The sequence below is a fragment of the Amblyomma americanum genome, chromosome 8, assembly GCF_052857255.1.
Source record: "Amblyomma americanum isolate KBUSLIRL-KWMA chromosome 8, ASM5285725v1, whole genome shotgun sequence".
NCBI classification, from domain to species: domain Eukaryota; kingdom Metazoa; phylum Arthropoda; class Arachnida; order Ixodida; family Ixodidae; genus Amblyomma; species Amblyomma americanum.
Genome location: NC_135504.1, coordinates 70,663,572 through 70,735,660, shown reverse-complemented (window position 1 = coordinate 70,735,660; position 72,089 = coordinate 70,663,572). Strand labels below are relative to the sequence as shown.

Genomic DNA, 72,089 nt, shown 5'->3' with positions numbered 1-72,089 from the left:
GGTGGCAGTATGCGATGGCGGCCGGGCAACTTGTAGGGGATGACTGGTGCGGTGAGATATGCGTGCGGCAGTTGTGATATACGGTGACTGATTGAGGGAAGAATGAAATAATTTGTGATAAAGGGTGAGACTTGAAATGCGACGACGGAACGAAAGGGGCGGTAGTCCTGATAATGCTTTCAATGAAGAAATGCTGAGGTCATATGAGTATGAAGAGTGGATGAATCGAGTGGCACGGTTTTGGACAGCTTCTAATGCATTAATTAAATAAGTTTGGTCAGTGCACGTCAGTGCACGTTAAAGAACCCCAGGTGGTCGATAGTTCCGAAGCCCTTCACTAGAGCGTCCCTGATAGCCTGAGTTGCTTTGGGACGTTAAACTCCCCTATACCATAAACCATCTTCTTTAATAATGTTAATAATAGCTCTGCCAATAGTTCTCCATGTGTGCTTTCATTTGCTTGTTTTGATACCTTATTTCTAAAATGGTACTCTAGTGACAGGAATGAGTCGGAACGGTTTGAGGCCTTGAAGTTGTGTCAGATACAGACTTATGAGAGGATGTCGATATTGAAAATAAGGATGGGAGTGTAAATATTCTAAATTTTTATATCGAATTGAACATGTTTGTTATTCGGCTCGTACTCAGTTCGAGAATTTAGTATCTGAGTTTTTTATTTTCGAAAGTTTTGAAATATTTAGTTATCAGGAATCTATTATTGTGCTGACTTTCATTAATCCATTCATGGCAGAACCAAAATATCTGGGCAAATTATCCAAAGATTAAGTTTAAGGTGTTAGGTAAACTGTACAAAGGCATTTGTTTCTGTCATTCATCGGGTCGACCGTTATCACGCGGGCACCGCTTGTCTTGGATGTCTAGCAAATTTCTGCAGGTGGGCTGGTCACATCACACGAGCTGAGAGCATGATGGGTGACCACCTGCTTCAAACTATCACAGAATGAGAACACATCTTTTAATCATCAGCAGCAGCAGTCTGACAATGCCCACTACAGGCCAAAGGCCTCTTTCATGTCTCCCCAATTATCCCTGTCCTTTGCCAGCTGTGCCCACTGTATGCCCGCAAACTTCTGAATCTCATCAGGCCATCTAACTTTTTACTGCCCCCTGCTACACTAACCACAGTCAGAAAAAAAAGGTTGGGAATTTTCTTTCGATCCAATTGGACATTCGAACTGGTTTCATTTCGATCTTCGAATTGGTTCTAGTTGTGTTTTTAGCCACCCGACCAATTCAACCTCACTGGATCCAACTGGACCAACAGATTGGACGAATCAGGTCCTAGCAGTTATTGCATCCAGAAAATATTCCCAAAATATGCCTCACAACATGTGAGAAATACTTCTGCAACTTAACATATTATTAATATGGAAAAGGAAAACTGATTTGTGAGGAAATTAGGGAAGCATTGTGTCTGTGTTGTTCTTCCAGTACGCCGAAACTGCACATTTGTCACGGGCTTATCACTGTTTGCACTGTGAGAGTCCTCACAAGGATTTACCTAAATTTTTTTTATCAGTGATGTGGGAGGGGGCGTTTTATAACTCAACCATTGGATAAATCGGTAGTTTCTTCCAGTCCCTGGAAATTCAAATTAATTAGGTATTGCTACCCATAATGTTACCTTTAATTGTTGCTTCATGTGAATTCATTGATTTCATTTTGTTTCTCATGTTGCGTGATCACATCACCTGTGGCATACTTTTAAGTACTGTTTCTGTTAGCTTGATCTCTCCTCCTTTACATATAAAAAGGATCAGAGCTGGAAATCACGAAATTATTAAAAACCTGGGTTAATGCTGTCTAATCATACAATATACACTTCTGTGCACACCATTTTATATTGTATAGTGCTGAGTCAGTATAGTGTTTTATCTTTTGGTTGCAAAGGATATACACTTTTTTTTTTTAAAAAGAAGTCTGTGCAATGTTTGTTTTTTTATCTTCTTAAAATTTTTATTCATATTTACAATTTAAATATTCGCAGACTCCTAATAATTGTGCATCGAAGTTGCTGGGAATTATTTCTTTGCTATGTTTCCATGTCCCTTACGTAAATCCAAAAAGTTTGAAGATTTACTTCCACTGGACAGTTCTCAACTGAAGGGCCTAGACTCTGCATACTAAATATGGCTTTTGTTCTCTAGTTGCAAGCAAGCTCTGGCATCTTGGGCCTGAGGTTTTGATGAAAGTACTCTGGTTTTGAAATGCAGGATCAGTCATGGCAGACCACAACGTTGGCATGTTTCCTGGACAAAGTCCACCTGATGAAAAGCAGCCTGCCAACCACAGTGTGCCATCCATTAGTACAAGCATGAGTACTCACTGGGACAAGCCCACAGGCACGCAGATTCACCAGTGCACCCACTGCGGCAAGATTTTCCAGAAGAGATCTGACCTCGTAGCGCATATTCGCACCCACACAGGCGATCGCCCGTATCATTGCAGTAACTGTGATAGCGCGTTCGCAACAAGGAACAGCCTGGTCAGACACCTGCGCACCCATACAGGTGATCGTCCATACCGTTGCAGCTTTTGTGGCAGTGCCTTTTCTAGAAAAGACACTTTGGTAAGACACGTCTGCATCCACACTGGTGAGAAGCCTTTCTATTGCCAGCTGTGCCCCATGGCCTTTGAACAAAAGCTAACCATTATGGTGCACGTGCGGTCACACAGGCATGAAAAACCATTCCATTGTGACTTGTGCTCTAAGGTGTTCTCAGTTAAGTGCAGTTTAAAACACCACAAAGAGCCAGGACACTAAAGGAACAGCTGAGTTCTCTGGTGCCCTTTGGAACGCATTTTGGTAGCTGTCCTATTGACAACCAGCTGGCAGCATGCTAGCTAGGTGACCTATGACAAGTGTTCCTTTTTAAGCTATGTCGGTAGCTAGTTTGATTTGCGGCCATTCTTTAATGTTGACGCGCTCTTTGCCTGAATGGGACGCTGATATGCCGTTGTACTGCACTGGTGCTGGGCTATTTCATTTCTTCTTCCAGAGCCACAAGTATATTGGACTTCCAGACTTACGTGAACGAAAAAAAAAAATAATCTGACATATGGGGTGGCATCACTTCCCATTGAAGAAAGGCATTCAGCGGCAGTATGTCTAATATATTTATTGCTGGTACTAGATCTCAGATTTATGATGAAGATTGGGGAAAAAAAAGGGTGGCCTGACTGTCTGTTGAATTTTATTGTCCCAAGTGTACTTGTGCTTTTAAAGAGATGGCATTGCTGCAATATAATATTGGCAGATTGTGCGTAATTGGAATTTAATCAGAATTGGAGTGTTGGTGAGTGAAAAAATAGAGTCGGAATGGAATACATTGCCCCGCCGCGGTGCCTCAGTGGTTGGGGTGCTCGGCTACTGATCTGGAGTTCCCAGGTTCGAACTCGACCGTGGCGGCTGCATTTTTGTGGCGGCAAAACGCTAAGGCGCCTGTGTGCTGTGCGATGTCAGTGCACGTTAAAGATCCCCAGCTGGTCGAAATTATTCCGGAGCCCTCCACTACGGCACATTTTTCTTCCTTTCTTCTTTCACTCCCTCCGTTATCCCTTTCCTTAGGGCGCAGTTCAGGTGTTCTAGGATATATGAGACAGATACTGTGCCATTTCCTTTCTTCGAAATACCAATTATTATTATTATTAATGGAATACATTGGAGAATGGAAAGCAAAGGCTATCACATGCCCTCCACATCAGTCCAATTGATTGCCCCGAAATTTTTAAAATGGTTTTGGAGTGCTGCCGTATATCACTGCAGCTTTGTTTGCTTACTGTCAAAATTGAAAACTGCGGATGTGTTGTGTTTTCAATTTGGCATTAGAATACTGCTAGCAAAACGTATGAGAGGGGAGAACAAAAATTGAGCCTCAAGATTACGTGGCTTGCTTTTGTATTTAGGCTTTAAGAATTACGTTATTGAACAAAAAATTTGAAGAACTGGTGTCACTTGACAGATCACCGTTCCTGTGTTGCATGCAAATGGCATATTTTGTGGAATATTGTGTCCTCACTATATTCAGCCATTTTGTCAGAATAGCACTTGTGCTGAAATTGTTGTTTGAGTTAGCTTCTTTGTAAGGTGTATGTGTTACTGAAGCTAGCCTTGTCATATTTTCATTGGGACGTGTTAATGACAAGAAGGCTATTGGGTCTGTCACCACTGATGTCAGTGTTGTAATTGCTGTGATTCATTATAAGCTGTTCAGCTGATGTGCTTTTAGAAACATTCACTGCACTGTGGTGAGAAATCTTTCAGTGTGTTTTCAGATTCCATTTTATTTCTTCCTGTGTGTTGTTGGTTGCTTCCCATGACTATTTTGTTAAACCTGCTGCCAAAAACAGGTCTTGACATACTGACTGTTTGTTGTAGTACTAATGCCTTTTATTTGTGTCCTGTACTTTAAAACTCCACAGTACTGGCACTGTTTCGTTTGCCATTTGTGTGACTTTTAGCACCCCCACCCCCAGAAAATGATTTCTGGCATCGCTTGTTGCACTGCGCAGCGCTGTGCCTTCAAGAGTAATACTTTGTGTGTTGCATTCCCTCACTAGTGTCACAACAGTGGGCAGATGTTTTGTTTGTTGGTTTGGAGAAATATGCCAAGTGTTCATTCTGTACAGCAGTAGTCGTTTACGTAAGTTAGGGAAATTAACATTTATATGAGCAGCAACCAGAACTGCACACTTAAAAAATATTCCCCATGATCTGGTTGCATTACTGCTGTGTGAAAAATTTGACAAATGCAATATGGTATGACTAGAGTGTAGCTCGATTTGTATGCACACGATAAATGTTTAACTGGCATCGATGTTCTCACTTTGTTGGGCAGTGTTAGCTCACAGTTACACTGTAATGTTTGCAACGAAAATGGTTATGTATGGAATGCACCATTCCTTGTTTCATTGAAATGGAATATTTTTCAACCTAAATAATATATTCAGGTTTTTATGAAGACAGCCTGTCAGTTTTCCAGCCCAAAAATCTAGAACATATTATGACAGGAAGGTGCGAAATTTTATGCAAAGTGTCGTAATTGACTAAAATAGCGGCATCAATATGCTTTGACATAGAAGGTAAACTCTTGAAGGTCCATGAAACTGATTTCTATTTTGAAGGTGAGCATTACATTTGACATTGAGGCAAAGAGTTATGCTAAAAATGGTGGCAAAATATTTTTGCAGAAGAATGGCGGACGATATGCTATACCGCTCACTGTTTCACAAAATATTCACTGCATACACTGTATGGCATAAAAAAGATTTAGCGTATTTGCATTATGAAGGATGTAAAGTTCACCTCAAAACAAAGAAAGGCTACTAGATGCAGCCCACTCTCGGAAAAAGCTGCAAGTTTGCTTTATGTGCTGTTACATAATGTGTCGAAGGGTTAAGGTGCGTTTTGGGGTGAGTTGCTATTGTACTCTGTAGCAGATGGATAAGAAAGAGGATACAGAGAGATACCAGATCACTACTGAGGCGCTTTATACTTTACCATTTTTGTATGTTTAAGCGTCTCCCATTTCTGCTTCACAAAGTTTGAATTTTGTTTCGAAAATTCCTAAATACTTGGGGAATTTCTTCTCGTTCAGTGGCAGATTATTACTGTGCAGAAATTTATCCCCTAAAAAAAAAAATACCTGGCAATGCTTGTCTGACATACTGGGTATATTCAGTTTTTTGCAGAAACTTTTCAAATGATTCACTTTATATCCTTCTTGTCATCACCTTAACTATGTGTTGTCTTTTGATGTCGGATCTGCTGTTCACACAGATTTTTCTCTGTTATTGGTACGGTATTAATACTATTGTTTGGACGAGCTTCACTGTGACCTATTTTCTTTGCACAAGTACGTACCTGATTAGAGATGGCGTGGTATGCCGAGTGTATTAAACTTGCATGTCACGTCAGCCTTGTACTTGTGTCTGGAAGACTTTTCGTTTCACACGTTGGGCCAATAGGTGGAAACTGAGGGGAGACATTAGCGATACTTGCACGAGAGAGGACAGTACTGTTACACGCACATGACAATTCCCTGTTTGGTCATCATTGCTGGTCACGTTAACACCAGTGCATTGCTTCCACAGGACCAGGTAGAGCGGAAAGCGCTACTCACTTCTCTTGAAAATTATCGCCCCGCGAAACTTCCCATTGTCGGGCCTTTCACACACTGTAATGGCAAGTAGAAAACACAGATCAAGTAAACGGTACCTGTCAACTCCTTTGTCTGCCCAGAGCTGTATGCAGCTCTAGAGGAAGCAGATATGCTTACTACTAGACCCTATCCATTGCATAAATATACAGATATTTCTATAGAGCATCAGAGGCACTCAGAGTGTGCTTGGAATGCTACCAGGCCTTGCTTTAGAGAGTGCTTTCAAGGAATTCCATAATGTGAAACAGATTCCAAAACAAGCAATTGAAACAACTTCCATATGGTGAAACAGCCTCCAGGAAATTAGGAGACATAAGACCCCCTGAAATGCAACACAATGCAATTTTCTGGAGATGTAACGAAACGGGTTTTTTCAGTGCCCTGTCAACCATGTTTAGCCATAACTGCAATCAGCATGTAGCTTGACGCAGCCAAGAGCTTCAAAAAATGTCCTTATTTGTAGCCAGCTCCCGTGCTCGAGAGGAGTTTGAGTGCAATTACTTCAATGTTATGCACAACTGTGGACTTTCATGAACACACCTGAGCCAAACATTCCAGTGCATGCAAATCTTCAAATGTGTATGCAACATCCGCTAACCTATTTTATTGCAATGCCAGAAACGCTTTCCTCACAAGTGAAAAAAATAGCAGCAGCAATCTGGCAACATGTGAAACATGGATATTCATGCAAACTACTGTACTGGCTCAATGGCTTTTTTGTTTGGCTGCTGAGTGCAATGTTGTCGAATGAAATCCCGGCAACGGTCACTACATTTCGACGGAAGTTAGATGCAAGCACACCCATGTGGTATGCGGTGTCAGAGCGCATTAAAGAACCTCATGTGATCGAAATTATTCGAAGCTATCACCATGTTTTGGCATAAGCCAAGCCCCACTGCTTCCCATCTCCCAAGTCCAGAGCTACAGCCACTGACCTCCATAAGTGAGCTGCAGTCTAGGGCTGCACTAGGCGTTGACTTCCAGCCATAGTATAAGCTAAGCAGTTGTATCATAAGCACGATGTCTGCTGGTATTTCTTTCTTGTCCACATTCTTTCATATCCTTTTTTCTCTGTAACTGATGGATGGTTCCAGGTACTTTTTGTGTGTTGTCCAACATGCAGTCATTTATAAAGAAAGAATTTAAGCATCGCTGTTTATGGCAGTGCAGTTTTTATTCACTTACACTGCTTTTCTCTGTTAATTTTGCAGGCTAATATTGACAAGCCAAAGGAATACATGCTACCACAGGAAGAAGCCTTGAATATAAATCCTCGCCTTCACAGATGCTTTGGCCTGATGTTCATAGCCTGTGAATTAACTTGTTTATAGACCTTAGTGCCTGGTGTCCATGGACGAAATGGTGTGCATAATGCCCCATCCATCAAAAGCACAGATACTTTAAGCATCGATGAGGGTTATTATTGAAGATATCATGGGGCAACATGGTATAAGCATAAAGAAGGGTATGAGTATACAGGACACCTTGTTATCATTTGGTAGACCACAGTGCAAGCAGAATATTTTCCCCAATTTTTCAAGACTTCATGGAGCAAGGTGTTGGAAACAAAAATACATTCCGTGCAATAAGTAGCTATTGGATGTATGTGCCATTGGTGGCCATCCTTAATCTCCCTTCTGGTGCTAAATGCACTTTAAGAAATGTCTAGCCTTACTTGTCTTTGTTGTTACAGTACCATGCGAGTGCATTTCTTATTATTTGGTTATTTTCTCTGTTGTTTTTTTGTTTTTGCTTTAGTCACATTTGGAACATTACGATGAAGCATGTCTGCCAAAGCTGCAGCAACAGCTTTTATTTCTGTTCAGCCAGACATTCAGGGTGGCATTTTAATCCGTTATATTTAAACTGCTCTCAAATGAAAGCCACATTTAATGTGCATTTCACTGCAGTTGCTAATTCAAAGTACACAGTGTAGCGTGGTTTGTCGTGGCTGGGCATTGGAGCTTGTCATTATTTTTCATGTGTATAACACAGCTCACACCGGCTGGCTGAACAGTATCTGTTGCTACATAGGTTTAACTCGCACCATGACGTCTATTCTATTTTTAGGTTTGCGGTAACAGAAGGTGACTTTTTGCTGAATGAAGTATAATATTATTGTATTTACATGTAATTCTTTATAATTTTCTGACCAAAAATGGAAACCTTGTTTATGTCCATTGCTTATGATGTATGTGTTTGTTATGCAATCCATGACTGTGGTATGAACTATGAACCAGCTTTGAGAAGAAATGACGCAGGGGGCTATTTATAGCTTAACCTTTGAATAATTAGGGAATATCTTCCGCCCCCTTGAAGTCCGATTTAATGAGGTTTTACTATTCCTCCTGTTAGCTTTAAATGTTGCATCATATGAATTCATGGTTTCGTATTGTTACTTATTCTGCGTGTCTACATCACCTATTGCATGCTGTTAATGCTGTCCAATCAAGAAATCTACATTTCTATGGACATCATGATTTTTTTAGTATGGTAGAGTCAGTATAGTTTTGTATATTTTGGTTGCAAAGACCAGATACTATTTTGATAAAGAACATGGAGTTATGTTTGCACGTTTATATTTTTAAATTGTTTTTATACAAAACGTACATTCGATTCGATATTGGAAGGTATTTTTTCTTAATATTCACATTTGAAATTTAAGCATTCACACACCCCTAATAATTGGGTAACTGGAACGGTGGGAATTTTTTCTGAGCTGTTGGATATGTTCCTTATAGAAATCTAAAAACTAAAAATTTACTTCTAGTGGACTGTTGTTCTTGACTGAAGGGATTAAGCTCTACATATGAAATTTAACTCTACTCAAGTAACGCAGCTATTGCATAGCACTCTTGTCTACAGTCACAATCTGATAGCCCTAGCAGTATGTGAGCTGTGGCGTATTGGGCCCCACGTTTTAATAAAAGTGGTCTGGTTTTGTAATGCAGGAATGGCCACCACAGACTGCAAGGCTGGCGTGTTTCTCGGACAAAATTCACCTGATCAAAACTGCCCAGTCAACCACAGCGTGCCATCCATTAGTACAAGCACGAGTACTCACCGGGACAAGCCCACAGGAAAGCAGATTCACCAGTGCACCCACTGCGGCAACATTTTCAAGAAGAGATCTGTCCTGGCTGCGCACGTTCGCACCCACGCAGGCGACCGCCCGTATCATTGCAGTGACTGTGATAGCACATTCGCTTATAAGAACGGCCTGGTCAGACACCTGCGCACCCATACCGGTGATCGTCCATACTGTTGTGACCACTGTGGCAGCACATTTGCTGTGAAGAGCAATTTGGACAGACACCTGCGCACGCATACGGGTGATCGTCCATATCATTGTGACCACTGTGACAGAAAATTTTCAGTAAAGAACAATTTGGACAATCACCTGCGCACCCATACGGGTGATCGTCCATACCGTTGTGACCACTGTGGCAATGCATTTGTACAAAAGAGCCACCTGGTAGATCATTTCCGCACCCACACTGGTGAGAAGCCATTCCAATGCCAGCTGTGCCCCGTGGCATTTGCACGAAAGGCAACCCTTGTGGCACACGTGCACTCCCACAAGGGTGAAAAACAATTCCAGTGTGAGTTGTGCTCAAAGGCGTTCTCAGTTAAGTGGAATTTGAAACACCACAAAAAGACACGACACTAAAGGAATAATAGTGTCCCATGGTGCCCTTTGGAGGAAGTTTTGGTAGCAATCTTGCTGGCAACCAGATAATTGCGTGCTAGCTAGGTGTCTTGTGACAAGTGTTCTATCCTAAAATGGCGCTCGACTGTTGTCTCGAAAAGCACAAGTTCGATCCTGGCTGCGACGGCCGTATTTCAGTGGAGGCGAAATGTTGAAGGCATGTGTACTGTGCGATATCGACCACCCTAGGTGGTCGAAATTACCAGAGCTCTTCACTTTGGCGTCGCTTTGGGTCGTTAAGCTCCATAAAGCAAATGAAACCGTATGTCCGTAGTTAGTTTAATTTGCAAGCATTCTTTAATGTTGTCACTACACTGTCACTGGGCTCGTATCTTCTTTCGGAACCACTAGCCTACTATGCTTCCAGACTTATGTGGACTAGAGGAAATTGTGACACATAGGGATGACATCACTTCCCATTAAAGAAAGGTTTTCAGTGATAATGTGTCCAGGATTTATACCTCGTGTTCTGAGCTTTCTGATGAAGATCAGAAGAAGAAAATCTGGCCTTATTGTTTATTGAGATTTAGTGCCCTAAGCACAGTTGTGTTACTTAAATGTTTTATCACTTTACGGATTCCTATTGCAGCAGCTCTATTTGCATAACGTCAAAAGAAAACATGCTGCTGTGATGTTTTTTCGGTGTGGTGTACCAGTGGTACTAGCAGAATGTATGAGAGAAGAGAACAAAAGATTGCATGGCTTGCTTTTGTTTTTATTCTTTAAGAACTACTTTCTTTAATCATAAACGTTAAAAGAGTTTAACTGCACCAGTACCACTTCTCAGATCACTTTCGGTGCTGCATGCAAATGACAAATTTGGTGGAATATTTCAGCCTTTTTGGTCAGAATAGCAGTCGTGCTGGAAATGTGCTTCGAGTTAGCTTCTTTGTAAGGTGTATGTATTACTGAAGCTAGCCTTGTCACATTTTCATTGGGTGTTAATGACAAGAAGGCTGTTGGGTTTGTCACCATTGATGTCAGTGTTGTTCTAATTGCTCTGATTCATTATAAGCTGTTCAGTTGATGTGCTTTTAGAAACATTCACTCCACTGAGGCAAGAAGTCCTTCAGTGTATTTTCAAATTATATTTTATTTCTTGTGTGTTCTTGGTTCCTTCGTATGAATATTTTGTTACACCTGGTGTCAAAGTGGTCTCAACATGTTGGCTGTTTGCAGTACTTATTCCTTTTATTACTATTCTGTGCATTAAAACTCAAAAGCATTGGTACTCGTTGGTTTCCCATTTCTGTGAATAGCTAAGCTGCTCCTCTCCCTAAACTGAGCTTTTATGTTGACAGGCAGTTCTAGTTTCCCCGTCGAAACTAATTTTTGGCATCACTAGTGTTTTGCTCAGCGCAATGCCTGCAACTATACTACTCTGTGTGGTTGCATTCCCTGCCTATTAACACAACATTGTACAGAGGTTTTGTTGGTTTGTTTGGTGGAATTTGTTTACTTTTCATTCTCCACATCAACGGATGTTTACTTAAGTTAGGGTTGTTAACAAATAAACATGCGGCAACCAGAACTGGGCACTTAAAAATTATTCCCCAAGTTCTGGTTGCATCCGTCTATAGGGCTGTCTGAAAAATTTGTGGAGAAAAACAGTGCAGCATTCCTTGATGGCAGCTCTAATCTTGTTCGACATGTTTGCAGGTCATAGAGGCTCAACTAGCATCAATGTTTTTACTCTAACGGGGCAGTGTTAGCTCAAAGTTACACTGTATTGTTCGCAATAAAAATTGTTATGTGGCTCTTACTGGCTATGATGTCTATTCAGCAGCAAAAAATGCATTTATTGCAAAGAAAATTGGATTATAAAAATTTGTCCTGCTCCTGAATTCAATACTCGTGACATCAAAATCAAGAAAAACTCCACAATGACTGTTTATAGGTGAATTGCGGCGTAGCCTCGGGGATCACATGAAAAGAACTGTCTTGATGCACTGCAGACTGCTTGCAAAAGCCGCTGGTTGTGGCGACATGTATATTTCAGTATTTTTTTTAATACAAAAGCATTGCTTGTCCCATTATGAGAATCACCAGCAGCACGTGTTAGTGTACTCGCAGGTGGTACAGAAAATCCCAGGGTTGGAACCCTACCGCGGCGGCCATGTTTCAACAGAGGCGAAACACAAAAGGCGCCGTGTGCTGTGTGATATTGGTGGATTAAAGATGCCCAGGTGGTCCGAGCCCTCCACAACAGCACCTCTCTCTTCTTTTCTTCTTCCACTGCCTTCTTTATCCCTTCTCTTATGTGGTGTCCGCCAAGATAAGTGAGACAATTACTGAGTCATTTCCTTTCCTCAAATCCAATTTTGATTTTCAAATGCTGGGACTTATCACACCCACAGCTAAACACCCAAAGGATTGTAGAAATAACTTCTATTATGAATGTGCACTTTATACTTGAAATTGTGATGAAAATAATGCTGCAACTGGTAGCTAAATATGTGCACACAAATATGGTGAACGATGAGCTACACCGCTTACTGTTTTGCAAAATGTCATCGGCTACGTACGTTGACTGCACAGCATAAAAAACAACCTTGTTTGCGGGATGAAGGATATAAACTTAATGTGATACAAAGAAATCACCACTAGATGTAGCCCACTATCGGAAAAAGCTGCGAGTTTACTTACTATGTACACAATAGTGTACCTACATACATACAGTGCCAGAGGGTGTATATTGGGGTGAGTTGCTAGTCCACTTTGTAGCAGACAAGGATAGAAAAGGAGATGTAGAGAAACCAGACCACTATGCTTTACCATCTTATGCTTTACTATCTTTACGTTTAAGCAAAAGGAAGGACAAACGGAAGGTGGCTGCCACGGGAAGACGCCGAAGGGCAATGGATGGATGGATGGAAAGTAGGAGCGTCCCCTTTGAAACTGGGCAGTGGTAGTTGCCATTATGCTCAGTTTTTTTTCCTTTATTTTTGTTTAACTCTGCTGTAAGTTGTTAATAAAATTCGCCATTTTCTTTAAAATACGTTTTCCTTCTCTTTAAAACTGATGTCACGGCTCTGCTTTTGTGCCACCAATCCTCCAATCTCTTTTTGCTAATTTCCACCGCAGATTTATTTACATGACTATTTTTATCTCTAAACCCTAAGACCTCAGGAAGAGTCAAGGTAGATGTACACTGGTAGCGAAGGCTCCATAGACGCCCATTGGTCCAAAAAATGGCGGCTCGTGGGCACTCCAGCGCCCCCTGGATTTTGGGGGGCAAACTACGCAAACGTGACGTAGAATGACGTCACGCATACGTATGCTTTTGGCGCGAATTATAAAGCGGTCTTTCTGTAGAATCCGCGTTTTCGAGCCCGTACCTCTCGAAGGTTGCTGCCTTTCAGCGCGCCCCAACCTTTGCCAGTCAAATGTGCTCGAGTTCCTGCTAGTTATGGCCTTGTTAATGTGCAATTGGGAACGCAATGAAAGTGACTGGTAAAGGAGGGGCAGCATAGAAAGGCAGCAACACTTCCAGACACTGGCGAAGCATGCATGATTCGTAGTGCAAATACTGGTGCTAGTACTTTTGAGAGCTTTTGAGTACAGCAAGGTATGATGCACAAAGCACTGGCTCAAGTGCACAGTTCGCAATAGAGTGTACGGCAAGTATGGTTTTCATAGTTTCATATTCATTGTTTATTGCAGCAACCAAACAAATAGTCACAAAGCACACCCTTGGCACACAAACAAAAAATACATGTCACAGGCAGCACAAGCAGTATTGTTTAAGTTGGCTAATCATCTCAATAGTCACAGTGCAGATAGGAAAAAGCCCTGAAGTGCCACGAACGTTGTCAGTTAGGAAATTGAAAAGTACAGAAAACAATGCTACGACAGCTTCAATTGAAGCAAACATAACATGACATAAGTAGGCGCATCAACACAGACCATAGAGCACACTGGGATTATTCTTCACATTTAATTTCTTCGGCTGAAAGAATATAGCAGGCGCGTTTACATCTGCAAGGCAATGTTAAAGCCAGCTTTAGCACCCTCAAATGTGCTCAACGTAGGAGCAAATACCATACATTGAGCCAGCGTACCATCTCCAGAGTACTTCTAGTCGTTAGCCGGATCAATTTGAAGTAATTTTACGTTAACAAAAGTACACATGAAGTACAGCATACAGTGAAGTGCAAGGACATTCGCGGGGCAGTAAAGCATGTAATCAGTGTACTGTACGCTACAATATAGCCAGATAAAAGTCAAGCGCTGTTATGTTCGTTGCGCTGACAAAGATCCTACTAAAAACTCTGAGATGCAACTAGCCTGCTAAAAGGTGGCCTGGTGGCCAGTGGTGCCGAGTGGTAGTTATGATGACAATGGTTGATTTCATTATACCTGCCAGCACGGAACTGCAGGGGGGGCGAGCAGGTGGAAAAATTAATCCCAGCGCCACGGAAACTAGGTTAATCCATTGCCTAGAAAGTCTCCTTTCAGAGGCATTCGCTTTATCGGTATGGCGTTTTATCTGACAATATTGCACAAGTACATAGGTGACACTTGAACAGGCTGTACATGGCATAAAAGTACCCTAAAAGAGTGACATAGTGGAATGAACGATGAAAGATGCTACATTGTTAAACCATTGCCCCTGTGAGCAACCACGTCACATCCTAGCAAATCAAAATACACAAGTAAAAAATAAAAAGAATAAAACCAGGCTGTGAACCAGAAAAAAACCCTTTGCAACCGTTAAACCAGACTAAGCTGATTTGTTGCACAGGCTGCATAATAGCCTGCAACTTCACAAAATATTCAGCCAACAGCTCGGGAATTGCATCCTTTTCATTTGCTTAGCCTCAGTGCTTGCTTCGTGGCTTTCCGTTTAGTAGTTTGACTGTGCAGTTCAAGATTTTTTCTGCGTGCAAGCCAATGCAGCCTCACCCTCACGAACAGGGCAAACAAACCATCATAAACATCATCACCACACACAGTCAGCGATTTTTCTACCTTGGCATGAAGCAACATGCACAGATCATGCCCTACTTGTTCTTTTCCCACAATATTGGAACTAGATGCGACAAAAACCTGCTCGCAAGCATTGATGAAAGCTACAAACGAGGGTGTAGGAACTGACAGGCTCCCAAAGTCACCTTCTCCAGGATTTTTGACACTTAAGTACAAGAGAACTTGGCTCTGATCGGCAAAGGCGGCATTTTCTAGCTTCACCTCGCACGTATGTGGCCCTGTAACACACCTGTGATCATTCATAAACTTGTAGGCAAGCCAGCCAGCAAAATAGACAATGTTGTTCTCTAGTATTGGAGACTGATAATCATATGGCAAAACTTCTACTGCAACTGGCAAAGATGTGGCAGCTGTACAGAGAGAAGGAGCAGACTTAGATAGACAAACTGGGAGAGTGGCTAGAAGGCTAGACATGTCTTCAGCACAGTTGCTGCTTTCCGACAGTTTGAAAAGGTTGCTAACTAAAAGATGATTAAATGCTGCTTGAAACTGCCAGCAAGACGAGTTGCTGTTCGATCCAGATTTCGACCTAACAATAGCAAAGGTGTTTTCAAGTGCATCCTGGTTCAGGTGCCTGGTAAGGAGGTATGTCAAACCATAGCGAGAGGCCAGGTGGTTCCATAACAGCAGCACAGCCCTCGTAGTTTGGCAGAAGCCACGGATGCAAAGAGGCTGCCGCGCACAGCCTAGAACTTCGATGTTTTCGAAAACTGCAATACACTCTTCCAAAAACTCTTCATGCACAGATCCTGCACAAATTGCAGATGCATACGGAGACTTTCCCCGCTTCTGTGAAGTATTTAGACTGTCAAAGAGTCTATCGATCCTCTCAACAAATCTGGCTGTGTGGATAGCCTCTGATGGCAACTGTTGGAATGTTACCAATGTGCACAATGCAGCAGCGCAATGATTGCTGAATACCTGTGCTGCGAGTTTCACAGACATCTTCGAAGCAAAAGTTAAATTAAAGTGCCGGGCACTCAACTTTGGGATGGACCGAATTTGCATTTCTCGATCCTTCTCATAAGCCTGTCGTATGTACGAGCTTTTAATTGTGCCACTGCCTACCCTGAAGTCATACTTGAAGAGCATATTGCGCAAGCACTTGAGCAAATGCGGTGGATCAAAAATAAAGAAAAGCGGTTCACCATTCACACTTAAGTACGGCTTTTCAGGGGTCACAAGTTTCGAAAACAGAGAAACATTTTGGTTCCCCTGATCACAAACCACAGCCACAGGCTGCAATCCAGCTCCAACCAACATTTTGTGGCATTTGAAGAGCAGGTCATACAGAACAGTTGCAGGCGCTGCCTTATCTGCAAAGAAGTAGCCAAGAGGCTGCTTCCATGGCGTACATATTCCTTTGGCCATGAACACAAGCGCCTTGTTTGCAAGATTTGGACCTTGTGCTGCACTGTACTCTTCAAGGCCTTCAGATCTGTCCGGCACTGGATTGTACGACAGCTCCTTTGAAACATGCATTTCATCAAAAATTATGGTGCAAGCCCTGTCTTGCCGTGGAAAAGACGCTGCCCGTTTCTCGATCAAATCAAAAACTTCAGGATAAAATCCAACCCTCAATGGTACGCGTGCAAGCCACAGCTGCAGTGACCTAACAGATGGAAGTTTCAGGAGTTTCCTGCAATATCTGTAACCTTTTGGGCTGTGGAAGTATAAACCTAAAGCAAAGGTTTTGTTTTGGCTGCACCATCGACGGCCAAACCTGCTGACATTGTGCATCTTTAACTGAGCTTCAACAAAAGCAGCAACAGCTGGTGTTAAATGCTCACGCAGACTATCTACCAATTCGGCAGTGGTCTTCATGCGACGGCGCTGAAGCAGCAGTCCTTGCAGCCTCTTGTTGCGGTTACGCAGCTGCCTGAGCTTGGCTCGAAGTTTCTGCAGTGGCCGCCCTTTCATTGATGGGGCTGGTGAAAGATCCTGCAACGTACAGAGTCGACGGAAGAGCAATAAGTTGCTACGTCGGGTTTAGTCATAGCTGCATGTAGTCCTGTAGCACCAAAAAGTGCACAATATTGCGAAAGCGTTGTAAAATTGCTAACCTTCATAAGAAAGAGGCGAACTGCTGAACGGAGCTCCTGGTGACAGATCAGCACTCGCTGACAGTGTTGCGGCCACCCCTGCCGTGCCAGGTTCCAGAGATGAAGCGCTTGCTTCAGTGCTTGGTCCTGCATATGTGTGGTCAGCTGCACCCACAGAATATAAAGAACAAAATATAGTGACAGCACAGTTCTGACAGGGAAGCCAGCAACCCAACAATGCACAAATAATAACTAAGCGCCACAGGCGGAATTAACACTTACACTGAACCATTATGAAGCCACTGGCGTGGGAACAAGCTTGGTTCAGCATAGAACCAGTAGGGCTGGCACCATCTGCATCTGCACAGCGCACAGGCAAGGAATTGTAGCATATTTCTGAGCCATACCTCCTCAGGCTGTTCGAGCAGATACGAAATAACAATCACCTTCTTGGAAGAGTAGCAGCGACTGGGACGACCGACTCTGGACGTACCCCTTGGAAACAGGTTCACCGGAGACAGCAGCTATCATAGGAAGCAGTCCAATGAGCTTTCAGTCGTCACCATTTTCAAAAGATTTATGTCAGTTATGCATACAACCCTGCTCACCTGGTTCTCCAGCCCGGCGCACTGATGCCGAAGTTTCGCTCAGAGATTGTGAACAGTCCATGTCACTGCTGCATTCGCTTGAGGTGTCTGAAATGGCAACATTATTGCGGAGAGAAAAGAGAATTCAGTACCTTTATAGTAAATAATTTCCAAAGAACTATAGCTTCCACAGCATGCGGTTCACATTGTCATCACTCTAGAAAGAAAAATGCTTATCCAATGAAATAAAATTCTGTTTACCACCCTTAATCGTTAGGCACATTAGTTTGATGTCATCAGCATCTGTGGAGCACCAGTAAATCATTTGCAATTTTCGTATGCTATGTTTTATTTTGAAGAGTGCGAAATTCGCCTATCACACAAACAACGATAGCTCGCATATCAAGTTATGTGCCCCATATTGTTTACAGATTTATGCAGGTCAGCCTATGGCCTACGCAATGAGATGCAACAAGAATGAATTCGTAAGCAATTATCGCAAAAAATAAAAACCTGTACAAACATTGGCTTTCGCTAGCATGAATATTGAGGTAAAAGGCAACAACACAAACAATAATTAGTGCATTTCTATAATCGTTCAGTGCATGCTTTGATACATAACACATGAGCACACAATATCTCGAGAAGCTTTTCACCAAGCGTACCTTGCCCAAGTCAGCATAAGATTGCATCCTGATAAGACTGAAGATGAAAAAAGAAGCTCTGCATACAAGAAAGCAAAGTTCTGGAGTACTAAAATTCATCAAACATTTAGGAAGGCTCACCCTTTTTTCCCCCTCACTTCTTTTGAGCTATCAAAGGAAGGACGAGAATGCCCTCTGGACACGACAGGGACCATTCATGAGACAAGGTTTCACGGTGAATATGAAAGATTCAACTCCCACTTGCTGCAAAACATGTAGAGTCGCCTGGTTTCCGTTGCTGAAGTGGCTAGCGGCATCAAACAGCCTGAACCGGAAGACTGACAGACTCACGTTAAGATCCTTTGGAGTCCTTTGCCATACCAGACTACCGAATATCCCACTTCCATTATCCTTTTTTTTACCGGAAATATCAGGCAAGAGTATTCACATCGTCAGTGTACTTTTTCCGCACCCGTGCCTAGAAATTCGCTTGAGCACCCTTCGCCTACTAAGCTTGTGCCATTAGCTTACCACAAGCACAAACCTAATTCTATGCTATGTTGGACATTGGTCACGAACCTCACATACAGTGTACAGTGCATACAAGAGACGTAAAACGAATATTATATATATATGTATATATATATATATATATATATATATATATATATATACACACACACACGATATGTATATAATTATATGTGCTCACGTGAAAGCGATACTTCCATTTTCGTTTTCGCTTAGCAGGGTGCAGGTAAAAATTTACTGTAATTTTTAAAGCCACAAGACAGATACATAATTCGTTTTGCGTTTTGCAAAAGACGCTAGACTGTTTACGGTTACGACAAAAAGGAAAAATTTCATTTTTTCACAAAACCTGACATTTCAAGAGCGGCGAATGCCTTAAAAGTTTGATAACAAAAATTACCAGCAATGCTTGCTCAAGTAGGCAAACCATCGTGTCGCAGCCTTCCTATCGGCAGATACACAGATGGTTCGAAGTGCCTCGAGCAAATCCTGAGTTCTCGTAGCTGCGACGGCGCCTTCTTCTCCAGGCTGACGTTGCGGCAGAACTGCGCCCACGCTCGGCACCTGGACGTGATGCAACATGCACGTTAGATACAACTGCACCAAAAGGAACACGCATACTCGAAACGCCAATGCGTCATTATTCCTGTCACTGCTAACTGCAGTAAATTATACTTGCATTACATCTGAACTATGCTCGCGCCAAGCTCTCTGCGCCCCAGAGTGCGGTAACGCTCATCCTCATGCCACGCGGCTAGCTGCTTTTCTAAGCTCAACGAGTGACGAGAGTGAAGTGCGTTTAAAATTACCCTGACAGTCATGTATATGTAGGACAGCAATACCAAGGCAGGCAATAACTCCTGCTGAGCGAATCCAGTTAAAGCCTCCTCAAAGCCGCGCACATACACGAGGCTGAGTTTCGATACTCCCAGCTGCGAGGGGGTTCCTCAAATTGGCTTCATGGTTTTGCAAAACTAAACAATGTCGTACTCAGAGCCGTCAGGTAGCAAACTTTGTTCTAAATGGGCCTCCCGGTCAGTAGCGTGCACGTGGTTGCTCCTGAGAGCCCGGTGTGAAGTTCACGTTGGTGATAGTCAGCTGCATGAAACTCACTATAAATTAGAAAAATGTGGGCCTCTTTCGCACACCTCAGCACTGAAAGTGTGTGCCCTGCAGTGTAGTACATAAATATCCCCGAAAACATGAAGCCAAGTACGCACGAACGGGTTACAGCTATGAAACACGCGCGAACAGCCCGGCGAAACCATATCGAAGCTATCGCGCATACCTAGAGCAGACGACACACCTGTGAAAGTCCAGCGGGAATCGGTGTAGCGTGACACCAATGGTACTATCCACGCTGTCGCAGTGTACCCTTGGTGTACCACGGAGCATCGTTTCATCACATGCCGCAAGCTCATCTTGAAATGAAGCGCTAAGCGCTTCAAAAGAAGAGCGCGAAGCGTGCAAAGACGGAAAAAGACTTCGCACTGGCCGCACGCCGAAGGAAACGACAAAACCGAGAAAACTGCCGCAGCGGTGCAGCGGGGTGCAAATCTTACCGTACGGTGACAAAGAAGCGACGTGCAAGGACGATGAAAACTTCGCAAAAGGAGCATTTTGAGACCAGCGAGCTAAATTTATACGCTTTACCAGGCGCGCCATCGCAGACAGCTGGCGATAAGAAATCGCTTCGTAAGCTCCCGCCACTGTGGCCGGGTTAGCCGGGTATCGAAACAAGGCCTGCAAAGACGCGCTGTAATGCACCGCACACTCATGAATAGGGGGCAGGTCAAGAGTGTTGCAAAAATACAAAATTTGCCAGGTTTTAATAAAATGACTTACCTCTTTCATAAAACGAGGTGCTAATATATTTTTTTTTATTGGCAGATTACATTCCAATTTTGTAGCTTTATTATTTCTTTATATGAGTCTTTTGGCCCCCATCCTCTGGTTGTGCTGCAGTCGCGCTAAACCACTTTGCATGCATCGACAACTGGATGGATACCATCACAATTTAGAATGAGGTGTTTTGTTGTTTCTACAGATTTACCACACACAGCACATGTGTCATCTTCTTCGTTAAATTTCTTTTTGTAGCTGAACGTTCTAAGACTCCCTGACCTATACTTCAAAGAGGAGGGCACTGCCCCTTGAGTTATCATAAAACGTTTCCTTCCTGATCTGCCTTTTCTAGCATCGATATAGTTCTACACTATGCTTCTTTTCCATTGAATCTGTCAAATTTTTACCTTCGACGTTTTTAACCTGCCGTTTAATGCTCTTTCTTTCTCCTTCCTCGTCCCTGGCAAACTTACTGGTCAGCTTTCTAGTTCGTTTCCGCCACTGTGTGTCATCGCTCTTTCTGTACAGGTATTTAAATACATTACCTGCCCAACTGTTATCGTCCAATTTCCCCAGGCGTTCTTCGTATAGCACTTTACTCTGAGCTTCCCGTGCTTCGAACGTTGCCAAGTCCATATCCCCCTGTACTGCCTCGTTTGTGGTTTTCCCGTGGGCACCTAGTGCTAATCTTCCAACAGTTCTCTGATTTACTTCTAATCGCAACTGAACTTCAGCTCTTATAGCATAGAACCGCATTCCCGGAGTAAGCCCCAGCACCATTATTCTTTTCCAAATACCTCTGAGGACTTCATACCTGTTGTACCCCCACAATGCCCTACGTTTCATTATCCCGGCATCTCTTCGCCCTTTTGCTATGAGAGACTGTTCGTGTTTTTCCGTGTACATATGCCCTTTGTTTGCCCATACCACGAGATATTTGTATTCGGCCACTCTGGGTATTTCATGGCCCTGTATTGTAAGCTCCTGATCAGTTGTGCCGTTGAAAACCATCACACCTGACCTAGTTGCGCTAAAACTGAAACCTAGACTGTCTCCTTCGTCTCCACAGAAGTTCACCAAAGTTTGCAAATCTTCCTGGTTATTTGCTAACAGTACAATATCGTCCGCATACATTAAACCCGGTAGTCGTTGCTCAACAACCTTTCCGCCTAATGTGTATGACAGATCATAACCTAATAATAATAATTGGTTTTGGGGGAAGGAAATGGTGCAGTATCTGTCTCATATAGCGTTGGACACCTGTACCGCGCCGTAAGGGAAGGGATAAAAGAGGGAGTGAAAGAAGAAAGGAAGAAGAGGTGCCGTAGTGGAGGGCTCCGGAATAATTTTGACCACCTGGGGATCTTTAACGTGCACTGACATCGCACAGCACACGGGCGCCTTAGCGTTTTTCCTCCATAAAAACGCAGCCGCCGCGGTGGGGTTCGAACCCGGCACAGATCATAACCTAGGTTGCTTCCTTGTAGCCTTCTCTCCATACTTATCATATAAAGCATGAACAGCAGCGGTGATAGAGAACAACCTTGCCTTAGTTTTTTTTTTGTACCTGGACAGTTGATGTACCCTTAATTCCTTCTCATGTATTTCAACTTTATTCTTTCGATATATTTCCTGTAGAAAATTAATTAATCTCAAAACCGCTTACAGCGCCGCTTCAGCAGCGGCGGCAGCGGCATGATCGAATGTTGTTTTTGCCTTCTTGTGTTAGCAGCGGCGTGGCAGCCGTTGCGTTCTTTAGAGGGTCTCGTGTGGTCGTCGTGTGGTCGTCGGTGGTCGTGTCGAGTGTGGTGCGCGGGTAAAGTGAACTAGATGAGAGGGTGTCAAACGCCTATGCCGCCTGTGTATCTAAATATAGGTAAGAAAAAAGGTAATTTCCGCTTGGAGCGCTGCGCACGTTATCCTTGCCTAGGTGCCTTTTTAGAGGCGGCAGAACCACTGGGATGCCGCATCGGGCGCCCGAAAGTGAAGCCACCTGAAGTTGGGCAGCATGTCCCGGATGTCAGCCTTTGGCAGTGCATGAACAAGCCGTGCTAGCTAAAAAAAAAAATAACCGAAACCGAAACTGAAGTTTGTGCCGCGCCGTCTTGCTGCTGCCGTGGACTTTGACTCTACGTGCCACGCAGCGCCACTTTTGAATGCGCGTTTAGAGCACCCACGACTTTACTCTCCCAACCCCAATAGGTGCTTTTGGCAGATGAGTACTACAATCACGCCCTTCAAACCGTGCTGGGAATTGTTTCGTTCAGCTTGACGTCTTCCAGCTGCAGAGTGCGTCACGCAAACGCACGCTGTCGATCACTGAAAGGAGTTTTGGTCTGCGAGGTGACTGTAGTGTTTTCTTTCAGCTTGTGGAAGAGGGAAAATAAAGCACAACTGGATCAGCTCAGACTTGGCGGCCGCTCCCTGCACACAATGCAGGGAACGTTGCATTGTTAAGGATCCTACAGCCACCGGTTATACATCTCAGCCGATGGATGCGCGAGCTGCATGATTGCGAAGCATGGACGGCTAGCTCATCGACAAAGTGGGCACACTTCGTTCTAGTCAATGTAAAAGTATAAGTGAACTCAGAAGTACAATCAAGCCGCCTTGTTGAACTTCAGTGCAGCGTATGCAACAAGGATAGCTTTATACAAAAGCATGGGCGCATTGCACTTAACTGCGCGAAGAAAAAGATTGCAGTAATTTAGACATAATAGCACCTATCTCCGCACATATCAGGCTATAATGAGAGCGTATACACGTGTGCAGTAAAATGAAAGAAAAATCAGCTAAAGTAGATATTCTTCATTGTTTTTAACTCGAAAATGTTGTACATAAATAATATTCATTTCCAATAGGAGGCAAGGAAAAGGCTATATTAAATCGGGTTGAGCGGGCCTCCAAAACTCCACAACTGCACCTTTAAAGGGGGAAGGAACAAAATTTGTGTTTCGCATTTTCTCATACATTGGCAAATATAGATAACTACGTGGTAATCAACTATAGGTACCCGGTAAACAGACTGTGATTGAGGTCACGAAGACATAGCTGTTTGTTCGGTCGATCGCATTCCGGCTCATGGGGAAGGCTAGTACGGTTAAGAAACACAGGTTAATAAAACCGCGAGGGAGTTATTGTAGCTCTTTGTACATATGTGACGGGAGCACTAAATTTACATGTTACACCACTTCACTGCTGATACCAATCTGTATGAAAGACGTTTGTGTCATGGAAACTATGTTTACGTCTATTACTAAGTGTATGTTAGTTTGGTATGCGACGAGGTATGAACCAGCTTTGAGATAGGGTTTTGCACTCTTACGGTCTGCCGGTAACATGAGCTTTTTGCCAGGTGAAATGCGAACTGTATGCAGAAATCAAAGAAGTAAATTTCACTTCACAACTGTGCACTTTTTAATCCCTCCAGTCACAGTTCATTCATGTGCGCACATTAAATTTGTGTCTGTTTTTACTACTGCCGTGAATTTTTTTGCTGAAAATGGCTGCTACCTATATATATGGAACCCTCTACAGATGGCTGCGAGAACCGTCTCAAGCCAGTCATATAAAATTAACGAAAAAGTTTTTGGTGTATGCCTCTTGTTTATTAATGCGTGTACTATTCGATGTCAGTGCACGTTAAAGAACATCAGCTGGTCGATATTTCCGAAGCCCTTCACTAGAGTGTCCCTGATAGCCTGAGTTGCTTTGGGACATTAAACTCCCCTATACCATAAACCATCTTCTATAATAATATTAATAATAGCTCTGGCAAGAGTGCTTCATGCGTGCTTTCATTTGCTTGTTTTGATACCTTAGTTCTAAACTGGTACTCTAGTGACAGGAATGAGTCTGAACGGCTTGAGGCCTTGAAGTTGCGTCAGATACAGACTTATGAGAGGATGTCGATATCGAAAATAAGGGTGGCAGTGTAAATATTTGAAGTTCCTATATCGAATTGAACATGTTTGTTATTCGGCTCGTACTCAGTTCGAGAATTTAGTATCTGAGAGTTTTTTATTTTCGAAAATTTTGAAATATTTAATTCGCAGCAATCGAATATTGTGCTGACTTCCTTTAATCCATTCATGGCAGAGCCAAAATATCTGGGCAAATTATCCAAACATTAAGTTTAAGGTGTCAGGTAAACTGTACAACGGCATTTGTTTCTGTCATTCACAGGGTCAACCGTTTTCACGCGGGCACCGATTGTCTTGGATGTTTAGCAAATTTCTGCAGGTGGGTTGGTCACATCACACGAGCTGTGAACATGATGCGTGACCACCTGCTTCAAACTATCACAGAATGAGAACACATCTTTTCATCATCAGCAGCAGCAGCCTGACTACGACCATTGCAGGCCAAAGGCCTCTCCCATGCCTCTCCAATTATCCCTGTCCTTTGCCAGCTGTGCCGACTGTATGCCCGCAAACTTCTGAATCTCATCAGGCCATCTAATTTTCTACCACCCCCTGCTACACTAACCACCGTCAGAAAAAAAAAAGTTTGGGAATTTTTTTTGGAACCAATTGGACATTCGAACTGGTTCCATTTGGATCTTCGAATTGGTTCCAGTTGTGTTTTTAGCCACCTGACCAATTGAACCTCACTGGATCCAACTGGACCAATAGATTGGACGAATCAGGTCCTAGCAGTTATTGCATCAGGAAAATATTCCCAAAATATGCCTCACAACATGTGAGAAATACTTCTGCAACCTAACATATTATTAATATGGAAAAGGAAAACTGATTTGTGAGAAATTTAGGGAAACATTGTGTCTGTGTTGTTCTTCCAGTACGCCGAAACTGCACATTTGTCACGGGCTTATCACTGTTTGCACTGTGAGCCTCCTCACAAGGATTTACCGCAATTTTTTTTATCAGTGATGTGGGAGGGGGCGTTTTATAACTCAACCATTGAATAAATCGGTAGTTTCTTCCAGTCCCTGGAAATTCATATTAATTAGGTTTTGCTACCCATAATGTTACCTTTAATTGTTGCTTCATATGAATTCATTGATTTCATTTTGTTTCTCATGTTGTGTGATCACATCACCTGTGGCATACTTTTAAGTACTGTTTCTGTTAGCTTGATCTCTCCTCCTTTACATATAAAAAGGATCAGAGCTGGAAATCACGAAATTATTAAAAACCTGGGTTAATGCTGTCTAATCATGCAATATACACTTCTGTGCACACCATTTTTGTTGTATAGTGCTGAGTCAGTATAGTGTTTTATCTTTTGGTTGCAAAGGATATACACTTTTTTTAAAAAGATGTCTGTGCAATGTTAGCTTATTTATATCTTCTTAAAATTTTTTATTCATATTTACACTTTAAATATTTGCAGACTCCTAATAATTGTGCATCGAAGTTGATGAGAATTATTTCTCTGCTATGTTGCCATGTCCCTTACGTAAATCCCAAAAGTTTGAAGATTTACTTCCACTGGACAGTTCTCGACTGAAGGGCCTAGACTGAGCATACTAAATATGGCTTTTGTTCTCTAGTTGCAAGCAAGCTGTGGCATCTTGGGCCTGAGGTTTTGATGAAAGTGCTCTGGTTTTGAAATGCAGGATCAGTCATGGCAGACCACGACGTTGGCGTGTTTCCTGGACAAAGTCCAGCTGATGAAAAGCACCCTGCCAACCACAGTGTTTCATCCATTAGTACAAGCATGAGTACTCACTGGGACAAGCCCACAGGCAAGCAGATTCACCAGTGCACCCACTGCGGCAAGATTTTCCAGAAGAGATCTGACCTCGTAGCGCATATTCGCACCCACACAGGCGATCGCCCGTATCATTGCAGTAACTGTGATAGCGCGTTCGCAACAAGGAACAGCCTGGTCAGACACCTGCGCACCCATACAGGTGATCGTCCATACCGTTGCAGTTTTCGTGGTAGTGCCTTTTCTAGAAAAGATAACTTGGTAAGACACGTCTGGATTCACACTGGTGAGAAGCCTTTCTAGTTCCAACTGTGCCCCATGGCCTTTGAACAAAAGCTAACCCTTATGGTGCACGTGCGGTCCCACAGGCATGAAAAACCATTCCGTTGTGACTTGTGCTCAAAGGCATTCTCAGTTAAGTGCAGTTTAAAACACCACAAAGAGCCAGGACACTAAAGGAACAGCTGAGTTCTCTGGTGCCCTTTGGAACGCATTTTGGTAGCTGTCCTATTGACAACCAGCTGGCAGCATGCTAGCTAGGTGGCCTATGACAAGTGTTCCTTTTTAAGCTATGTCGGTAGCTAGTTTGATTTGCGGCCATTCTTTATTGTTGACGCGCTCTTTGCCTGAATGGGACGCTGACATGGCCTTGTACTGCACTGGTGCTGGGCTATTTCATTTCTTCTTCCAGAGCCACAAGTATATTGGACTTCCAAACTTACGTTAAAGGAAAAAAAAATAATCTGACATATGGGGTGGCATCACTTCCCATTGAAGAAAGGCATTCAGCGGCAGTATGTCTAATATATTTATTGCTGGTACTAGATCTCAGATTTATGATGAAGATTGGGGAAAAAAAAGGGTGGCCTGACTGTCTGTTGAATTTTATTGTCCCAAGTGTACTTGTGTTTTCAAAGAGATGGCATTGCTGCAATATAATATTGGCAGATTGTGCGTAATCGGAATGTAATCATATTTGGTGTGTTGGTGAGTGAAAAAATAGAGTCGGAATGGAATACATTGCGCCGCCGCGGTGCCTCAGTGGTTAGGGTGCTCGGCTACTGATCGGGAGTTCCCTGGTTCGAACCCGACCGCGGCGGCTGCGTTTTTATGGTGGCAAAACGCTAAGGCGCCTGTGTGCTGTGCTGATCCCCAGCTGGTCAAAATTATTCCAGAGCCCTCCACTACGGCACATCTTTCCTCCTTTCTTCTTTCACTCCCTCCGTTATCCCTTTCCTTAGGGCGCAGTTCAGGTGTTCTAGGATATATGAGACAGATACTGTGCCATTTCCTTTCTTCAAAAAACCAATTATTATTATTATTAATGGAATACATTGGAGAATGGAAAGCAAAGGCTATCACATGCCCTCCACATCAGCGCAATTGATTGCCCCGAAATTTTTAAAAATGGTTTTGGAGTGCTGCCGTATATCACTGCAGCTTTGTTTGCTTACTGTCAAAATTGAAAACTGCGGATGTGTTGTGTTTTCAATTTGGCATTGTAATAGTGCTAGCAAAACGTATGTGGGGGGAGAACAAAAGTTGAGCCTCAAGATTACGTGGCTTGCTTTTGTATTTAGGCTTTAAGAATTACGTTTTTTGAACAAAAAATTTGAAGAACTGGTGTCACTTGACAGATCACTGTTCCTGTGTTGCATGCAAGTAGCATATTTTGTGGAATATTGTGTCCTCACTATATTCAGCCATTTTGTCAGAATAGCAGTTGTGCTAGAATTGTGCTTTAAGTTAGCTTCTTTGTAAGGTGTATGTGTTACTGAAGCTAGCCTTGTCATATTTTCATTGGGTGTTAATGACAAGAAGACTATTGGGTCGGTCACCACTGATGTCAGTGTTGTTGTAATTGCTGCGATTCTATATAAGCTGTTCAGCTGATGTGCTTTTAGAAACATTTAGTCCACTGAGGCAAGAAGTCTTTCAGTGTATTTTCAGATTCTATTTTATTTCTTCTTGTGTGTTCTTGGTTGCTTCCCACGAGTATTTTGTTAAACCTGCTGCCAAAAACAGGTCTTGACATACTGACTGTTTGTTGTAGTACTAATGCTCTTTATTTGTGTCCTGTAGTTTAAAACTCCACAGTACTGGCACTGTTTTGTTTGCCATTTGTGTGAGTTTTAGCACCCCCACCCCCCAGAAAATGAGTTCTGGCATCGCTTGTTGCACTGCTCAGCGCTGTGCCTTCAAGAGTACTACTGTGTGTAGTTGCATTCCCTCACTAGTGTCACAACAGTGGACAGATGTTTTGTTTGTTATTTTGGAGAAATATGCCAAGTGTTCATTTTGTATATCAGTAGTTGTTTACGTAAGTTAGGGTAATTAACATTTATATGAGCAGCAACCAGAACAGCACAATTAAAAATTATTCCCCAAGATCTGGTTGCATTACTGCTGTGTGAAAAATTTGTGGACAAATGCAATGTGGTATGACTAGAGTGTAGCTCGATTTGTATGCACACGATAAATGTTTAACTGGCATCGATGTTTTCAATTTGTTGGGCAGTGTTAGCTCACAGTTACACTGTAGTGTTTCCAACAAAAATGGTTATGTATGGAATGCGCAATTTCTTGTTTCATTGAAATGGAATAATTTTCAACCTAAATAATATATTCAGGTTTTTATGAAGACAGCCTGTCAGTTTTCCACCGCAAAAATCAAACATAATATGGCAAGAAGGTGCGAAATTTTATACAAAGTGTTGTAATTGACTAAAATAGCGACATAAATATGCTTTGACTTAGAAGATAAACTCCCGAAGGTCCATGAAAATAATTTATATTTCGAAGGTGCGCATTACATTTGAAATTGAGGCAAAAAGTTATGCTAAAAATGGTGGCAAAATATTTTTGCACAACAATGGCGGACGACATGCTACACCGCTCACTGTTTCACAAAATATTCACTGCATTCACTGTATGGCATAAAAAAATCTAGCGTATTTGCATTATGAAAGATGTGAAGTTCACCTCAAAACAAAGAAAGGCTACTAGATGCAGACGACTCTCGGAAAAAGCTGCGAGTTTGCTTTATGTGCTGTTACATAACGTGTCGAAGGGTTAAGTTGTGTTTTGGGGTGAGTTGCTATTGTACTCTCTAGCAGATGGATAAGAAAGAGGATACAGAGAGAGACCAGATCACTACTGAGGCGCTTCATACTTTACCATTTTTGTATGTTTAAGCGTCTCCCATTTCTGCTTCACAAAGTTTGAATTTTGTTTCGGAAATTCCTAAATACTTGGGGAATTTCTTTACTTTCAGTGGCAGATTATTACTGTGCAGAAATTTATCTCCTGAAAAAAACAAAATATCTGGCAATGCTTGCCTGACATACTGGGTATATTCAGTTTTTTGCGGAAACTTTTCAAATGATTCACTTTATACCCTTCTTGTCATCACCTTAACTATGTGTTGTCTTTTGAGGTGGGATCTGCTGTTCACACTGAGATTTTTTACACCGAAAGAAAAGATCTAGTCATTTTTCTCTGTTATTGGTATGGCATTAATACTATTGTTTGGACGAGTTTCACTGTGACTTATTTTTTTTGCATAAGTACGTACCTGATTAGAGATGGCGTTGTATGCCAAGTGTATTAAACTTGCATGTCACGTCAGCCTTGTACTTGTGTCTGGAAGACTTCGTTTCACAGGATGGCCAATTGGTGGAAACTGAGGGGAGACATTAGCGATACTTGCGCGAGAGAGGATAGTACTGGTACACGCACATGACAATTCCCTGTTTGGTCATTATTGCTGGTCACGTTAACACCAGTGCATTGCTTCCACAGGACCAGGTAGAGCGGAAAGCGCTACTCACTTCTCTTGAAAATTATCGCCCCACAAAACTTCCCATTGTCGGGCCTTTCACACACTGTTATGGCAAGTAGAAAACAGATCAAGTAAACGGTGCTTGTCAACTCCTTTGTCTGCCCAGAGCTGTATGCAGCACTAGAGGAACCAGATATGCTTACTACTAGACCCAATCCATTGCATAAATATACAGATATTTCTATAGAGCATCGGAGGCACTCAGAGTGTGCTTGGAATGCTACCAGGCCTTGCTTTAGAGAGTGCTGTCAAGGAATTCCACAATGTGAAACAGATTCCAAAACAAGCAAATGAAACATAACTTCCACATGGTGAAACAGCCTCTAGAAAATTAGGAGACATAAGACCCCCTGAAATGCAACACAATGCAATTTTCAGCAGATGTAACGAAACGGGTTATTTCAGTGCCCTGTCAACCATGTTTAGCCATAACTGCAATCAGCATGTAGCTTGACGCAGCCAAGAGCTTCAAAAAATGTCCTTATTTGTAGCCAGCTCCCATGCTCGAGAGGAGTTTGATTGCAATTACTTTCAATGTTATGCACAACTGTGGACTTTCATGAACACACCTGAGCCAAAGATTCCAGTGCATGCAAATCTTCAAATGTGTATGCAACATCCGCTAACCTATTTTATTGCAATGCCAGAAACGCTTTCCTCACAAGTGAAAAAATAGCAGCAGCAACCTGGCAACATGTGAAACATGGATATTCATGCAAACTGCTATACTGGCTCAATGGCTTTTTTGTTTGGCTGCTGAGTGCAATGTTGTCGAATGAAATCCTGGCAACGGTCACTTCATTTCGACGGCAGTTAGATGCAAGCACACCCATGTGGTATGCGGTGTCATAGCGCAATAAAGAACCTCATGTGATCGAAATTATTCGAAGCTATCACCATGTTTTGGCATAAGCCAAGCCCCACTGCTTCCCATCTCCCAAGTCCAGAGCTACAGCCACTGACCTCCATAAGTGAGCTGCAGTCTAGGGCTGCACTAGGCGTTGACTTCCAGCCATAGTATAAGCTAGATAGTTGTATCATAAGCATGATGTCTGCTGGTATTTCTTTCTTGTCCACATTCTTTCATATCCTTTTTTCTCTGTAACTGATGGATGGTTCCAGGTACTTTTTGTGTGTTGTCCAACATGCAGTCATTTATAAAGAAAGAATTTAAGCATCGCTGTTTATGGCAGTGCAGTTTTTATTCGCTTACACTGCTTTTCTCTGTTAATTTCGCAGGCTAATATTGACAAGCCAAAGGAATACATGCTACCACAGGAAGAAGCCTTGAATATAAATCCTCGCCTTCACAGATGCTTTGGCCTGATGTTCATAGCCTGTGAATTAACTTGTTTATAGACCTTAGTGCCTGTCGTCCATGGACGAAATGGTGTGCATAATGCCCCATCCATGAAAAGCACAGATACTTTAAGCATCGATGAGGGTTATTATTGAAGATACCATGGGGCAACATGGTATAAGCATAAAGAAGGGTATGAGTATACAGGACACCTTGTTATCATTTGGTAGAGCACAGTGCAAGCAGAATATTTTGTTTCCCACACTATTTCAAAATTTTCATGGAGCAAGGTGTTGGAAACAAAAATACAGTCTGTGCAATAAGTAGCCATTGGATGAATGTGCCATTGGTGGCCATCCTTAATCTCCCTTCTGGTGCTAAATGGACTTTAAGAAATGTCTAGCCTTACTTGTCTTTGTTGTTGCAGTGCCATGCGAGTGCATTTCTTATTATTTGGTTATTTTCTCTTGTTTTTTTGTTTTTAGCTTTAGTCACATTTGGAACATTATGATGAAGCATGTCTGCCAAAGCTGCAGCAACAGCTTTTATTACTGTTCAGCCAGACATTCAGGGTGGCATTTTAATCCGTTATATGTTGACTGCTCTGAAATGAAACCCACATTTAATGTGCATTTCACTGCAGTTGCTAATTCAAAGTACACAGTGTAGCGTGGCTTGTTGTGGCTGGGCATTGGAGCTTGGCATTATTTTTCATGTGTATAACACAGCTCACACAGGTTCGCTGAACAGTATCTGTTGCTACATAGGTTTAACTCGCACCATGACGTCTATTCTATTTTTAGGTTTGCGGTAACAGAAGGTGACTTTTTGCTGAATGAAGTATAATATTATTATATTTACATGTAATTCTTTATAATTTTCTGACCAAAAATGGAAACCTTCTTTATGTCCATTGCTCATGATGTATGTGTTTGTTATGCAATCCATGACTATGGTATGAATTATGAATCAGCTTTGAGAAGAAATGAGGCAGGGGGCTATTTATAGCTTAACCTTTGAATAATTAGGGAATATCTTCCGGCCCCTTGAAGTCCGAATTAATGAGGTTTTACTATCCATCCTGTTAGCTTTAAATGTTGCATCATATGAATTCATGGTTTCGTATTGTTACTTATTCTGCGTGTCTACATCACCTATTGCATGCTGTTAATGCTGTCCAATCAAGAAATCTACATTTCTATGGACATCATGATTTTTGTAGTATGGTAGAGTCAGTATAGTTTTGTATATTTTGGTTGCAAAGACCAGATACTATTTTGATAAAGAACATGGAGTTATGTTTGCACGTTTATATTTTTAAATTGTTTTTATACAAAACGTACATTCGATTCGATATTGGAAGGTATATTTTTCTTAATATTCACATTTGAAAATTTAAGCATTCACACACCCCTAATAATGGGTAACTGGAACGGTGGGAATTTTTTCTGAGCTGTTGGATATGTTCCTTAAAGAAATCTAAAAACTAAAAATTTACTTCTAGTGGACTGTTGTTCTTGACTGAAGGGATTAAGCTCTACATATGAAATTTAACTCTACTCAAGTAACGCAGCTATTGCATAGCACTCTTGTCTACAGTCACAATCTGATAGCCCTAGCAGTATGTGAGCTGTGGCGTATTGGGCCCCACGTTTTAATAAAAGTGGTCTGGTTTTGTAATGCAGGAATGGCCACCACAGACTGCAAGGCTGGCGTGTTTCTCGGACAAAATTCACCTGATCAAGAGTGCCCAGTCAACCACAGCGTGCCATCCATTAGTACAAGCACGAGTACTCACCGGGACAAGCCCACAGGAAAGCAGATTCACCAGTGCACCCACTGCGGCAACATTTTCAAGAAGAGATCAGTCCTGGCTGCGCACGTTCGCACCCACGCAGGCGACCGCCCGTATCATTGCAGTGACTGTGATAGCACATTCGCTTATAAGAACGGCCTGGTCAGACACCTGCGCACCCATACCGGTGATCGTCCATACTGTTGTGACCACTGTGGCAGCACATTTGCTGTGAAGAGCAATTTGGACAGACACCTGCGCACGCATACGGGTGATCGTCCATACCGTTGTGACCACTGTGGCAATGCATTTGTACAAAAGAGCCACCTGGTAGATCATTTCCGCATCCACACTGGTGAGAAGCCATTCCAATGCCAGCTGTGCCCCATGGCATTTGCACGAAAGGCAACCCTTGTGGCACACGTGCACTCCCACAAGGGTGAAAAACAATTCCAGTGTGATTTGTGCTCAAAGGCATTCTCAGTTAAGTGGAATTTAAAACACCACAAAAAGACACGACACTAAAGGAATAATAGTGTTCCATGGTGCCCTTTGGAGGAAGTTTTGGTAGCAATCTTGCTGGCAACCAGATAACGGCGTGCTAGCTAGGTGTCTTGTGACAAGTGTTCTATCCTAAAATGGAGCTCGACTGTTGTCTCGAAAAGCACAAGTTCGATCCTGGCTGCGACGGCCGTATTTCAGTGGAGGCGAAATGTTGAAGGCATGTGTACTGTGCAATGTCGACCACCCTAGGTGGTCGAAATTACCAGAGCTCTTCACTTTGGCGTCGCTTTGGGTCGCTAAGCTCCATAAAGCAAATGAAACCGTATGTCCGTAGTTAGTTTAATTTGCAAGCATTCTTTAATGTTGACACTACACTGTCACTGGACTCGTATCTTCTTTCGGAACCGCTAGCCTACTATGCTTCCAGACTTATGTGGACTAGAGGAAATTGTGACACATAGGGATGACATCACTTCTCATTAAAGAGAGGTTTTCAGTGATAATATGTCCAGGATTTATACCTCGTGTTCTCAGCTTTCTGATGAAGATCAGAAGAAGAAAATCTGGCCTTATTGTTTATTGAGATTTAGTGCCCTAAGCACACTTGTGTTACTTAAATGTTTTATCACTTTACGGATTCCTATTGCAGCAGCTCTATTTGCATAACGTCAAAAGAAAACATGCTGCTGTGATGTTTTTTCAGTGTGGTGTACCAGTGGTACTAGCAGAATGTATGAGAGAAGAGAACAAAAGATTGCATGGCTTGCTTTTGTTTTTATTCTTTAAGAACTACTTTCTTTAATCATAAACGTTAAAGAGTTTAACTGCACCAGTACCACTTCTCAGATCACTTTCGGTGCTGCATGCAAATGACAAATTTGGTGGAATGTTTCAGCCTTTTTGGTCAGAATAGCAGTCGTGCTGGAATTGTGCTTCGAGTTAGCTTTTTTGTAAGGTGTATGTATTACTGAAGCTAGCCTTGTCACATTTTCATTGGGTGTTAATGACAAGAAGGCTGTTGGGTTTGTCACCATTGATGTCAGTGTTGTTCTAACTGCTCCGATTCATTATAAGCTGTTCAGCTGATGTGCTTTTAGAAACATTCACTCCACTGAGGCAAGAAGTCCTTCAGTGTATTTTCAAATTCTGTTTTATTTGTATGAATATTTTGTTACACCTGGTGTCAAAAAGTGGTCTCAACATGTTGGCTGTTTGCAGTACTAATTCCTTTTATTACTATTCTGTGCATTAAAACTCAAAACCATTGGTACTCGTTGGTTTCCCATTTCTGTGAATAGCTAAGCTGCTCCTCTCCCTAAACTGAGCTTTTATGTTGACAGGCAGTTCTAGTTTCCCCCTTGAAACTAATGTTTGGCATCACTAGTGTTTTGCTCAGCGCAATGCCTGCAACTGTACTACTCTGTGTGGTTGCATTCCCTGCCTATTAACACAACATTGTACACAGGTTTTGTTGGTTTGTTTGGTGGAATTTGGTTACTTTTCATTCTCCACATCAACGGATGTTTACTTAAGTTAGGGTTGTTAACAAATAAACATGCGGCAACCAGAACTGGGCACTTAAATATTATTCCCCAAGTTCTGGTTGCATCCGTCTATAGGGCTGCGTGAAAAGTTTGTGGAGAAAAACAGTGCAGCATTCCTTGATGGCAGCTCTAATCTTGTTCGACATGTTTGCAGGTCATAGAGGCTCAACTAGCATCAATGTTTTTACTCTATCGGGGCAGTGTTAGCTCAAAGTTACACTGTATTGTTCGCAATAAAAATTGTTATGTGGCTCTTTCTGGCTATGATGATGTCTGTTCAGCAGCAAAAAATGCATTTATTGCCAAGAAAATTGGAATATAAAAATTTGTCCCGCGCCTGAATAAATTACTCGTGACATCAAGATCAAGAAAAACTCCACAATGACTGTTTATAGGTGAATGGCGGCGTAGCCTCGGGGATCACATGAAAAGAACTGTGTTGATGCACTGCAGACTGCTTGCAAAAGCCGCTGGTTGTGGCGACATGTATATTTCAGTATTTTTTTTAATACAAAAGCATTGCTTGTCCCATTATGAGAATCACCAGCAGCACGTGTTAGTGTACTCGCAGGTTGTACAGAAAATCCCAGGATTGGAACCCTACCGCGGCGGCCATGTTTCAACAGAGGCGAAACACAAAAGGCGCCGTGTGCTGTGTGATATTGGTGGATTAAAGATGCCCAGGTGGTCCGAGCCCTCCACAACAGCACCTCTCTCTTCTTTTCTTCTTCCACTGCCTTCTTTATCCCTTCTCTTATGTGGTGTCCGCCAAGATAAGTGAGACAATTACTGAGTCATTTCCTTTCCTCAAATCCAATTTTGATTTTCAAATGCTGGGACTTATCACACTCACAGCTAAACACCCAAAGGATTGTAGAAATAATTTCTATTATGAATGTGCACTTTATATTTGAAATTGTGATGAAAATAATGCTGCAACTGGTAGCTAAATATGTGCACACAAATATGGTGAACGATGAGCTACACCGCTTACTGTTTTGCAAAATGTCATCGGCTACGTACGTTGACTGCACAGCATAAAAAACAACCTTGTTTGCGGGATGAAGGATATAAACTTAATGTGATACAAAGAAATCACCACTAGATGTAGCCCACTATCGGAAAAAGCTGCGAGTTTACTTACTATGTAAACAATAGTGTACCTACATACATACAGTGCCAGAGGGTGTATATTGGGGTGAGTTGCTAGTCCACTTTGTAGCAGACAAGGATAGAAAAGGAGATGTAGAGAAACCAGACCACTATGCTTTACCGTCTTATGCTTTACTATCTTTACGTTTAAGCAAAAGGAAGGACTAACGGAAGGTGGCTGCCATGGGAAGATGCCGAAGGGCGATGGATGGATGGATGGAAGGTAGGAGCGTCCCCTTTGAAACTGGGCAGTGGTAGTTGCCACCGTGCTCAGTTTTTTTTCCTTTATTTTTGTTGAACTCTGCTGTAAGTTGTTAATAAAATTCGCCATTTTCTGTAAAATACGTTTTCCTTCTCTTTAAAACTTATGTCACGGCTCTGCTTTTGTGCCACCAATCCTCCAATCTCTTTTTGCTAATTTCCACCACAGATTTATTTACATGACTATTTTTATCTCTAAACCCTAAGGCCTCAGGAAGAGTGACTGTGCATGCATCGACAACTGGATGGATACCATCAAAATTTAGAATGAGGTGTTCTGTTGTTTCTACAGATTTACCACACACAGCACATGTGTCATCTTCTTCGTTAAATTTCTTTTTGTAGCTGAACGTTCTAAGACTCCCTGACCTATACTTCAAAGAGGAGGACACTGCCCCTTGACTTATCATAAAACGTTTCCTTCCTGATCTGCCTTTTCCAGCATGGATATAGTTCTACACTATGCTTCTTTTCCATTGAATCTGTCAAATTTTTACCTTCGACGTTTTTAACCTGCCGTTTAATGCTCTTTCTTTCTCCTTCCTCGTCCCTGGCAAACTTACTGGTCAGCTTTCTAGTTCGTTTCCGCCACTGTGTGTCATCGCTCTTTCTGTACAGGTATTTAAATACATTACCTGCCCAACTGTTAGCGTCCAATTTCCCCAGGCGTTCTTCGTATAATACTTTACTCTGAGCTCCCCGTGCTTCGAACGTTGCCAAGTCCATATCCCCCGGTACTGCCTCGTTTGTGGTTTTCCCGTGGGCACCTAGTGCTAATCTTCCAACAGTTCTCTGATTTACTTCTAATCGAAACTGAACTTCAGCTCTTAAGCATAGAACCGCATTCCCGAAAGTAAGTACCGGCACCATTATTCTTTTTCAAATACCTCTGAGGACTTCATACCTGTGGTACCCCCACAAGGCCCTATGTTTCATTATCCCGGCATCTCTTCGCCCTTTTGCTATGAGAGACTGTTCGTGCTTTTCCGTGTACATATGCCCTTTGTTTGCCCATACCCCGAGATATTTGTATTCGGCCACTCTGGGTATTTCATGGCCCTGTATTGTAAGCTCCTGATCAGTTGTGCCGTTGAAAACCATCACACCTGACCTAGTTGCGCTAAAACTGAAACCTAGACTGTCTCCTTCGTCTCCACAGAAGTTCACCAAAGTTTGCAAATCTTCCTGGTTATTTGCTAACAGTACAATATCGTCCGCATACATTAAACCCGGTAGTCGTTGCTCAACAACCTTTCCGCCTAATGTGTATGACAGATCATAACCTAATAATAATAATTGGTTTTGGGGGAAGGAAATGGCGCAGTATCTGTCTCATATAGCGTTGGACACCTGTACCGCGCCGTAAGGGAAGGGATAAAGGAGGGAGTGAAAGAAGAAAGGAAGAAGAGGTGCCGTAGTGGAGGGCTCCGGAATAATTTTGACCACCTGGGGATCTTTAACGTGCACTGACATCGCACAGCACACGGGCGCCTTAGCGTTTTTCCTCCATAAAAATGCAGCCGCCGCGGTCGGGTTCGAACCCGGCACAGATCATAACCTAGATTGCTTCCTTGTAGCCTTCTCTCCATACTTATCATATAAAGCATGAACAGCAGCGGTGATAGAGAACAACCTTGCCTTAATTTTTTTTGTACCTGGACAGTTGATGTACCCTTAATTCCTTCTCATGTATTTCAACTTTATTCTTTCGATATATTTCCTGTAGAAAATTAATTAATCTCAAAACCGCTTACAGCGCCGCTTCAGCAGCGGCGGCAGCGGCATGATCGAATGTTGTTTTTGCCTTCTTGTGTTAGCAGCGGCGTGGCAGCCGTTGCGTTCTTTAGAGGGTCTCGTGTGGTCGTCGTGTGGTCGTCGGTGGTCGTGTCGAGTGTGGTGCGCGGGTAAAGTGAACTAGAAGAGAGAGTGTCAAACGCCTATGCCGCCTGTGTATCAAAATTGAGGTAAAAAAAGGTAATTTCCGCTTGGAGCGCTGCGCACGTTATCCTTGCCTAGGTGCCTTTTTAGAGGCGGCAGAACCACTGGGATGCCGCATCGGGCGCCCGAAAGTGAAGCCACCTGAAGTTGGGCAGCATGTCCAGGATGTCAGCCTTTGGCAGTGCATGGACACGCCGTGCTAGCTAAAAAAAAACAACCGAAACCGAAACTGAAGTTTGTGCCGCGCCGTCTTGCTGCTGCCGTGGACTTTGACTGGATGGATGGATGGATACGGCTGAACCCTTTACATCGGGCGGTGGCTCAAGCCACCTAGCCATGTCTTGTGAAATTTTACTCCTGTCTTGCTTTTAGCCACCAATCAGATAACCTTCGCTTGGTTACTTCTAACCTCTTAAAATCCACTTTCCCCTCACTATCCCTAAACCCCAATGCCTTGGGTAAGTCAGCCCCGCTGCCTTCCACTGTAGGGTGAAGCCCTTTACAGAAAAGTATCAAGTGTTCAGCCGTTTCCTCCTCCTCTCCGCACGCAATGCACAAAGTGTCTATCTCCTGGCACCTGACTCTATACGTCTTAGTCCGCAAAACTCCAGTCCTGGCCTCAAACAGCAAAGAACTTCCCCTACAATTATCATAGATATTTTCCTTGACAATTTCCTGTTTAAAGGTCCGGTATGTTTCCAGTGCCGATTTCGTCAGCATCCCTGTTTTCCACAACGCTCTCTCTGTTCCTTTAACCTTTTTCTTAACCGATAATTGCTGATTTGCCCCCTTACTGCTGTCCAGATATTTGCTTGTCAATTTTCTAGTTCGCTTTCTCCATTTCGTGTCAACATTCTTTATATACAGGTATCTGAAAACTTTCCTAGCCCACCGCTTTTCCTCCATCCTTCTCAATCGAACCTCAAATGCTATCTTACTGCTAGCCTCTCTGCTCTCGAAAGACGCCCATCCCATATCCCCCTGTACCCCCTGATTTGGTGTATTGCCATGTGCTCCCAAAGCTAACCTCCCTACTCCCCGTTGCCTAATTTCCAGCCTTGCTTGAACATCTGGCCTCATACACAGGACCGCATTCCCGAAGGTCAGGTCCCGTGCCACGCAGCGCCACTTTTGAATGCGCGTTTAGAGCACCCACGACTTTACTCTCCCAACCCCAATAGGTGCTTTTGGCAGATGAGTACTACAAACACGCTCTTCAAACCGTGCTGGGAATCGTTTCGTTCAGCTTGACGTCTTCCAGCTGCAGAGTGCGTCACGCAAACGTACGCTGTCGATCACTGAAAGGAGTTTTCGTCTGCGAGGTGACTGTAGTGTTTTCTTTCAGCTTGTGGAAGAGGGAAAATAAAGCACAACTGGATCAGCTCAGACTTGGCGGCGGCTCCCTGCACACAATGCAGCGAACGTTGCATTGTTAAGGATCCTACAGCCACCGGTTATACATGTCAGCCGATGGATGCGCGAGCTGCATGATTGCGAAGCATGGACGGCTAGCTCATCGACAAAGTGGGCACACTTCGTTCTAGTCAATGTAAAAGTATGAGTGAACTCAGAAGTACAATCAAGCCGCCTTGTTGAACTTCAGTGCAGCGTATGCAACAAGGATAGCTTTATTCAAAAGCATGGGCGCATTGCACTTAACTGCACGAAGAAAAAGATTGCAGTAATTTAGACATAATAGCACCTATCTCCGCACATATCAGGCTATAATGAGAGCGTATACACGTGTGCAGTAGAAATGAAAGAAAAATCAGCTAAAGTAGATATTCTTCATTGTTTTAAACTCGAAAATGTTGTACATAAATAATATTCATTTCCAATAGGAGGCAAGGAAAAGGCTATATTAAATCGGGTTGAGCGGGCCTCCAAAACTCCACAACTGCACCTTTAAAGGGGGAAGGAACAAAATTTGTGTTTCGCATTTTCTCATACATTGGCAAATATAGATAACTACGTGGTAATCAACTATAGGTACCCGGTAAACAGACTGTGATTGAGGTCACGAAGACGTAGCTGTTTGTTCGGTCGCTCGCATTCCGGCTCATGGGGAAGGCTAGTACGGTTAAGAGACACAGGTTAATAAAACCGCGAGGGAGTTATTGTAGCTCTTTGTACATATGTGACGAGAGCACTAAATTTACATGTTACACCACTTCACTGCTGATACCAAACTGCATGAAAGAAACATTTTTATATAGTGTTAAGTGGACAGGTTTTATATGGAGCAGGGAACACGGCGCGGAACAGATGTCAAGTAAATGCCGCTCTTAGGGGCAACACGGCAGGCCGCCGGACGCCGTCCTCCTCTTCTCGCCGGCTTCGCTCTAATCGCCCTCATCAGGTACGTCTCTCACACGCAGGTTCTCCCTGGATCCCTGGGCAGCCGAAGGTCCCTGCGTGATGGTTAACCCCTCGGGCATGGCAGGCAGGGCCACGTGGTCGACTGCAGTCCTAGAGGAACCACGTCCACTGCTAACCTGCAACTGTGAGGTCGCTGAGTAGATCGACAACAACGCGAAGGTGGAACGTAATGCGGCAACATTTATGTTTACGTGGTACAGAGAGGGTATACAGACGTGTCTTGGCACTCACAAAGTGAAGAAGGCCTTCTGATTTGAAACAATTATCTTTAAATAATTACCCTATTATCTCCAATTACTGAACACCACAATGTAAAAAAAAAAACATACGCTCCTTGTTTCCGGTGACTGTTGGCTTCCATCAAAGGAGGGGAAAGCCTCAGATTGCTTGCCAACGTTTCAACTAGAGGAGTTGTCGTCGTGTGGGTAAAGCATTCGTCAATGGCGTGGAGTATCGCCTTGCCTCCGAGGAAAAAGGCCCAGTGAGGGGGAAAAGGTGAGAAGGGTGTTATAGAATGGGGAGGGTGAATCTTGTCCAGGCTTGGTGGCTGCTACAGCGGCTTGAAATAAAAAGGCCGGCTCAACAGAAAGGAATACGGGGGTGGAGAGATGTGGCGAACGTGGAGGCTTTGTGTCCAGCTGCAAAAGGTGCACCGTGACACGACTGGCTTCGTTGGCCTGAAAAACGAAAAGAATATGATGAAACAATGAAGCAGCATGGCAGAGTGAAATGCGGGAGAACAAAAAAAGAAGGAATTAGAGGAAAAGAGAGAGAATGGGGGCGATATTAGATGAATTGTGAGAGGAAGGGGGAGGGAATTAATGCTGAAGCCAAGGGTTCCTGAGAAATGACAGCAAGAGCTTCAGCCCGGCATAAGGAAAAAGTAGAACGATCAGAAATCAGAGAGAGGGAAAAAAGGAGACTGAAGGGGAAAAACTCGGGTTGGGGCGGAGGGACAGAGTGAAAGAAAGGAGACAGCGGCGATATTGAAGCAGTGAGAGAACATATTCTACCACGTTCCAGACCTTTCTAAAGAATTACGCCAGTACTGGAATAGATTCTAAGTTTCCTTTGCATATATGTTGCTCCCTGCAAGGTTTGCAATGTTTTAAACTTGTGGACTACGAATACAACTTTTTGTTTTCTATTTCTTGCAAATTTCAAGCCATTATTTGCTTGTTATATAGAACACATTTTTCTCAGCAGCCGATCATAAAGAAGGTGTGTGGCTCGAGCCACCTTTTCTGCAAAGACCGTATGCCAGCGCTTTTGTCCCGAGGACTCCGTCCTGTATGCAGATGTGCAGAACGCAAGCTTTATGAGCACCTGCTTTTTTTTTCTACGGTTTGCCGCTGGCTGAAACGGTCCCTGTAGGGCACCAACTGGTTTTTTGCTTTGATCTACTGGTCCCAGAAGGAATGCCTTCTGGTTTTGTGCTGGGGTCTACTGGTTTCAGAAGGAAGCCTTCGGGCTTTGTGCTGTCTACTGGTCCCAGAAGGAAGCCTTCTGGTTTGCGCTGCTGGTTGAAATGGTCCCTGTAAGGAGCCTCTTCTGGTACCTGCTGGGCTTCTGGTTCTGAAGTGGGACCTACTGGCTCCTACAGAGAGCTTTTTGTTGTTGTTTATGTTCCAATTTGTTGTTTATGTTGCTGTTGTTTATGTTCCGATGTTATTTCTTAATTAAGAAAATTTTTCACTTAAATTTGTTTGTTTTTCTGCTGTAAATTGCAAAAATAGTGGTGAAATTTAATGAGAAAACTATGTTTATTAACTGTTCCCCACTAACACTTGTGGGATGCCCTTAATGAGGGAGTATATATAAGCATGAGCTCATAGTAACAGTTTGTATACTAACGTGAGTCTATGTTTCTCATAAAGTTATGTATAATGCAGTGCTTTGTTGCTGGGCTTGTTGGCGCTTGCTACGATTAAAGCTGTGTGTTCTCACCACCCAGTAAACCACAAATATCCATTCGACGTGCCGGAAAGATCCAAACGTCATGTGATGAAAGGAGCGTCTATTAGATGTACATCACAAGGATCATCATTTGGACGTGCTACACGTTGATAGGACGTCAATAATATGAATGTTTTTATATCTAGAGCACGACCGCAAAGCGTGGACACTAGATGCCTAATATATAATCTAGTACATGTCCACCAAGCGTGAACACTCGGTGGCGCTGCGAGCAGCCGAGGAGAGCGGACGCACTTCACATGCGCTCTGCAGTTTTCGGGACTTTTGACCCGGTTAACTCGACTGGAGTGCCAAAATTTTGGTGGGAGACGACGTCGAAAGCGAAGCGGGCCACGAGGACACCTCTTTCAAACCACTGGGTCCAATATTTTTGGATTTATACGGTTTTGAAGATCTCCCACGTGGCCGACCGAAGCTACGCCTATTAGGCCTAACACAGTAGCGGGGCTCTGCTGCCCTCCCGGCCTCGGCCAGCGGTAGAAGCGACGGAGCGATGACCCATGCACTAAATCCCAGCGTATATCGCGCACCGCTAAAAGACCAGACGAATTTTATGGCGGAAACCCAAGAAAATATGGACGAAGACTATCAAGACGCTACCGGGGAGACCTTCGCCCACGGACCAACGACAGCCTTTCAAGCCCTAAAAAGCAGCACCCCAGCGACAACAACGCTACAGGCAAGTAAGAACAAGGTTTTGGACGCGGACTGGGAGATAGCCATGTCCAAGCGGCAAAAGAAACGCTAACGTGGAAGCCAAGCAGGAGATTTGGCGGGAAAAGCACTAGGGAACGAAAATTCCCTAGGCGCGGCGAAGAGCACAGGTGGCACGCCAACTGCACCGAAACAAGGAGAGGGGGAAGGAGCGCTGAGGAGAAGGCTACCTCCGCTTCCCAGGGATGATTTAAAGGTAGTACTTCGGCCGAAAGGACTGGCAGTGAAGAACCTGCAGACGCACCAAGTGGCGCGGGCGGTGGTCGCGGCTACCGGACACGGATACAAGGCAGAAGATCTCATCATCCGACTGCGCACCGGCTCGAATATCATAATAATCAGTACCGATAACGAAAGCGCTGCTCAACATATCAGGCGCATCAGGCAACTGAAGTTTGGAGAGCATAGCTACGGAATCAACGCACACGTGGCGGCGCCGGAGAGAACGCTGCGCGGGGTCATCCACGGAGTGGACCCGGGGTCTCCGGCCGAAGAACTCAAGGCGAATTTACGAACCCGCTCACAAGGGGTGAAGATCCTGGGGGCAAGGATGCTAGGCCGATCGAGCACAGTCGTCATCACCTTTGATGGCCCCATCCTCCCCAAGCAAGTCTTGTACTATACGGGGGATCGAGAGATGTGGTGCTACCCCTATAGGCCGACGCGGCAAATATGCTACGTTTGTTGCCAACACGGACATCGATCGGACGTCTGTCCGAACCCGGGAATCAAGGCATGCAGACAATGCGGCCAGAAAGATCCGGAAGAACGACATCAATGTACACCCAAGTGCCTGCTATGCGGTGGCTCCCACGCGGCGGGCACGAAGGACTGTGCACAACGACTGAAGCCAATCAACGAACTGCGATGGGGACCCCAGAGCCAGCAGCGACGCGGCCGCAGCCGAAGCAGAGGCGGGGCACTGAGACCGCGCTGGTTCCGGAACAAGGACCAGGAGCGGTAAGGTGACTACCGGAGCGAATCCAGGAGTCGCAGCCGGGGGCGCAGCAGCAGCCAGGGCCGGAGCCGGGAGCGGGACGAGTCCTATACCCACCCCTGGGTGGCCAGCAGTCCTGGGTGAAGCCGAAGCAGCAACAGAAGAAGAGCGGCGGAGTCAAGGTGAGCTGGGGAGCCGGCCCTCCCAAAGCGCTTTTTGCTCCGCACAACAACAACTACAGAAACACACGAACAGAAAATGAAAAAAGGCTTACTGCCGAAATTAATAACATCAGGAAGGAACAAGAGCCGACCCGAGAGGAAAACAGACAGCTTAAGAAACAAATAAGCGAATTAATAGCGGAAATGCAAGAGATGCGAAAGGCAGGCTGCTCGCCTGTCAGGGCACCCTCACCCCCACAACAGAGTGTAGAAAGTTTACAAACTAATGAAGGAGGAAACTCAACAATAGACGATCTAAAGACATTCATGCAGCAGCAAATGCAGCAGATGAGCAGCAGATACAGCAACTAAATCAAAAGATAGCCCTGCAAGATCAGAGCTTCCGCAACTATGTAAAGAGTCAAAACACACGGAAGACAGTAAATGACGCTAGGGACCGCCTCTATAATGAGCGCAGGTTTGGATCAGAATCCCAGCGAACAAACAACAGTACCAATACGATAACATGGCAGGACAACAACAACTAGAGATATGGCAGTGGAATTGCCGGAGCTACAGGCGTAAGCAAGGGCTCTTACAGCAATTCATTAACACTAGAGGAAACCCACCAGATCTAATACTTCTACAAGAGACAAATTGCACCCCAACCCTAAAAGGACACTCATGTCAGGAGAACGGAAGAACAGCAACTCTCATTAGGAACAAAATCACAAGCATAGCTCATAAGGAGTTTGAAGACACACAGCTAGAACACATAATAACTGAAGTGATTCCCAAGAGAAAAAGAAAAGCTAAAAGCACTTTTATAGTAAATTTGTACAGCCCACCTAAAAATAAAGGAGACTTCATTAAGCTTTTTGCGGAAGCAAAGAAGCTTGCAGGGCAGAATGCCCTAATAATAGCAGGGGACTTTAATGCGAAAAGCCCACAATGGGGCAGCAGGATCGAAGATAAAAAGGGGCGCGGCATCTGCACAGCAGCGGAAAACATAGGCTGCGAGTTACTCGCAGATGAAAGTCAGCCTACTAGACAGGGTAATAGCGTAAGCGTGGACACATGTCCCGACCGAACCTTTGTCAGGGGCGCTAAGCATGTCGAATGGGAGAACCTGCAAGAAAATCTCGGCAGCGGCCGCTAGATCATTAGGGTCAGCACAGAGGCAGAAAGCATCAAAAGGAAGAACAGCAAGGCAAACTTAACTGACTCCATGGGATGCCTTCCGCACCTACTGCAAACAACTTAAGGACGACATAACTTCGGCAGAAGATTGGAGCCAACAGCTTAGACAAATCGGTGATCTCTACACTAAAGAAGTGGATCGAACAGAACAAGCACCAGAATTGTGGACAAGCGACTTCTCAGGCTCTGGGAGGCAAGACGAGGCCTGACCAAGTGGTGGAAGCGCCAAAAGCTAAAGAAGAAGATTGCCGAAATCACCAGGCAAGCAGAGGAATATGCAACGCAGCTGGCAAGACAAGGGTGGCAGCAAGTACCTCGCTGAATGGCACCCTCAGCACGGCTAGAACGTGGCAGATCCTCAGAACACTCATAGATCCGAGCAAAAGCAAGGCGGGAAGCAGCAAATCCATCCAAAGGCTAATTCACCAGTACGAAGGTACAGAAGAACAGCTGCTCCAGGCAGTACGAGAGAAATGCTACGGGAAGGACGAGGTAGACGGCTACCAAGGTGACTACCAGGGCGAAGAAAACCCAACCACGGACAGACCCATCACAAGAGAAGAGGTCGTCGAAGCCATAAGGGCAACAACGAAAAATTCGGCAGCAGAAGCGGACAAGATTCATAACTCGTTAATCCGAAATTTAAGCGACGAAGCAATCAGCGAACTCACCCTATACCTAAACAAACAATGGGAAGAAGGGACGGTCCCAGCGGAGTGGAAACACGCCGTAGTCGTCATGATCCCCAAGCCCGGCAAGAAACTCCAAATTGAAAACCTCAGACCGATCTCGCTAACATCATGCCTAGGCAAGCTGTGCGAGAGAATAGTAACCCGACGAATACAAACGCATCTAGAAGACGGAGAATGGTACCCCAACACCATGTTCGGATTCAGGGCAAATTTATCAACCCAAGACATCTTGCTACAACTAAAAGAAGAGGTACTCGAAACAATGCCAAAGAACGGGGAGAACGTTGTCATGGCCATCGATATTAAAGAGGCCTTTGACAACGTATCCCATGCCGCCATTATGGAAGGACTTAACACCACCAACTGCGGGAAGAAGGTCCATGACTACGTTAGAAGCTTCCTCATGGACAGAACAGCGACGGTAGGCCTAGGAGACCAGCGGAGTGACACCTTTCAAACGCCATGCAAGGGCACTCCGCAAGGCTCAGTAATCTCGCCAATACTCTTTAACATAGCGATGGTCAACCTCGCCAAGAAACTCAGCCAAGTCCAGGGGATTAGTCATGCAATGTACGCAGACGATTTCACCATCTGGACCACCCAAGGCTCACTGGGGGAGAAGCAGGAGGCGCTACAAGAGGCTGCCACCTGCATTGAAGAATACACAAAACAAAGAGGACTTAAATGCTCCACGGAAAAATCTGAGCTCCTCAGAGTGGGTAGGCACCCTACGGATGCTCCACTCGAAATAAAACTAGAGGGCCGGAACATCCCGGAACAAAAGATGATCAGAATCCTCGGCATGTGGCTGCAAGGAAGCCGGAAGTGCAGTCATAAACTCAGACTGCTAAGCAAAGCGGCAGGACAAGTAAGCCGGATGATCAGCAGAGTAGCGCACAAGAGGTATGGCATGATGGAGGAGGACACACTCAGGCTAGTCAACAGCCTAGTGGTCATCCGGGTAACATATTCATTAGTTGTAAATTACCACGGAGAACACATCACAAGCCTCACAGCCGAAGTATCTAACATAATGGAGGCAGAGGAGATTGCTGTCGCCCTGGCCGCGAATGAAGGATATAGGACAGGGAGATCACTTAACATCTTAACGGATTCACAAGAGGCGTGCCGGAACTATACTAGAGGCAGAATTAGCAGCACGGCACTCAAGATCCTCAGTAGAGCTCTGCTCCCTGAGGGACGACCAATACACAACATAATCTGGATACCGAGTCACGCAGGGATCAGGGGCAACGAAGGGGCAGACAACCGAGCTCGAGGAATGCCCAGCCGAACAGGAACGTCATTACCCCCGGAGGGGCCCCAGATTAATTGCGGGGACAGCTATTCTGAATTATTAAACCTATATAAGGGGCTAAGATTCCAATACCCCCCATCACATAAAGCATTATCCAAGGAGGAAGCCACAGGATGGCGAAGACTGCAAACAGGCTCCTTCCCAATCTTATACATATTAAACAAGATGTTCCCCACACAGTATAGCGCCACCTGTCCGTGTTGCGGAGCAAAACCAACACTATATCATGTCACATGGGAGTGCGGAAGAAATCAAGCATTCCACAAACACAAAACACCAAGTGCGGAGCAATGGGAGAGCCGGCTCACCAGCTGCGAGCTAAGGGTCCAAAGGGCCCTCATAGCACACGCAAGCGAGGTGGCCTGACTCAGTGGAGCCCTGGACTAAGGGCGCACCCACGGCCAAGGAGGACCCAAGCTTCAAGATGAAGACTTCGTCCTCTACCGCTACTTCCTAAAGGAACCAATAAAGTTTTTCATTCATTCATTCGATGCGCAAGTTATGTTCTTATGTATGTCCAAGAAACACAGATATTGGACGCACAAACTATCAATTAATATATCCCATATATCTCCGGCAGCTTTAGTGCCGCATTCGAACATAAGAAAAGCCTGAATCCTAAGACGCATGTCATATGGAATTAATTTATTAAGGTTTTCCATGGGCAATTAAAGAGCTTTTTGGCGATAATGCGGAACATTGATAATGCGAAACATTCCGATCGTTTGTGATGTAACCACGAGGTAGTGGCGGTGTTGTGACCGGGTGACCTAGAGGAAAGCGCGAGAGGCATGCAAAAAAAGTCACGTGTTACGCCGCACGTGTTCTAGAGCGGCGCTCGCGCACACTTTTCCTTTCCTAAACTTCCTCCTTAATTATTGGTTTCGGCAAAACATACACTCGGCCATGAGGCTGAATATGCAGGAATGCGGCTAGTAGTGCTACTGCGCTATTAACGGGTCTTCCGCCGCTTTGCTATTAAGTTGTAAAGTATACTGTTACCTGTGCATTTCTTGCGAATCGGAAGCTTAATTCCTGCATATTCCAAAATTCTTAAGCATACGTGCGGTGCATTTGGTTGCAAACTGAGTTGTTCGAAATAGGCAATCTAGAGAAACAGCTTTACAGTGAAGGCAGTTATCGAAAGGCGTGTTGAGCGAAGTGCATACCGTAGCAGACGACGGGCCTGGCAGCGACATGCGCAGGCCATTCGGCACCAGTGGGCGTGCGAGTTTGTCACGTGTCCACACAAACACGAAAAAAAAAACTTCAATCACTCTTTTTTTGCATAAATGGTGCATGAGAAAGACAACACAAACATATTTTCTGGCCTGAAAGGTTATGTATGAGCACAAAAAGCCACAACAGGAAGAGCTCTTGGATAGATGGATGGATGGATGGATGGATGGATGGATGGATGGATGGATGGATGGATGGATGGATGGATACGGCTGAACCCTTTACATCTGGCGGTGGCTCAAGCCACCTAGCCTCACCTAACGGCACCTATCGGTACATAGTAGTACCAGTAGTACTCGCTGCTCCGCATGTTGCGTGGTAGCGCGGTCTTCGACTCGGCGCGGTAGCTCAGCTTTAGCTTTGCCAGCGGTAGCGCTGAAGTTGTCGGTTTGTTGGGTTCTGGCGGCCTACCACACAATATTTTTGCGTGTTCTACCGTTTCTGCACTCCACATATGGCTCGACATCCATCAAAAGTATGTGTGATGGCCCCGTTTGCATAGCGGTTTCTTTCCATGTGTTCGGCATGCCGTGCCGCCGTTTGCTGTCAGTTGACTAACGTTTGATTGAAAAGGCTTAGACCTTGCTTCTTTGTTGCAGCATCGGACGATTTGTGCTGAACTATTTAAGACCATCCTTGTCTTTAGGTAGCGGTGTAGGTTGATTGTAGATGCCCACGAAGGATAATTGGTGTGTCTGCTGAGTAGCACGGTTTTGCTGCGATGCCAAAACTAAGCAAAACGCGGTCTGTTCGGAACAAAGCCCGGTTAGAAGTTCAGGCGCTTTTCCAAGCATCGGAAGTGCCGAGCTCTTTGCGGACTCGCTTTACGAGCTCAATTCCGAGTCATTCAGGTGAACCGGATGGCGAAACTCGGCGCGAAGCGAGTGATGCCGACTACTTAATTTGCACTCCCTTGCGACAATGCAAGCGGTGCCAGCGGTCCGACAGACGACCCTTGCGCCAGCGTTTTTGAGCAAGCTGCTGATTCTTCGTACGTACGCTCCCCTCGACTTGGCTTCGGAGCACACTGCAGGCTCAATTAAGTGACTCTAGCGATGCCGACATAATGAGCAGTGTGGCGAGTGGCAGTTCTCAGTGTGCACTGGTCGCTGCTTCCCAAGAATTGGGACACGACGTCCCGACAATTGAAAGCGTTGGAACGGTTCACGAGTTTCGTTCTCGGCTGCTTGGTTGGGCGCCACTTGAACACAACATATCCCATCGCTCTCTAACGGACTTGCTGCGTCTTTTGAAAGGTCACAGCTGCTTTTCTGATTTTCCAACAGACGCACGAACGTTGCTTAAAACTCCTCGTAGAACTGCAGTTATAGCTGGCGTTACTGAATTGCCTCCTGGACACTACTGCCATTTCGGCCTTAAGAAAGGCTTGGAGGATATGTTCTGTGTCCCGCAAAGCACCCGCCACAGGTTGTTGGCCTTTCTTTCAACACTGATGGCATGCCTTTGTCAAAGAGCTCCCGTCTGCAGCTCTGGCCAATTCAATGCCAGATTCAACTTAATGCCACCCATAAATTACCAGAGCCAGTGATCGTTGGTGCTTTTCTGGGCCCTGCAAAGCCAAACTCTGCCCATGAATTCCTTCACCCTTTTGTTCTCGAGCTAAAAAATTTAGTTCGGGTAGGTCTAATGATCTCTGGCAAACTGGTTAAGGTAGAAACGAGAAGCTTTGTCTGCGACGCACCTGCACACGCATTTATATTCTTGACAAAATTACATGCTGGCTACGCAGTGTGCCCTAAATGTACTGCAGAAGGCAGTTTCAATGAGAAGATGTTTTTTCCTACCTCAGGATCGACGATAAGAACGGATAAATCATTCCGGAAACAGGAAGATTTTGAGCACCACCACGGTGTGTCATTGTTGACGGAACTTCCTATTGACTGTGTGAGCAACGTGCCACTTGATCCCATGCATCTGCTGTACCTTGGTGTAGTTCGTAAGTTGATAAACTTGTGGTTTGCGAGGCCAGTGACAGTCCACCTTGGTCCCACAGATAATAAAGAAATAGCCAAAGGTGTCGCCCTTGAGGGTTGTGTTCCACTTGAGTTTGCTAGGCAACCTAGGATTCTGGATGAGAAAGACCGCTGGAAGGCTACAGAGTTTAGGCTTTTTCTGCATTACACTGGCCCACTAGCGCTAAGGGAGTCACTGCCAAGTCCCATGCTTTTGAATTTTCTGACTTTGCATGCAGCTGCCACAATTCTCAGCACTCTATCACTTTGCCAACAGTATGCAGACTCTGCAGAAACACTTCTTCAGCATTTTGTGAAATGCTTTGGTAGACTTAATGAACAGGAGGAGGTATCGTACAACGTTCACTGTTTGTTGCATCTAGCAGCAGACGTTCGTTTGTATGGAACGCTTGACTCTTTTCCTGCATTTTCTTTTGAGAAGAACATACAGGCAATCAAAAAACTTCTTCGTAAACCTGGTCGAGCATTGAATCAGATATATAATCGCTTAGAGGAAAAACGTGCCTCAAAAGCACAGCAAAGTTACTTTGAAAGGCGGCCACGGGAATTCTTGCTCGAAAATGATGATGTGGGAACTCTCCCTTCAAGCTGTAGACTCCCACAGTACAAAGGAATCAGGTTTCAATCCTTCATTTTGAGCTTGAGACCTAATGACGGCTGCTGCCGAATCAGTGAAGATGTCATTCTCATAGAAAATTTTGCCCATAGAGTGTCTGACTGAGAGTCGCTCATAGTTGTCAGGAAGTTCTGTGAAGCAGAACCATTGTACAATAGACCACTTGACTCAAGAAGGCTTGGCATTTCAGTTGTGAGCAAACTCTCCTCAATAACGTGTTGGCGTATTGAAGATGTGAAAAAACTGGTTAAGCCGCCGTTCCCGGGATCGAACCTTGCTGCAGCAGCCACGTTTCCATGGAAGTGAAAGGCAGAAGTGCCCGTGTACTGTGCAATGTCAGTGCAAATTAAAGATCGCCGAGTGGTCAAAATTATTCTGGAGAGGACTATGGCAGCTCTTTCTTCTTTCACTGCCACATTCTTCCCTTCCCTTGTGATGTGGTCTGGGTGCCCGTGACATAAGTGAGACAATAACTGTGCATTTCGTTTCCTCAGAAACCATTTCTCAGTTTTCAATTTTTGCATCACTAATGTTGTGCTTTCAACTTTTATTCCTAGATGGTGCCACAGTGCTCTATATTTCTTGGTTGACATGGTAACCATGTTCCACTGAAATTTCCAACAACGAGGTACACATCACTGTACCATAACAGCTCTGGGTGTGGAGACTGAAATGGTCGCTATGCTATACTAAAAGTGCCTAATTAATGTTTTTTCGGCTGTAACTATGTCAGCTTTAGTTCATAATTTTTTTTCGGGTGCGCAATTCTCACGCTTGCTGATCATGGTTTTTTAGCATAGTTGCACATGAAACACGCTCATCGACTGTTTGAAAAATTCTTGGTAAAAAGTTTTTATCGCATTTGTTGCAAAACCATTGCGTAGTCGAACAGCTTAGACAGTAAGCTTTTTGTTGTGGTGAAAAAAAATTTGATGCCTAAAATTTAGTTGTCGGTCTTATTAAGAGTGCCTGTCGTTCCATGCTCTGTAGTTGGAATTCTTTTCCTTGTGTTTTGTATTACACATTTAAGTTGCCATGCAAATAAAGTGTTACCCTTTTTTTTTTACTGGTTTTGTCAAACACTGAAAGGTGATGTAATTGTCACTCACGATGTGTCATTCTAGTTCAAGCCAGGCTGTGTTTTTTGTATTAATGTGATGACACCTAAAGAAAGTGCCCTTTTCAAGCTTTCTCTGGTGCTCCTGCGGACCTGCTTGCTTGCTTTGCGGGTAGAACTTGTTGCTCTAGGCAGTCCAAAATTTTGGCTTAAGTTATTGTTTTGGGGGACGCCCTGTGGTGCACAGAAGCAGATGCTTTGCTTACATGAATTGATTTAATACCAGTCCTGTTGACATTGCAGAGTGAATTCAGGAATGAACATATGCGCTACGGTAGTGTATAGGTGGCAGACGGCTTGCATACAAATTTCCTCTTTTTTTCTGGCCTTACCTCACACACACTGGTGCTCTGTTGGTCTGCTACCAGTGTTTTGTACCTTTTAATTTGGTCACAATGTGCATCCACTTCTCTAATTAGTTCTGACTTCTTTTCCAGCTTAGCTGCTGGCATGAAATAAGTACCAACACTCTAGCAAAGAAACCCCTTGCTTTAAATTTATGGGTGCCTCTCAAAGGCGTTTCTTCCAAGAAAAGTGTTGAGGAGGCAACAAAGTGGCCTCATTGGCCTGACAGTGAGTGTGTCCTTTCTACATGTGTACCTTTCCACTGGTGTATGCACTCTTTCCTTAAAGACAGTGGAGCTGTTTCAAGTTTCGAGTAAGACTGCGAGGGCTACTGCAATGTTGTTTTCATGCTGGTGCCTTAGCAGTTTTACTGCATTCAACTAAAGTACCGTATTGGCCTCACCACTGATTAATGTACGCAGAACGAAAGGTGAACCACTTAGGACTGGAAAGGCAGAACAACCACCGTGCAGGGGATTCAATTAAGGGCCTTCTTTGTAGCTGCCAGTGCTCCTTATTTATGAGCAGAATGAGAGTATGAGTCTCTTCACTGGCATTGTTGCAGTTGGCATTGCACTTGACTTCTTTCTAGGTAAACCAAGCAAGTTATGCACCATGAAGTGGCACTATTCGAACACTGCAGTCTATAAGCACTCGTGTTGAATGTATGAACCTAAGACATCCCGTGATTTTAGTGGCTGCAATTGGGCTCTGGTTATAATATCACTGTTTTCTTCTCGCCTGCAGATGGGAAAGCTGGAGATTTTTTTTTCTAAATGCATGCATCCCACCCACACTTCGTCTTTCCTGTAAATACCTTCTTGAGTTAGGTACTGTGCGTGCGCTGAAACTCTAGATCAGGAAGCATAGGGACTGCAGGGCAGAATTCGATAGAGTGGTCTGACTTCGAGGAAGAACTGTCTGATACAATGAGTACCATAAGTGTTGTTTTGGTAATGCTTTATTGCCAGCAGTCTCTACTTGGAAGAATACAGCGCCAATCAGGTGTTGACACTGAAAAACATTAAGACCGGGCACAGGTTTCAGTCTGTCACTGAGCGGTTTTGAACGTGAAGAGTTCCTCTGTACCAAATGAATATGCTTGTGCCGAATCTCTTGGACATGACTAAAAAATTGATTGTTTATGCTGGAAGCACCTCTGCTTGCGGCAATGTGTGAGGCTTATGCTGCTTTGCTCTGCCTATTTTACAAGACAGCGCAGACAAGCCAAGAAGCACCTGCTGTCGGCAAAGCACCTTTCCGAACAACTTTTGTGAACATTAACATTTATAAGTGTTTCAGTGTTCTTTGCCATTCAAATACATCCTGGGTAATCATTGTCTTGTGTTGACATGCAAAGCACAGTACATCAGGCCTTGTCTTTTCTAAACCATGAGTACAGAAAGATCCCTTCTTCTTCCAAGTTCACTATGAACTTGAGTATTGGAATACACAAAGAATGCTGCTATGGCTTTGAAGCTTTGCTTCTTCATGAGCTAATTTGCTCTTCTTTATTTTGCAGGCATTATAACCAATGCTGAGAAGACAAGATGCTGAAAGAATGTTCCAAATCAACTGCAGTCAACCTATACGCAAATGCATATAGCTTATTGCTCACATTCTGTAGAATAGTATATTCAGTGATCCAAAGGGGTGAAACTCTGCAGGAAAACCAAATCGGTCTTCATATCCAACGTCCCCAATCACTAAGGCCTAAATTACGAGCATTGTAGAAGATGCAATATGTGGCATTGCACTTAAGCATACAGGAATTGTCATGGTCAAAGTTACGTAGGCATATCATAAGCAAGACGCCTGTAGTACTTTTTTTATTGTCCGTTACCTTTCCTATCTTTTTCCATCGAGAACTAATGGTCAATCCAGAGTAGTTTTTGCGTGTTGTTTGTTGTGCAGTCATTTCTAAAGCAAGCATTTTTGCATTGCTTCTTGCAGTACTGCAGTTTGTATTTTACTTACACTGCTTTTCTCTGCTTAATTTTGCAGGCTAATATCAATAAGCCAAGGGATATATGCTACCACAGGAAGAAATCTTCAATACCTTTCCTCATAGGCTCAATGGCCTAATGTTCGCTTCTGGTGCTAAAGGGCCTTCAGTTTTTGGAAATGTCTTGACTTTCTTGTTACAATGTCATGCGAGTGCATTTCTCATTATTTTGTTTATTTAATCTGTTGTTTCTTGTTTTATTTTTTTGCTTCAATCATGTTTGAGGCATTATGAGCATAGAATCTGTACCAAAGCTGCAGTAACAGCTTTTATTAGTGCTCAGCCAGATATTCGGTGTTGAATTTTAACCTGTTCTGTTTTACCTGATCTTGAGTGAAAGCCGTAATTGGTTGCTAATTCAAAGTACACGTTATAATCTGTTTTATTGTAGTTGGACATAGATGTGTGTTGGTATTTTTGATGTGTCTTTCTGTTGATATTTTTCATGATCAAATCACCTGTTGCAGATTGCTAAGGGGAGATGTGAGTCAAAAAGCGGCAATTTTCATTTTAAAAAATTCAATTTATTTTTTTTCACTGTGTCCGTAACTTTCATCTCCTCTTTTACATATAAAAAGTTCAGAGCTGTAAATCACACAGAAATTGTTAAAAAACTAGGTTAATGCTGTTTAATCAAACACTACATTTCTGTGCACACCATTTTATTTTGTATCATGTTGAGTCAGTATAGTGTTCTATATTTTGTTTGCAAAGGCTTTACACTTTTTTTTAAAAAGAACTCTGTCTAATGTTTGTTTATTATTATTTCATAAAAAAATTTTATTCATATTCAATATTTGCAGACTCCTAATTGTGCATTTGGGTTGGTGGGAATTATTTCTTTGCCATGTTGCCATGTTTCTAGCATAAATCCAAAAAGTTTAAAGATTTACTTCCACTGGACAGTTCTTCTCGACCGAAGGACCTAAACTTGGCATCCAGATGTTTTCTGAAAAATAAATATTATTTTATTTGGTTAATACTAAATTTGGCATTTGTTCCTTAGTTATAAACAAGCTCTGGCATCTTGGGCCCTAGGTTTTAATGAAAATGCTCTGGTTTTGAAATGCAGGATCAGTCATGGCAGACCACAACTTTGGCGTGTTTCCTGGACAAAGTCCACCTGATGAAAAGCGCCTTCTCAACCACAGTGTGCCATCCACTAGTACAAGCGTGAATACTCACCGGGACAAGCCCACATGCAAGCAGATTCACCAGTGCACCCACTGCGGCAAGATTTTCCAGAAGAGATCTGACCTCGTAGCGCATATTTGCACCCACACAGGCGACCGCCCGTATCATTGCAGTGACTGTGATAGCACATTCGCTTATAAGAACAGCCTGGTCAGACACCTGCGCACCCATACGGGTGATCGTCCGTACCGTTGTGACCACTGTGGCAGTGCATTTGTAGAAAGGAGCCACCTGGTAAAGCACATCCGCATCCACACTGGTGAGAAGCCATACCAGTGCCAGCTGTGCCCCATGGCATTTGCACGAAAGGGAACCCTTGTGGTACACGTGCGGTCCCACAAGGGTGAAAAACCATTCCAGTGTGACTCGTGCTCAAAGGCGTTCTCAGTTAAGTGGAGGTTAAAACACCACAAAGAGACAAGACACTAAAGGAATAGCATTGTTCCATGGTGCCCTTTGGAACACGTTTTGGTAGCTATCCTGTTGGCAACCAGATAACAGCATGCTAGCTAAGTGACCTATGAGAAGTGTTCTATCCTAACATGGTACTCGACTACTGTCCCGAAACATGCAGGTTTGATCCTGGCTGCGACAGGCGCATTTCAGTGGAGGCGACATGTTGAAGGCATGTGTACTGTGCGATGTCGCTGCATGTTTAAAGGACCCCAGGTGGTCAAAATTACCAGAGCCCTTAACTACAGCGTCGCTCATAGCATGAGTCGCTTTGGGATGTTAAACTCCATAAACCAAATGATACCCTATGTCCGTAGTTAGTTTAATTTGCAAGCATTCTTTAATGCTGACACTACACTGGCACTGGGCTATTCCGTATCTTCTTTTGGAACCACTAGCCTACTATGCTTCCAGACTTATGTGGAGTAGAGGTAATTGTGACACATAGGGATGACATCACTTCCCATTAAAGAAAGGTTTTCAGTGATAATGTGTCCAGGATTTATACCTCGTGTTCTCAGCTTTCTGATGCAGATCAGAAGAAGAAAATCTGGCCTTATTGTTTATTGGGATTTATTGCCCTAAGGACACTTGTTTTAATTAAATGTTTTATAGATTTACGGATTCCCATTGGAGCAGGTGTATTTGCATAACGTCAAAAGAAAACATGCTGCTGTGTGATTTTTTCAGTGCGGCATTCTAGTTCTAGCAGAATGTATGAGAGAAGAGAACAAAAGATTGCATGGCTAGTTTTTGTTCTTAGGTTTTAAGAACTGCTTTTTTTTAACCATAAACATTGAAAGAGGTTCACTGCACTGGTATCACTTGTCAGATTGCTCTTTCTGTGTGGCGTGCAAATGGCATATTTTGTGGAATATCGTGGCCTATTTTCAGCCTTTTTGTCGGAGTAGCAGTAGTGCTGGAATTGTGCTTTGAGTTAGCTTCTTCGTAAGGTGTACATATTACGGAAGCTAGCCTTGTTGCATTTTCTCAAGGTGTTTATGACAAGAAGGCTATTGGGTTTGTCACCACTGATGCCAGTGTTGCTGTAATTTCTTTGATTCATCTTAGGCTGTTCAGCCGATGTGCTTGTAGAAACAATCACTTCGTGGCAGCGAGAAGTCTATCGGTGTGTCTTCAGATTGCGTTTTATTTCTTCTTGTGTGTTCTTTGTTCCTTCGTATGTATATTTTGTTGCACCGGGTGTCAAAAAGTGGTCTCAACATTTTGGCTGTTTGCAGTGCTTTTTTCCTTTATTTATGCTCTGTACTTTAAAACTGAAAACCATTGGTACTCTTTGGTTTCCCATCTGTGTAGGTTTTAGCCCTCCCCATGATTTGTGGCATCACTAGCTGCATTAGTCAGCTCTGTGCCTGCACGATTACTACTCTGTGTGGTTGCATTCCCTCACTACTGACACAACAGTGAACAATTGTTTTGTTGGTTGGCTTGGAGAAAGATGCTTTCATTCTTTGCATCAGGAGTCATTTACATGAGTTAGGATTGGTAACAATTGGATGGGCAGCAATTATAAACTGCCTACTTAAAAACTATTCCCCAAAGTGGTTGCATTACTGTTGTCTGAAACACTTGTGGAAAAACACAGTGCGGCATTTCTAGAGAGCAGCTCTAATCTTGTTTGACATGTATGCTATAAAGGTTCATCTGGCATAATTGTCTTTCTTTTATCGGGCAAGCTTAGCTCACAGTTGCGCTGTATTGTTTGCAATAAAAATGGTTATGTGGCTTTTTCTTGCTGTACTGATGTTTCTCCACCAGAAAAAAATGCATTTATTGCCAAGAAAATTGGATGAAAAATGTTCCCTCCACCTGATCCAAACTCAAGATGTCAGGATCAAAACAGATCCGCCGTTTCTGTTCATAAGTGAATGGCAGTGTATCCTCAGCGATCCACATGAAAAAAATTTTCTTGATGCACTGCATATTTGCTTGCAAAGACGGCTGCTAGTAGTGACACCTATTTTTCATGTCGGTAGAGTGTGGTGATGTATCTATTTGGGTCGGCTTCAAATTGTCTCGTGTGTCCCTTTGGTGTGCTATTTCTTGTTTTCATCAAAATTATATATTTTTCAGCCTAAATAGTATGTTCATGCCCTAAGAAAGACAATTTGTTAGTTTTTCTGTGCAAAGCACTGGGTGTTTATTGCGGAAATGTGAGAAATTGTATACAAAGTGTCGTAATTGAAAACAGCAACGTAGATAAGCTGCGATTTGTAAAGTAAACATCCGAATTGTCAAGGAAGTAATTTCTTTTTCAAAAGTGCACATTACGCTTGACATTGAGAGTAAAAAAATCGTTTTACAACTGCCCGCAAAATATGTACTCAGAAAAATGGCAAATGGCTTCCTACCACACTCACTGTTTTGTGAAATAATATTTACTGCATTCACTATGTGGCATAAACAATCTAGCTTATTTGTAACTTGAAGGATTCGAAATTCACCTGAAACAAAGAAGTCACTGTTAGATGCTGCCCACTCTCTGCAAAAGCTATGAGTTCGCTTTATACGCAATCGTGCCCTTAACGTGTCGGAAGGTTAAAGTGTATTTTAGAGTGAGTTGCTATACCAGATACCAGATCATTATTGTGGCACTTTATGCTTCGCCATTTTTCTATGTTTAAGCATCTCCCATTTCTGCTTGACAAAATTTGAACTATGTTTAGGAAATTCCTCAATACTTTGTGCATTGATTCCCATTCAGTTTCAAATAATTACTGTGGAAAAATTTATCCCCTGGAACAAAAAATCTGACAATGCTTGCTTGACATACTGAGTACATTGTGACCAGTTTCCTACAATTTTTCAAATCATTCACTTCACATGCTTCTAGTCATCACCTTAACACTGTGTTATCTTTTGATGCGAGATATGCTATTCACAGTATTCTTTAAGCTAAATAGAAGATCTGGTCATTTTTTTCGGGTACTGGTGTGGTATTAAAGGGGCTCCGAAACGTCTTCCGAGGAGAGCACATTAACTCGCTTAATCACTGCTCTGTGTTGCCATGAAAACAAGAGCCAAATAATACTCTTCTACACGCAGCAGACGACCCACAATCACGCTTAAAAGTTGGCGAGCCCTTCCCTCCGACTTTTTCATCCTAGCACCCTCCTGCGTCCCCCGCATCTGTGTAGACAAGGTGAGAGGTGGCCATTGGCTAGATTCTTGCAGACGTCAGGCAGTGGCGGCGGCCAATAAGCTGCTTTGCTTCTGTGGTTCGGGAAGCTTCGCTCCCAGAGGGGGGTCGGCAAAGGAGCGCCTACCTTCCAGCATGCAAAAAGTGACGAGAGGAGAGGGAAAGGCGCCAAGGTGCTGAAATTCGAATTTTAACTACAGATAACTCAGCCTCTACAAAGCGCATTTAAATATGCCTTGCTAAACACTATTCGTGCAGTGACGTGCTTCAATATCACATGCATGCCACAACTTTATTAGAGCACCCTTCACAGCCCCTTTAATACTTCTGTTTGGGTGAGCGGGTTCATTTCTAATAGGGTACGCACTTGTGCGAAGAGAACTGGATGCAACGAAGAAACACATTTGACTTGTTTGGCTCTGTTCATGTCGTACATGTTTGTTCATAGTGTCGTGTCTTCCTGCTAGTACGTACCTTATTAGAGATGGTGTGGTATGCAATAAAACATACATATTCATGCAAGCTGCCACGATGGCTAAGTGGCTCTGGCATTTGGCTGCCGAGTGCAACGTTGTGGAATAAAATCCTGGCTACTACGGCTGCATTTCGACAGAAGTTGAATGCAAAGAAGTTATGTGCTGTGTGGTGTCAATGCACATCGAAGAACCCCACGTGACAAATTATTTGAAACTAATAGGTACCATGTTTTGGCAGAAATGAAGCCTCACTGTTTCCTAGCTCCCAGATCCCAATTTGCAGCCACTGACCTTCAAAAGTGAGCTGCGGCCTAGGGCGGCTCTAGGCACTGATTTCCAATCAGTGCCTAGCCGCGGCGGCTAAGTGGTTATGGCGTTCGGCTGCCGGACCGAAAGACGCGGGTTCGATCCCGGCGGCAGCGGTGGAATTTCGATGGAGGCGAAATTCTAGAGGCCCGTGTACTGTGCGATGACAGTGCACGTTAAAGAACCCCAGGTGGTCGAAATTTCCGGAGCCCTTCACTATGGCGTCTCTCATAGCCTGAGTTGCTTTGGGACGTTAAACTCCTATAAACCAAACCATACTATAAGCTAGGTAGTTGTATGTTAAGCACAGTGCCTGTTTGCATATTTTTCTTGTCCAGATTCTTTCATATCTTTTGCTTCTTTATGTAATGAATGGTCTTGAGTTCTTTTTATGTGTTTTCCAAAGTGCAGTCATTTATAAAGGAAGCATATTAACATCGCTGCTTTGGGCATTACAGTTTTTATTTTACTTCCGCTGCTTTTCTCTGTTAATTTTGCAGGCTAATATCAATGAGCCAAGGAATATATGCTACCAGAGGAAGAAGCCTGCAATTACAAATCTTCCCAACCCTCATAGACTCAATGGCCTGATGTTCATAGCCTGTAAAATAGCTTGTTTACAGACCTTAGTCTGTGGTCTATACGGACAAAGTGGGATAGATAATAACACGTTTATTGAGAGCACAGATACTGGGACATCAATTATGGTTATTGTTTAAGATACCATGGGCAAGATGGCCTAAGCATAAATAAGGATAAAAATATGCAGGTCACCTTGTTGTCATTTGATAGAGCAAGCAGAATATTTTTTTTCCGCAATATTTCAAGATTTTTGCTTAATTATTAAGGTGCAGCAAAAGTAATACATTCTGTGCAATGATGAGCCATTGAATGGATGTATGTGTGGTGAACCATCCTTGATCTCGTTTCTGGTGCTAAAGGGCTTTTAGTTTTTGGAAATGTCTTGCCTTACTTGACTTTGTTGTTATAGTACCATGCGCATTTCTGATTATTTTGTTTATTTTCTCTGCTGCTTCTTGTTTTTGCTTTAGTCATGTCTGAGACCGTATGAAGTATCTCTACCAAAGCTGCAGCAACAGCTTTTATTACTGTTCAAGCAGATTTTCGGTGTTGAACTTTAACCAGTTCTGTTTTACCTGCTCTTGAGCAAAAGCCATAATTGGTTGCTTATTCGAAGTGCACATAGAAGTCTGATGGTATTTTTTATGTGTATGACACTGCTGACACTAGCTGGCTAAACAGTATCTGCTTGCTACATGAGTTTAACTCAAACCTTGACGTCAATTCCGTTTTTCGGTTTGTGTTAACAGCACGTGTCTGTTTGCAGAATGAACTGTAGCTTCCTCATCTTTACCTGTAATTTTTAAAAATCTTCCTTATCTTTACGTGTTATTTTAAAAAAGTTTTGTCTGAACATGGAAACTATATTTATGTCTATTACTAAGTGTATGTTAGTTTGGTATGTGACGAGGTATGAACCAGCTTTGAGATAGGAGTGTTTTGCACTCTTACGGTCTGCCGGTAACATGAGCTTTTGCCAGGTGAAATGCGAACTGTATGCAGAATTCAAAGAAGGAAATTTCACTTCACAACTGTGCGCTTTTTAATCCCTCCAGTCACAGTTCATTCATGTGCGCACATTAAATTTGTGTGTTTTTACTACTGCTGTGAATTTTTTTGCTGAAAATGGCTGCTACCTATATATATGGAACCCTTTGCAGCAGGCTTTGAGAACCGTCTGAAGCCAGTCATAAAATTAACGAAAAAGTGTTTGGTGTATGCCTCTTGTTTATTAATATGTGTAGTGTGTGATGTCAGTGCACGTTAAAGAACCCCAGGTGGTCGATATTTCTGAAGCCCTTCACTAGAGTGTCCCTGATAGCCTGAGTTCCTTTGGGACGTTAAACTCCCCTATACATTAATGATCTTCTTTAATAATATTAATAATAGCTCTGGCAAGAGTACTTCATGTGTGCTTTCATTTGCTTGTTTTGATACCTTAGTTCTAAAATGGTACTCTAGTGACAGGAATGAGTCGGAACGGTTTGAGGCCTTGAAGTTGTGTCAGATACAGACTTATGAGAAGATGTCGATATTGAAAATAAAGGTGCGAGTGTAAATATTCGAAATTCCTATATCGAATTGAACATGTTTGTTATTCGGCTCGTACTCAGATCGAGAATTTAGTATCTGAGTTTTTTATTTTCGAAAGTTTTGAAATATTTAGTTAGCAGCAGTCGAATATATTGTGCTGACTTCCTTTAATCCATTCATGGCAGAGCCAAATTATCTGGGCAAATTATCCAGACATTAAGTTTAAGGTGTCAGGTAAACTGTACAAAGGCATTTGTTTCTGTCATTCATCGGGTCGACCGTTATCACGCGGGCACCGATTGTCTTGGATGTTTAGCAAATTTCTGCAGGTGGGCTGGTCACATGACACGAGCTGTGAACATGGTGGGTGACCACCTGCTTCAAACTATCACAGAATGAGAACACTTCTTTTAATCATCAGCATGGTTTGATGGATGGATGGATACGGCTGAACCCTTTACATCGGGCGGTGGCTCAAGCCACCTAGCCATGTCTTGTGAAATTTTACTCCTGTCTTGCTTTTAGCCACCAATCAGATAACCTTCGCTTGGTTACTTCTAACCCGAACCCGACCGCGGCGGCTGCGTTTTTATGGCGGCAAAACGCTAAGGCGCCTGTGTGCTGTGCGATGTCAGTGCACGTTAAAGATCCCCAGCTGGTCGAAATTTTTCCAGAGCCCTCCACTACGGCACATTTTTCTTCCTTTCTTCTTTCACTCCCTCCGTTATCCCTTCCCTTAGGGTGCAGTTCAGGTGTTCTAGGATATGTGAGACAGATACTGTGCCATTTCCTTTCTTCGAAAAACCAATTATTATTATTATTAATGGAATACATTGGAGAATGGAAAGCAAAGGCTATGACATACCCTTCAAATCATTCCAATTGATTGCCCCGAAATTTTTAAAAAAGGTTTTGGAGTGCTGCCGTATATCACTGCAGCTTTGTTTGCTTACTGTCAAAATTGAAAACTGCGGATGTGTTGTGTTTTCAATCTGGCATTTTAATAGTGCTAGCAAAATGTATGAGAGGGGAGAACAAAAGTTGAGCCTCAAGATTACGTGGCTTGCTTTTGTATTTAGGCTTTAAGAATTACGTTTTTTGAACAAAAAATTTGAAGAACTGGTGTCACTAGACAGATCACTGTTCCTGTGTTGCATGCAAATGGCATATTTTGTGGAATATTGTGTCCTCACTATATTCAGCTATTTTGTCAGAATAGCACTTGTGCTGAAATTGTGGTTTGAGTTAGCTTCTTTGTAAGCTGCACATGTTACTGAAGCTAGCCTTGTCATATTTTCATTGGGTGTTAATGACAAGAAGGCTATTGGGTCTGTCACCACTGATGTCAGTGTTGTTGTAATTGCTGCGATTCATTATAAGCTGTTCAGCTGATGTGCTTTTAGAAACATTCACTGCACTGTGGCGAGACATCTTTCAGTGTGTTTTCATATTCTATTTTATTTCTTCCTGTGTTTTGTTGGTTGCTTCCCATGAGTATTTTGTTAAACCTGCTGCCAAAAACAGGTCTTGACATACTGACTGTTTGTTGTAGTACTAATGCCCTTTATTTGTGTCTTGTACTTTAAAACTCCACAGTACTGGCACTGTTTTGTTTGCCATTTGTGTGAGTTTTAGCACCCCAACCCCCAGAAAATGATTTCTGGCATCACTCTTTGCACTGCTCAGAGCTGTGCCTTCAAGAGTACTACTGTGTGTGGTTGCATTCCCTCACTAGTGTCACAACAGTGGTCAGATGTTTTGTTTGTTGGTTTGGAGAAATATGCCAAGTGTTCATTCTGTATATCAGTAGTCGTTTACGTAAGTTAGGGTAATTAAAATTTATATGAGCAGCAACCAGAACTGCACACTTAAAAATTATTCCCCATGATCTGGTTGCATTACTGCTGTGTGAAAAATTTGACAAATGCAATGTGGTATTGCTAGAGTGCAGCTCGATATGTATGCACATGATAAAGGTTTAACTGGCATCGATGTTTTCACTTTGTTGGGCAGTGTTAGCTCACAGTTACACTGTATCGTTTGAAACGAAAATGGTTATGTATGGAATGCACCATTTCTTGTTTCATTGAAATGGAATATTTTTCAACCTAAATAATATATTCAGGTTTTTATGAAGACAGCCTGTCAGTTTTCCACCGCAAAAATTGTAAAACATATTATGGCAGGAAGGTGCGAAATTTTATACAAAGTGTCGTAATTGACTAAAATAGCGACATAAATATGCTTTGACTTAGAAGGTAAACTCGCGAGGGTCCATGAAAATAATTTCTTTTTCGAAGGTGTGCATTACATTTGAAATTGAGGCAAAAAGTTATGCTAAAATTGTGGCAAAATATTTTTGCAGAAGAATGGCTGATGATATGCTACACCGCTCACTGTTTCACAAAATATTCACTGCATTCACTGTATGGCATAAAAAAATATCTAGCGTATTTGCATTGTAAAGGATGTGAAGTTCACCTCAAAACAAAGAAAGGCTACTAGATGCAGCCGACTCTCCGAAAAAGCTGTGAGTTTGCTTTATGTGTACTAGATGCAGCCGACTCTCCGAAAAAGCTGTGAGTTTGCTTTATGTGCTGTTGTGCACATAACGTGTCGAAGGGTTAAGGTGTGTTTTGGGGTGATTTTCGATTGTATTCTGTAGGAGATGGATAAGAAAGAGGATACAGAGATACAGATCACAACTGAGGCGCTTTACCATTGTGGTATGTTTAAGCGTCTCCTATTTCTGCTCCACAAAGTTTGAATTATGTTTCGGAAATTCCTAAATACTTGGGGAATTTCTTCTCTTTCAGTGGCAGATTATTACTGTGCAGAAATTTATCCCCTGAAAAAAATATATATATCTGGCAATGCTTGCCTGACATACTGGGTATATCCAGTTTTCTGCGGAAACATTTCAAATGATTCACTTTATATCCTTCTTGTCATCACCTTAACTATGTGTTGTCTTTTGAGGTGGGATCTGCTGTTCACACAAATTTTTCACACCGAAAGAAAATATCTAGTCATTTTTCTCTGTTATTGGTATGGCATTAATACTATTGTTTGGACGAGTTTCACTGTGACTTATTTTTTTTGCATAAGTACGTACCTGATTAGAGATGGCGTTGTATGCCAAGTGTATTAAACTTGCATGTCACGTCAGCCTTGTACTTGTGTCTGGAAGACTTCGTTTCACAGGATGGCCAATTGGTGCTTTGCTTTTGTCACAATAATGGAAACTGAGACATTAGCGATACTTGCACGAGAGAGGACAGTACTGTTACACGCACATGACAATTCCCTGTTTGGTCATCATTGCTGGTCACGTCAACACCAGTGCATTGCTTCCACAGGACCAGGTAGAACAGAAAGCGCTACTCACTTCTCTTGAAAATTATTGCCCCACGAAACTTCCCATTGTTGGGCCTTTCACACACTGTAATGCCAAGTACAAAACACAGATCAAGTAAACGGTGCCTGTCAACTCCTTTGTCTGCCCAGAGCTGTATGCAGCACTAGAGGAAGCAGATATGCTTACTACTAGACCCAATCCATTGCATAAATATACAGATATTTCTATAGAGCATCGGAGGCACTCAGAGTGTGCTTGGAATGCTACCAGGCCTTGCTTTAGAGAGTGCTTTCAAGGAATTCCACAATGTGAAACAGATTCCAAAACAAGCAATTGAAACAACTTCCATATGGTGAAACAGCCTCCAGGAAATTAGGAGACATAAGACCCCCTGAAATGCAACACAATGCAATTTTCTGCAGATGTAACGAAACGGGTTATTTCAGTGCCCTGTCAACCATGTTTATCCATAACTGCAATCAACATGTAGCTTGACGCAGCCAAGAGCTACAAAAAATGTCCTTATTTGTAGCCAGCTCCCGTGCTCGAGAGGAGTTTGATTGCAATTACTTCAATGTTATGCACAACTGTGGACTTTCATGAACACACCTGAGCCAAAGATTCTAGTGCATGCAAATCTTCAAATGTGTATGCAACATCCGGTACCTATTTCATTGCAAGGCCAGAAACGCTTTTCTCATAAGTGAACAAATAGAAGCAGCAACCTGGCAACATGTGAAACATGGATATTCATGCAAACTGCTATACTGGCTCAATGGCTTTTTTGTTTGGCTGCTGAGTGCAATGTTGTCGAATGAAATCCTGGCAACGGTCACTTCATTTCGACGGAAGTTAGATGCAAGCACACCCATACGGTATGCGGTGTCAGAGCGCATTAAAGAACCTCATGTGATCGAAATTATTCGAAGCTATCACCATGTTTTGGCATAAGCCAAGCCCCACTGCTTCCCATCTCCCAAGTCCAGAGCTACAGCCACTGACCTCCATAAGTGAGCTGCAGTCTAGGGCTGCACTAGGCGTTGACTTCCAGCCATAGTATAAGCTAAATAGTTGTATCATAAGCATGATGTCTGCTGGTATTTCTTTCTTGTCCACATTCTTTCATATCCTTTTTTCTCTGTAACTGATGGATGGTTCCAGGTACTTTTTGTGTGTTGTCCAACATGCAGTCATTTATAAAGAAAGAATTTAAGCATCGCTGTTTATGGCAGTGCAGTTTTTATTCACTTACACTGCTTTTCTCTGTTAATTTTGCAGGCTAATATTGACAAGCCAAAGGAATACATGCTACCACAGGAAGAAGCCTTGAATATAAATCCTCGCCTTCACAGATGCTTTGGCCTGATGTTCATAGCCTGTGAATTAACTTGTTTATAGACCTTAGTGCCTGGTGTCCATGGACGAAATGGTGTGCATAATGCCCCATCCATGAAAAGCACAGATACTTTAAGCATCGATGAGGGTTATTATTGAAGATATCATGGGGCAACATGGTATAAGCATAAAGAAGGGTATGAGTATACAGGACACCTTGTTATCATTTGGTAGAGCACAGTGCAAGCAGAATATTTTGTTTCCCCCACTATTTCAAAATTTTCATGGAGCAAGGTGTTGTAAACAAAAATACATTCTGTGCAATAAGTAGCCATTGGATGAATGTGCCATTGGTGGCCATCCTTAATCTCTCTTTTGGTGCTAAAGGAACTTTAAGAAATGTCTAGCCTTACTTGTATCCTTGTTGTTACAGTGCCGTGCGAGTGCATTTATTATTATTTTGGTTATTTTCTCTGCTGTTTGTTGTTTTTGCTGTAGTCACATTTGGGACCTTATGATGAAGCATCTCTACCAAAGCTGCAGCAACAGCTTTTATTACTGTTCAGCCAGACATTCAGGGTGGCATTTTAATCCGTTATATTTAAACTGCTCTGAAATGAAAGCTACATTTAATGTGCATTTCACTGCAGTTGCTAATTCAAAGTACACAGTGTAGCGTGGTTTGTCGTGGCCGGGCATTGAAGCTTGGCATTAATTTTCATGTGTATAACACAGCTCACACAGGCTGGCTGAACAGTGTCTGTTGCTACATGGGTTTAGCTCGCACCATGACGTCTGTTTCATTTTTAGGTTTGCGGTAACAGAAGGTGACTTTTTGCTGAATGAAGTATAATATTATATTTACATGTAATTCTTTATAATTTTCTGACCGAAAATGGAAACCGTGTTTATGTCCATTGCTCATGATGTATGTGTTCGTTATGCATTCCATGACTGTGGTATGAACTATGAACCAGCTTTGAGAAGAAACGAGGCAGGGGCCTATTTATAACTCAACCTTTGGATAAATCGGGAATCTCTTCCGGTCCCTTGATGTGCGAATTAATGAGGTTTTACTATCCATCCTGTTAGCTTTAAATGTTGCATCATATGAATTCATGGTTTCATATTGTTACTTATTCTGCATCTCTACATCACCTATTGCATGCTGTTAGTGCTGTCCAATCAAGAAATCTACATTTCTATGGACACCATGTTTTTTTTTGTATGGTAGAGTCAGTATAATTTTGTATATTTTGGTTCGAAAGGCGGGATACTATTTTAAGAAAGAACATGGAGTTATGTTTGCAAGTTTATATTTTTAAATTGTTTTTATACAAAACGTACATTCGATTCGATATTGGAAGGTATATTTTTCTTAATATTCACATTTGAAAATTTAAGCATTCACACACCCCTAATAATTGGGTATCTGGAACGGTGGGAATTTTTTCTGAGCTGTTGGATATGTTCCTTATAGAAATATAGAAACTAAAAATTTACCTCTAGTGGATGGTTGTTCTTGACTGAAGGGATTAAGCTCTACATATGAAATTTAACTCTACTCAAGTAACGCAGCTATTGCATAGCACTCTTGTCTACAGTCACAATCTGATAGCCCTAGCAGTATGTGAGCTGTGACGTATTGGGCCCCACGTTTTAATAAAAGTGGTCTGGTTTTGTAATGCAGGAATGGCCACCACAGACTGCAAGGCTGGCGTGTTTCTCGGACAAAATTCACCTGATCAAAAGTGCCCAGTCAACCACAGCGTGCCATCCATTAGTACAAGCATGAGTACTCACCAGGACAAGCCCACAGGAAAGCAGATTCACCAATGCCCCCCCTGCGGCAAGATTTTTAAGAAATCTGTCCTGGCGACGCATGCTCGCATCCACACAGGCAACCGCCCGTATCATTGCAGTGACTGTGATAGCGCATTTGCAACAAAAAACAGCCTGGTCAGACACTTGCACACCCATACGGGTGATCGTCCATACCGTTGTGACCACTGTGGCAGCACATTTGCAGTTAAGAGCAATTTGGACAATCACCTGCGCACCCATACGGGTGATCGTCCGTACCGTTGTGGCCACTGTGGCAATGCATTTGTACAAAAGAGCCACCTGGTAGATCATGTCCGCATCCACACTTGTGAGAAGCCGTTCCAGTGCCAGCTGTGCCCCATGGCATTTGCACGAAAGGCAACCCTTGTGGCACACGTGCACGCCCACAAGGGTGAAAAACCATTCCAGTGTGACTTGTGCTCAAAGGCGTTCTCAGTTAAGGGGAATTTAAAACCACAAAGAGACATGACACTAAAGGAATAATAGTGTTCCGTGATGCCCTTTGGAGAGAGTTTTGGTAGCAATCTTGCTGGCAACCAGATAACGGCATGCTAGCTAGGTGGCCTGTTACAAGTGTTCTATCCTAAAATGGCGCTCGACTGCGGTCCCGAAAGGCACGAGTTCGATCCTGGCTGCGACAGCAGCATTTCAATGGAGGGGAAATGTTGAAGGCATGTGTACTGTGCGATGTCGACCACCACAGGTGGACAAAATTACCAGAGGTCTGCACTACGGCGCCACTCGTAGCCTGAGTCGCATCGGTGTGTTAAACTCCATAAACCGAATGAAACCCTATGTCCGTAGTTAGTTTGATTTGCAAGTAATCTTTAGTGTTGACACTGCACTGGCACTGGGCAATTCCGTATCTTCTTTCTGAACCACGAGCCTACTATGCTTGCAGACTTCTGTGGAGAGGAAAAAAATTGATACATAGATATAACATCACTTCCCATTGAAGGAAGGTTTTCAGTGATGATGTGTCCAATATATATTTCTCGTGTTCTCAGCTTTCTGATGAAGATCAGAAGGCAGGGTGGACTGATTATTTATTGAAATTTGTTGCCCTAAGCACACTTCTGTTATTTAAATGTTTTATCAATTTACGGATTCCTAATGCAGCAGCTCTATTTGCATAACACCAAGAGATAATATGCTGCTGTGATGTTTTTTCAGTGTTGTGTTCTTGTAGTACTAGCAGAATGTATGAGAGAAGAGAACAAAAGATTGCATGGATTGATTGCATGGCTTGCTTTTGTTTTTATTCTTTAAGAACTACTTTCTTTAACCAAAAACGTTAAAATAGTTTAACTTCACCAGTACCACTTCTCAGATCACTGTTTCGGTGCTGCATGCAAATGGCAGATTTGGCGGAATATTGCAGCCTTTTTTCAGCCTTTTTGGTCAGAATAGCAGTTGTGCTGGAATTGTGCTTTGAGTTAGCTTCTTTGTAAGGTGTATGTATTACTGAAGCTAGCCTTGTGACATTTTCAATGGGTGTTAATGACAAGATGGCTATTGGGTTTGTAACCACTGATGTCAATGTTTTTCTAATTTCTCTGATTCATTATAAGCTGTTCAGCTGATGTGCTTTTAGAAACATTTAGTCCACTGAGGCAAGAAGTCTTTCAGTGTATTTTCAGATTCTATTTTATTTCTTCTTGTGTGTTCTTGGTTCCCTTGTATGAATATTTTGTTACAGCTGGTGTCAAAAAGTGGTCTCAACATTTTGGCTCTTTGCAGTACTAATTCCTTTTATTACTATTCTGTGCATTAAAACTCAAAAGCATTCATACTCTTTGGTTTCCCATTTCTGTGAGTAGCTAAGCTGCTCGTCTCCCTAAACTGAGCTTTTATGTTGACAGGAAGTTCTAGCCTCCCGCCCGAAAATAATTTTTGGTGTCACTAGTTGTATTGCTCAGCGCAATGTCTGCAACTATACTACTCTGTGTGGTTGCATTCCCTGCCTATTGACACAACATTGTACAGAGGTTTAGTTGGTTTGTTCGGAGAAATTTGTTTACTTTTCATTCTCCACATCAACGGTTGTTTACTTAAGTTAGGGTTGTTAACAAATAAACATGCGGCAACCAGAACTGGGCTCTTAAAAATTATTCCTCAAGGTCTGGTTGCATCCGTCTATAGGGCTGTCTGAAAAATTTGTGGAGAAAAGCAGTGCAGCATTACTTTATAGCAGCTCTAATCTTGTCCGACATGTTTGCAGGTCGTAGAGGTTCAACTGGCATCAATGTTTTTACTTTATTGGGGCAGTGTTAGTTCACACTTACACTGTATTGTTCGCAATAAAAATAGTTATGTGGCTCTTTCTGGCTATGATGATGTCTGTTCAGTGGCAAAAAAATGCAATTAATGCCAGGAAAATTTGATTATAAAAGTTTGGCCCCCCACCGAATTCAAACTCGTGACATCAAGATCAAGAAAAACTCTACGATGACTGTTTATAGGTGAATGGCGGCGTAGCCTCATGGATCACATGAAAAGAACTGTCTTGATGCACTGCAGATTGCTTGCAAAAGCAGCTGGTTGTGGTGACATGTATATATTTTATTTAAACCAAAAGCATTGCTTGTCTTATTATGAGAAACATCAGCAGCA

General features: G+C 43.1%; 2 protein-coding genes across 2 annotated transcripts; both read right to left on the bottom strand.

Moving 5' to 3' along the window:
* Positions 1 to 16,175: 16,175 nt before the first annotated feature.
* Positions 16,176 to 17,618, bottom strand: LOC144101888 (uncharacterized). The gene is made up of 5 exons (XM_077635112.1): positions 17,531 to 17,618; positions 17,369 to 17,446; positions 17,205 to 17,282; positions 16,944 to 17,087; positions 16,176 to 16,821 (listed from the first exon to the last, which is right to left on the bottom strand). The coding sequence occupies exons 1-5, from the start codon at positions 17,589 to 17,591 to the stop codon at positions 16,748 to 16,750; spliced, it is 435 nt and encodes a 144-aa protein (XP_077491238.1). The 5' UTR covers positions 17,592 to 17,618; the 3' UTR covers positions 16,176 to 16,747.
* Positions 17,619 to 19,097: 1,479 nt separating this feature from the next.
* Positions 19,098 to 20,235, bottom strand: LOC144102486 (52 kDa repressor of the inhibitor of the protein kinase-like). The gene is made up of 2 exons (XM_077635749.1): positions 19,991 to 20,235; positions 19,098 to 19,248 (listed from the first exon to the last, which is right to left on the bottom strand). Exons 1-2 carry the CDS (start codon positions 20,077 to 20,079, stop codon positions 19,098 to 19,100), a joined length of 240 nt encoding a protein of 79 aa, XP_077491875.1. The 5' UTR covers positions 20,080 to 20,235.
* Positions 20,236 to 72,089: the final 51,854 nt, after the last annotated feature.

Excerpts from the sequence above, each read along its gene's own strand:
- LOC144101888 (XM_077635112.1), bottom strand. The coding sequence starts at position 17,591 with ATGGACTGTTCACAATCTCTGAGCGAAACTTCGGCATCAGTGCGCCGG. Across the intron at positions 17,447-17,530 it reads GCGCCGGGCTGGAGAACCAG|CTGCTGTCTCCGGTGAACCT; the intron begins GTGAGCAGGGTT and ends TTCCTATGATAG. Across the intron at positions 17,088-17,204 it reads TGGCTTCATAATGGTTCAGT|CTGACCACACATATGCAGGA; the intron begins GTAAGTGTTAAT and ends CTGTGGGTGCAG.
- LOC144102486 (XM_077635749.1), bottom strand. The coding sequence starts at position 20,079 with ATGCTCCGTGGTACACCAAGGGTACACTGCGACAGCGTGGATAGTACC. Across the intron at positions 19,249-19,990 it reads TTCCCGCTGGACTTTCACAG|GTGCCGAGCGTGGGCGCAGT; the intron begins GTGTGTCGTCTG and ends CATCACGTCCAG.